Source organism: Diadema setosum, chromosome 3, assembly GCF_964275005.1.
Source record: "Diadema setosum chromosome 3, eeDiaSeto1, whole genome shotgun sequence".
Taxonomy (NCBI): domain Eukaryota; kingdom Metazoa; phylum Echinodermata; class Echinoidea; order Diadematoida; family Diadematidae; genus Diadema; species Diadema setosum.
In genome coordinates this window covers 45062253-45134341 of record NC_092687.1, presented here as the reverse complement: position 1 = coordinate 45134341, position 72089 = coordinate 45062253, and the positions used below count along the sequence as shown (strand labels likewise).

The 72089-nt window shown below is 37.4% G+C and overlaps 1 protein-coding gene across 1 annotated transcript; it reads left to right on the top strand.

Moving 5' to 3' along the window:
• Positions 1-21148: 21148 nt before the first annotated feature.
• LOC140246922 (extracellular serine proteinase-like) lies at positions 21149-51191 on the top strand. Its single transcript, XM_072326243.1, has 10 exons — positions 21149-21344; positions 38396-38453; positions 41931-42057; positions 42850-42990; positions 44322-44454; positions 45516-45634; positions 46651-46795; positions 48161-48345; positions 49969-50140; positions 51002-51191. Exons 1-10 carry the CDS (start codon positions 21149-21151, stop codon positions 51145-51147), a joined length of 1422 nt encoding a protein of 473 aa, XP_072182344.1. The 3' UTR covers positions 51148-51191.
• The last annotated feature ends 20898 nt before the right edge of the window (positions 51192-72089 follow it).

The window sequence follows — 72089 nt, the reverse complement described above, 5'->3', positions numbered from 1 at the left end:
TTACCTCGCACCTACTGCTTCCCCGGTGCAAGCCATTCCAGCCTGCTCGACACAGGTGTGCTGCTCGCACAAACAAAATACCAATCTCGTGGAGTCAAAACATGAGTGACACACTTATAGAGCTTTTATGAACAAAGAAACTGCCAGAAGTTCCAGGCAAAGACTTTCTGAGTATCAAAAACTGCGTACTTGAGAAAAGTAAAATTCATTTACTTTGATGGGTGTTCTATACCTTACACGTCTTAAAAAGAAAACCGGGAAGTGCTTAAACTGAAAATGACTTGTTATTACACGGATTGCATGCTTTTGTAAAATATACTTCATCAAAGTAATACAGTACACTTTTCTCAATGCAGAAATATGAAATGAAACAGGGTATATTATGCATGTATAATGTTATTCAACAACGTGAATTCGTGCAAATTAATATTGATAAAAACGACTTAAATATCATTTTTTTTTTTTTTGGAATACCAATGATTTTGATGACCAATGTATCAACATGAAATTATCTAAATTTCTTAGAAAATACATTCTTTGTGCACAGTTACTGACCACTCTTGTGCTGTTCCTCCTAGATAAGCTTGTTGTCAATTGTCATTTCAAGATCATTACAACTATCAACAACCTAAACATACATTCCATGTATATTAACTGGAGAAGTGTTCTGTTTTTTTTTTTTTTTTTTTTTTTTTTTTTACCCTGAGATCAAAGACCACTTTTTTTCTTAATTTCATTTAGTCTAAGACTGTTTGGCGTCGCACCATTTCACAAACGTTTCCAATGAGTTCCTATACCCCTCCTCATTATCCCACTAAAAGTGGCCAACAATAGCTATGTCATCAGTATAGTAACTATACTGATTATTGCAAACTTGAAACGGTGCTGCAACTAGACTGACAATCATTAGCGTAAACATAAGAAAAAAGCTGGAAATATAATACTCCCTTGAGGAGTTCCTATACATGACTTATCATAGCATCATACAAGACATCTGATACAAGAAGTGACTATATTCTAAAGTTGTATTACTTTAAAAAAAAAAGCATAGCCGTAATTCAAAGTACCGGTGTACGATTTATACAGAAAATCTTCAATTTATGAATTAACTTATAAAGATCCATTGTATTGAAATGCAGAAGAAAAGTCAGCAAAAGTTACACAAGCATAATGTTGTCAGTTGTCAAAATGTTGTTGGATGATGTGAATCAGTGTCAGTACTGCACCATCTACAGATTTTCTTGATAGATGTGGAATCTGACGAGACACTTAGGAGTTATGTATGACGTGTAATAAGTAAACTCTTAAAAAACATAATATATATACATATATTATCTTATATATATTGCTATGGTTTTTATGGAAAAATAGGCTGAAATTGATAAATCTTGGAGAGCACAACTGATGCGTATTCGTAGTCAGCCATGAATAAATTTACGTCATAAGCAAGTTGAATGAAATTTTCTGCCAACAAGACCAATTGACAATAGAGGGCGTCACAATTTCGTTGCCCCAAGAACATTATGCTTACGTTACCATCATCGAGGGTGTTTTTAACTGGAATTTTCACAATCCCAAATACCATGCAGCTGACGGTTCGTGCTGCGTAGTGGCGCCACGCAGGAAGGGGTCATAAAATAGAGCAGAACAGCAATATAAAAACATACATTTAAATGCTTACGTTGTTCCCATTTTTATCTGTCGATTTTTGCACAAGAGAATAGTACTGTGTTGACGGTTTTCTTTTGCTCACATTTCTATTATCTATATGCTGTGAGAGAGATTGTATTTTTTTTTTGTACTCTTACGGACAAATCTCCTCTTGACAATGATTATAAAGACAGAGAAAGAAAATATATAGAAAACAATGTAAGAGATTGACAACACGACATCTGTGCCTATATATTCTCCATTGCTCTCCATGCTCTCTGTGTGGTTTAATGATGTCAGACTGGTTGCAGGCTGTTGGGAAGTTGTTCTTTCACTTTTCTGAGTGGCGTTCTCCTCACAAGACCTCGACTGAGCTACTTTAGAGCAAGTAAAATCAAAACAAAACTCGGAAGGTTTCTTACACTGTGGTGCAAAGGAACAGCAGTTGGCAGAATACTCAACGTCCATCCAGTAGACAGCTTGAATGTGATCGACTGAGTGTTCAGGCTGGCTTAAAAATGGCACCCTTTTACCATTCTGAAAGCAGGCGATTGAACCTGTTGGACTTGAATCCATTCCTAGAGCAGCAGAGCAGTGTAACTCGATCCAGTCTGGTGAATACGATGATGATACGGTCTCACATTCAGCTGGTCCAGGTGGAGTGATTACATCGACGTAAACATCAACGACTTCATGATATATTTCACCGTCATAGCACCTTTCACTGTCTCTGTGTCCCGCAACAAGTAACATGTATTTACCTTGGTCTTCCTCGCGCACATCTCTGACAGTGAGAGTAACAGTCAACCCATTGTAAGTGTTATTCGTTTTTACTGTAAACCGTTCAGCTTGTCCAGTTTTTAAACACTGCTCCCCTACGACTGATCCATTTTGATAGAATAAACAGTCCAAATGCCCGGAGTATACTTCATACTCATATCTTGAATTGTGTCGAAGTGATGAGCGGAATATGATATCATTGTCTGTTCCCGGGCAGAAGTTGTACACTTGGATCGAAACTGTTAGACTGCATATCAAATCCACCATCACCAACAAGGATAGACCCTCTTTTTTGAAAGAAGACATTGTCACTCATTTCCTGCAAAGGTGAAATTGAACAAAGGCTGCGTAATATGTCACTGCAGGGGGAATCCGTATGTATACAATGCAAGGTGGCATATGGATGAACACAACGATTTTTCTTTTGTACAGGTAAGCATTCTTTTAACTCATGGTTTTGTCACGTGCATACCAGCATCTTTTAATTCTTGTCGACGTAAACCGGGAAGGGGGGGGGGGGGGGGTGTTGGTTGAGAGATTGAATTATGGATCACATTTGAATTTCTTTGCCACTATATAGGACAAAAAAAAATGAACAATTAAAGATAAAGGATTTGTAGATTGCATTGCAAAACACATAATTCTGAGCTCGCACACAAAGGGAAACAAGGACACTTACTATATATTTTGTGAATTGCCTCAGTCGAGCTAAATACATTAGACATAGTGCTAGTGGGGGAAAATTCACACCCATGAAGCAAGAGCGATTTGTCGATAACAGCGTTTGTCTTGGATGTGTGTGTGTGTGTGGGGGGGGGGGGGGTCTTTCCTTTTTCAATGATACAATGTGTTATAATAATCATATTGTATTTTTGTGTTATCTTTAATTGGACTCAATTTTCCTGGCTGAACAGATGAGTCACAATTACATTTAGTTTCCAAATAAAATCGGGCAGAGCTGTCATCCTGAAGAAATATTTTCTTGACTTTCCTTTTTGCTCTCCTCTACTCTCCTCCGGTGAACCTTCTCATTTCCCTGAATTTTCCTCTCTCCCTCTCTCTCCTTGTCTCTGTGTTCTTCTGTCTATCTGTATCCACCTATAAAAAGTTTTATCATTGCCGTTTTAATTACCCGTTGTTATAATGATACTACTTGCAGCTAGACCGGCGGAATTATTATGTCAGTGACATAAGAAACACATTTTCACGGTCACGTTTGTAAAATGTGTGAATGTGACATAGACTAGTTAGTGTATGTAATGTTATTTACAAATCAGAGAGTCAGATCTGGTAAATACAATCGTCCAGAATGAAGTTATCCAATGTTTTATCACACGGTTTGAAGAGAGTGAATCGCTAAAAGCTCAAGACAATGCATATACGTTAACAGTACCTAGCCAAACAGCAATAGAGATAAAACGCGAAATAGTTCACGGCATATTGTGGACACGTACGACAATATAATCTGAGCATTATTTCTCGTTGAATCTCTGTATTGATTCATTTACTGCGGTACTAACTGGTAGAATATCTTCTTAAAGGGTGAATCCACATTGAGTATATCACAAGATGACTGTGAATAATGAGAGTGCAAACAAAGAAACAGAACAGTATTGCTTCATTATAAATTCAAGTCAGAAATCGAATTAAAAACGAGTAAGATATTCTTAAGTCTTATGTTTTCTGGAAACAGTAGTGGGCTTTAGATGTTGGACGCAAACGGTAAGACGACGCAGCTTCGCGTGTTTGGCAATGGCATCTGCTGTCTTGAGCTCGTGTAGAGCACCATTTTTTTTTTTTTTTTTGCCTTATTAACGTTATTGTTGCGTTCTCGTCGCAGACCTAAAGCTATAAACAGTGGCGCCTTTATGCCATTTTGGAAGCAAGCGATTGATCCTGCTGGATTCGAATCCATTCCTAGAGTAGCGGAGCAGTGTACCTCGATCCAGTTCGGGGAATACAATGATGACAGCTTTTTACACTCAGCAGGTCCAGGTGGAGTGATTACGTCGACGTAACATCTACGACGTCATGATAACTATCATCATTCCTGTGTCCTGCAACAAGTAATATCTAGACACATTTTTCTTCCTTCCGCACATTCTCTGACAGTGAGGGTAACCGCAAACTCATCGTTCGTGTTGTTCGCTTTTCGGGCTACTGTAAACCTTTCCGCCTGTCCAGTTTTCAAGCAGTTGTTCTCAATAAACACTCCATTTCGAAAGAACAGCAGTCAAGATGGCCAGAATACATTTCGTACTCATATTCTGAATTGATTCGAAGTGAGGAACGGAAAGTTATATCATTGTCCATTCCTTCGCAGATGCACAGTTGTAAACCTGGACTGAAGCTGCGAGACGGCAGGTCAGAACCATGGTCGCCAAAAGGTGCACACCCAATCTCTTGACAAAATACATCGTTATAGTTTTCCTCAATGGTTAAAACTGGATACCTAGACGTGCGTGTTTGTTTCTTTTTCAAAATTCAATATGTTCAATATACTTATAGAAAAAGAAATGATGCAATCACTGATCGAAACGAAAATAAAGATTCAACATGGACCACTGACTGGAAAGCGTGAGGAAAGTGAAGGTAATGGTCACGTGACCGCAGGGTGGGGTCAGTTCACTGATCTTTATTCTTTGCAAAGGGTTTTCAGGCAAGAGAACATGAATGAGAATGGAGGCGGACGCGGAAGGGAGCTGTCATTGCTGGCATTATACCAGACGCTTGTATTGCCCGACACTATACTGTTCTTGAACAATAGATGGCAGCACACAATAAGCTCTCCATAGGTGCGTGTCAAACGAATGTACCTCGTAACCATTCGTTATTGTGTTGCCTGTTAGGATCTCACTTGTTTGAGTCTGTTTGGATCTCGCTTCATATATCCACCCCCCCCCCCCCACACACACACACACACACACATACACGCACTTACAGTTTTCTACAACGAGACAGATTGAAAAAAAAAAAATGCAAGGAAAACGTATTTGTACGTTGTATTTGCAAAAACCTGATTATGAATTGCAGACACACATTGAGACTCCAATTCTATTACCTCGGCAGACCAAAATACTTATTAAGTATTACCATGCATAGTTCTCTCATACATCCTTGGTATTGCCATTGTCAGTCAGAAATTTAAGGGCAGTCGTCCGTCAAGCTGTCTGTCAGCATCGTTGAATTTGGTCAACAGAAATAAGACGATCTACAAACTGGGTGTAGGAGAACAAAAAAAGATATCGGGTATTTTTCGAGGAGGAGCGTGGAGGTAGTGGTGGATGACTGTGAGAGAGTGATATCGTTTTTGTTTTGTCAACGCTAATCTTAAGGTAGGGTAATCCCTTCAACTTATATTGTCCATGTGTTACTAGAATAGGTAGAGTTTGCAGGCCTGTTATACGTGTATCATAACAAAAGAATGTTAAACGTTCTTGAACACAAGAACGTTTAAATATTAAATTATTCATAATCAGGGACAACTATCACGTGATCATCATATTTTGCACCCAATATTTAATTCATATGCAGCTGCAGGCGCATGGTACAACTGCTAGTGGATTCTGGTACGCAATATGTAACAAATGTTGTGTAATACTGCAAAATAACAGAATAATTCAAAGAACAAAAATAACATTTTAGCTTTACTCTTTCATAAAACTGCTTTATTAGACGATGAATACATGCAGAAGCGACCAACAGACGTACGAAGCCGCCGACAGGTTCCAAGCCCGATAAACACCGCGCGGGCGGATCGAAGCAATCCGCAGAAACAGAAAGGCTGCTACAATACACGCGGGACATGGACATTCCGTGCTGCCACGGAGAAATCATATTCTTAAATACAAATTTATATAAAAATCAAACATTCCATTACATCCTCATGCTCATTTGCTGACTACTGCAGTGCAGTGTCATTCCCAGTTAAGCTTGTTGTCAGGTTCCATACCAAGACACATGTAACTATCAACAACCTGAATATCTATTCCATTTATCGTAACTGGAGAAGTGGTCTGTTTGTTTTTCCTTAAATTTATGACAAATACGTTTTTCTTGCTTTCATTTAGTCTAAGACTGTTTCCAATTAGTTCTTATGCTCTTCTTTATTATTCCGCTAAATGAGTCCAACAATGGCTGTGTTAACAATATATTGCAAAATTGAAGTAGTGCTGCGACTGGACTGACAATCATTGGTAAACATTGTGCAGAAAACTGGAGACAAAACACACCCTTGAGGAGACCCTATACATGAGTAATCATAGAATCAAACAGGACATCTGATACAAGAACTGACTGAACTCTATAGATTAAAAAATCACTAATTCAAAGTAGCAATAGAGGATTCACACCAAATCTGCAATTTTTCAATTACCTTTATGAGAGCTATTGTACTGAAATCCAGAGGAAACATCAGCAAAAGTCAAACGAGCATAAAGTCCTCAATAATGTTCAGATGTCGTTAAATGAGTGGCATAGTGCTAGTACTGAATCATCGACAGATTTCCTTAATTGATATGCAGAGTACCATCTGTGGAGACATTTAGAAGTTATGTAAAATGTGCAATAAGTATAGTCTTAAAAATACCTCTTTTTCGATGGCTTTTGGAGGAAAACAGGCTGAAATTGATACATCTTGGACAACAGACATGATGCCTATCCTTATCAGCAATGGATACATTTACGTCACAGGCAAGATGAATGACATTTTATGTCAACAACAATAATGGACAACAGAGGGCGTCTCAATTTCGTTGCCCTTATAGAACATTCTGCTTACGTTACCATCATCGAGAGTACCTGGAATTTTCACAATCCCACTACTAGGCAGTAAACGGTTCATGTGAGCGAAGTGGCGCCACGTAGGAAGGTCATTAATATAGCAGAAACAGAATATGAAGACATTACATTTAAATGGTTACGTTGTTACCATTTCTTTCTGTCAATTTTTCACCAGAGAACAGCACTCTGTTGACGGTTTTCTTTTGCTCAAATTTCTGTTCTCTATATGCTGTGAGACAGATTGTTGTTTTTTAATTATTCTTACGGACGTATCTCCTCTTGACAATGAAGATAAAGACAGAGAAAGATATCATATAGAGAACAATGCAAGTGATTGACAACACGGCATCTGCGCCTATGTATTTTCCATTGCCCACTAGACAGCTTGAATGTGATCGACCGAGTGCTCTGGTTGACTCCGAAATGGCACCTTTTTATCATTTTGGAAGCAGACGATTGAACCTGCTGGATTTGAATCTATTCCTAGAGTAGCAGAGCAATTTACCTCCATCCAGTGTGGTGAATACAATGATGATACAGTCTCACATTCAGCCGGTCCAGGTGGAGTGATTACATCGACGTATACATCTATGACGTCATGATACCTTTCACCATCTCTGTATCCTGCAAGAAGAAATATGTAGACACCTTCGTCTTCCTTACGCACATCTCTGACAGTGAGAGTAACAGGCAATCTATCGTAAGTGTTTTTCTCTTTTACTGTAAACCGTTCTGCCTGTCCAGTCTTCAAACACTGCTCCTGTGCGAACGCTCCTTTTCCATAGAATAAACATTCCAAATACCCAGAATATATGTGACCCGCTACAACAAAAAGGTCCTAAAGTCGCGCACGGTCGAAGCCGTGAAAATCGAGTTTGAAGTCAGAGCAATATAATTGGTCAAAACTTACGATTTTCTGATTTTGATATATCATTGGAGTCTAACATGTCTTCTATCATCTGTCGAAATTTTGATGCAAAATGATCAAAGGAAAGATTAAAAAATAGCGTTTTTCTGAGCCATGTTTTTTGGCGTTTCAACGAAGCAGAAACTGGTTCGAAAATTTGAATTGAGCGCCACAGATAGGTTCCGCCCCTAACAACAACCAGAGTGATCTGATTGGTCAGTTTGCTGCTTGCTGCTAACCGAAGCGTGAAGCTCGCCCACTGCCCAGTCGACTGGTGCGTGCGGGCGGGGTGCGCTATGCTCAGCCGCTTCTCACATCCTGGTCACTGATTGGTTGGTGAGGAGACCGCCGACGCTCATGTGCTTGAATGAACTCTTCGGTGGTTGCCAGGGCTTACCTTCTATTGTCCAGAGGTGAAAACTGACTTGCGTGTCCCTTGATCGCGATTGCGTCGAAAAGAAGACTTTTAGGGCGCTTTTCTCGAAACAGTGATTTTCCAGACGTCTCGACATGCTCTCTTTTAAACATCGATATCTCCGCAGCCGATTATTTTCATAAAATGTGTTATATATCAACTTAAAGCAGAAAGATTAGGGGATTATATCATGCAATTTTCAAATAATCGACCTTGCCCGATTTTAGGATCATTTTATTGTAGCGGGTCACATATTTCATACTCATATTCTGAATTGTTTCCAAGTGATGAACGGAATATGATATCATTGTCCATTCCTGGGGAGAAGTTGTAAATCTGGATCGAAACTGTTAGATTGCAGGTCCAAACCAACGTAACCAACAGGTGTAGGCCAAATTTTTTGAAAGAAGACATTGCCTAAGATATTAACACATGTTTCCTTCGAAGTTTCCTCCTTCAACAGCTAAACGTGGGTGATTCATCCAATGGTGCATGTTGTTCACATAAGCCTACAGCTATAGCCCATTTGTGATGGCATACGGATCTAACAACGCAACGATGTATTTTGTGTGCATTTGCTGGTAAGCATTTTTTTTATTTATTTATGATGTTTGCCACGTCCATATGCCAGCATCTATTTTATTCTTCTCGACGTATTAATAACACTAGTATTCTATTTTCACAATATGGTCGTTGAGATAAGAAGGTCCTTTTTTTCACATTACCTTTTATACATTTGTTTTCTTCTTTCTTTCTTTTATACATTTGTTTCCTTCTTTCTTTCTTTTTTAGTTTAACTGTCAAAGGGCAATCAATCTGGGTTTTTTTTTATAATCAGAATTTATGATTCTGTTACATATTTCTTTTTTTTTTTATCTTCGAGATGAAAAAAAAAATCAGTGAAATCTGCAACCATAATTTCAAGTATCATTCACAAAACATAAATAACTCAAATATAATTACTTTTTTATTCACAGTCATCTTGTGATATACACGAAGTGGATTTGCCTTTAAAAAGAAGACATATTGCCAGTTAGTACCGCTTCAAATGAAACAATACAGAGATGTAATGCGAAATAATCCAGCTGCGTGCAATAGTTTATCATTTTAACTTTTTCTGTATCAGGTACTTTGGACAGTGTGAACAATAATACAGTGTTCCATATGCTAATTAACACTCCCAAATTTCACACACGTATTCAAAATCGACTATAAGTGATGGGCGGAATATCATGTCATTGTCCGTTTCCATGCACAGGTTGTGAACTTGGGTTGAAGCTGTATGATGGCAGTTAAAACCCATCGTCACCAACATGTATAGGCTAACTTTCTTGAGAGAAGGCATTGTTATACATCAAAAGGTTAGATGGAAAAGTGAGACCAGCAGCCTTGTCCTGATACAGACCACGTCTAATGAAATAGTATGTGATGAAATAACAGTCAACCTATCGTAAGTGTTGTTCTCTTTTACTGTAAACCGTTCTGCCTGTCCAGTCTTCAAACACTGCTCCTGTGCAAACGCTCCTTTTCCATAGAATAAACATTCCAAATACCAAGAATATATTTCATACTCATATTCTGAATTGTTTCCAAGAGATGAACGGAATACGATATCATTGTCCATTCCTGTGCAGAAGTTGTAAATCTGGATCGAAACTGTTAGATTGCAGGTCCAAACCAACGTAACCAAACAGGTGTAGGCCAAATTTTTTGAAAGAAGAAAGTGCCTAAGATATTATATAGCCAGAAGCTGAATTACAAATGATTTTACAAAAATTAACAATATATACATACACAGTATTACATAAATATACGAATATAAAACTACAGAATCAAAATAACACACAGGCTCATACAAAACAAGGACCATTCAACAACAACAAAAAGAAATCCTCAGGCCATGCATGCATATGAAAATAATGAGAGTTTGAATTGACGTGGACATCTGACCGCAAAACTTTCCAAATCACTGCCAATCAGTACATGACTATTCACTTAATTCCATATCAGTATACCTTGAACCATTTCATAAATATATAAAAGAAATACATTTTCACTTGACCTTTCACCATAAACCTTTGACTTCATAACCCGAAATAATTTCTTTATAAGGCAATACAAATATACACCAAACTTCTGAAAATACCGGTATTGCACAAGCAAATAAAAAAATATTAAACATTTATCCTTAACCTTTGACAGTTAAATTCCAAAACAATAAGTACATACATATTTGTGACTCCGCACCTCAAAACAAACAAAAAGTCGCCAGACATGAATTTTCAGTTAAGACCATATTCTGAAAAAGGAGACTTTCAGCTTTTAAATGATGTATAAATCAAATCAAATGGACTCTCCTAACCTATTCAAATATTGGAAAGAAAGCACAAACTCAGGAAAAGCGTGAACAGAGAAAAGAGGCTTTGAAGTACAGTGTCTATTCAAGCGCTTAATCTTTACCAAACCGTGTTGGCTGTGCGATGAATGGGACAACTAGAAATGTCGCTACGGCGACTGGTGTATGCCTCCGCCATAATACATGGTTCTCCTAATAGGTCTATAGTACAATGTCTTGACAATGTGTGATGACAGTTTCACACAACTGGCAAAATATTAAAATGACAGGTTTGCCACAAATGTGCTGAATGTTCACTTTCCTAGAACTAGGTTCAATTGGATGAATGATTAAAACGTCAGAGTGCATGTATTTGGGGGAACTGATGATTTTCACTTGACTTTTGACCCTTTTACAAGTTTATGCATTGAGTAATTTTCAAGGTATTGAGAAAAAGTATAATTTCAGTATCAAATGGTAAAATAGTATTATCGAAACCTGGCCTTTGACCTTTGACCCCACAGTTCCAAAGAGAATCACTGTTAGGTAGAACATGCATAAATATGTAAGTTTCATGACAATACCTTCAGTTATTTTTGAGATATGGAGGAAAAAGTGCAATTTAGCACTTTCACTTGACCTTTGACCTTTTGACCTTTGACCTTTTGGCAAGAAACTTCCCACAGAATATATATTGGGTTATACATGCATACATCAAGTTTTTAAAAAATCCTTCAGGCATTGCATAAATATAAGGAAAGTAGTTATATTTTGAGGAGTTGACCTTGACCTTTGACCCCTGACCTTTGACCCATGACCCCCAACTTCCCTAGATAATCACTGCCCATTGGTACAAGCATATATACTAAGTTCCATGAAGATACCTTGAACCATTTGCGAGATATGGAGAAAAACATGAAATTTCAATTTTTTCTTTCACAAAATAACCTGTGACCTTTGACCTTTGACCCTGTGACCCTAAAATCTACAAAAAGTATCATCCCCCAAGGATATACCCTCATACCAAGTTTGATGCAAAACCACCACACGGTTCTTGAGATATCGACAAAAACAAAACGGGACGGACGGACGTACGGACGTACGGACATACGGACGTACGGACGGACGGACGACCCGAAAACATAATGCCTCCGGCCACTTCGTTGGCGGAGGCATAAAAAACAAGAAGTAAACCACCAGAGTAACAACAATAAAGGAATTATCAGATTAAACCGAAATTAAGCATGCCTCATTAACACATTCTGTCCATAATTAATGCCAACTTTCCAAGCAGGTAGCACTATCCTTTCAAAAGTTATTAGGGTTGAAAGTGAAGAGTGTGGACAATGTTTTTCAGAAATGAAAAAGGGATTCTAAAGACACACCTAATCACACTATTCTACCAAAAATGTTCGAGATAAACAACTAAAAAAACACACTTTCCTGCCCGTTTTATGATACCAAATTTTAGCATAATGTAAAAGAAGACCCGCTCTTTCAGAAAATATGAAAAAGTCAAGTTCGGCTAGGTTGACCCATTTCACTTATTTTCAGTCCTCACGCAAAATCAGTGTGTGCGACTTTATGTTCGTTTTGAGGTGCACGGTCACATTTACTAAATTCCATGAATATACCTTGAACCATTTTTGAGATATAAAAAGAAAAAAAAATGTAGTTTAACCTTTGACCTTTGACCTCTGGCCCGAAATATTCTCTCAAAAAAAAAAATACGTAAAAAAAAAAATTGTAAACACTAAACTTGACCTTTGCCTTAGACACAAACGCCCATTTTTTTTTAACATAACTCCCACTCATAATTTTATCTATTACTTATTATTCATTTATTACAATTAGCAATACTTCACTATTGTAGAAATAATAAAATAATTTAAACAATTGCAGTTGCCATGACAACACCTCCTTGGTTGTAAACACAAGTAACAGTATGCGTAATTACACCTCGGATCATTATACATAGCAGACCTGAAATCAATTTCCCCAAAAAAAGTGTTTACCATGGCAACACTTTTCATAACAGACACAATAAACATATATTTCACATTCATATTCGATACCGCAATATCCACCAAACTTAATTTCAATTACTTCACAATTGCTTTAAAAAGTTCAAAAAAAAAATGTCATTACCATGGCAGTGCTTTGTCGGGTATGGACGCAAAGTGTGTCTTATACATCTATACCTTTAAAACATTGAACCTTTCCAAACTTATTGTGTAGTATTTTATAACTCGATAAAATACGGAATTGGGCTTCTTTTGTACCTTTCTGTTCTACACCTCACAGTGGGATATCGTATTGACCTTTTTAAGGATGAAGAGTACCTGGTGCTGGTAACCAGTGCCTGAATTGTGACTTTAGCAGTGACTTTGCAAACACCCGTTTCCTTCGAAGTTTCCTCCTTCAACAGCTAAACGTGGGTGATTCATCCAATGGTGCATGTTGTTCGCATGAGCCTACAGCTATAGCCCATTTGTGATTGCATACGGATCTAACAACGCAACGATGTATTTTGTGTGCATTTGCTGGTAAGCATTTTTTTTTTAAATCTATGACGCTTGCCACGTCCATATACCAGCATCTATTTTATTCTTCTCGACGTATTAATAACACTAGTATTCTATTTTCACAATATGGTCATTGTGATAGGAAGGGCCTTTTTTCACATTACCTTTCATACAATTTGTTTTCTTCTTCCTTTTTTCAGTTTAACTGTCAAAGGGCAATCAATCTGGGTTTTTTTTTTTTATAATCAGAATTTTATGATTCTGTTACATATTTTTTTCATCTTTGAGACGAAAAAAAAAATCAGTGAAATCTGCAACAATAATTTCAAGTATCATTCACAAAACATGAATAACTCAAATACATGAATAATCGTTTTATTCACAGTCATCATGTGATATAAACGAAGTGGATTTGCCTTTTAAGAAGACATTTTGCCAGTTAGTACCGCTTCAAATGAAACAATACAGAGATATAATGAGAAATAATCCAGCTGCGTGCATTAAGTTATCATTTTAACTTTTTCTGTATCAGGTACTTTGGACAGTGTGAACAATAATACGGTGTTCCTTATGCTAATCAACACTCCCAGATTTCATACACGTATCCAAATCGACTCGAAGTGATGGGCAGAATAAATATGTCATTGTCCGTTCCCATGCACAGGTTGTGAACCTGGGTTAAAGCTGCTTTATGGCAGTTAAAAACCATGGTCACCAGCATGTATAGACCAACTTTCTTGAGAGAAGGCATTGTTATGCATCAACAGGTTAGATTGGGGCTTGAAGCCCGCAGGTATACTCATACGTCTTTGATTCCAGGATTATATCTGTATCATATTTCTCAGTTGTTTGTTGCAAATATTTTTCTGTATCAACGCCTTAGAGCTTCTTGATATAAACACTGCAAATATTTTTCTCTATATGCAAATATTTTTCTGTATCAACGCCTTAGAGCTCCTTGATATAAACACTGTATATATATTTTTTTCTTCTCTCTTTCGAAACAATGATACAGTTATAGTAATTTTATCTATTTCGTAAAAAACATATCATTGTGTGTGTGCTCTATTTAAATACTGTACATTATTTTGGGTTGAACCATGATATGGGTGTGTCTGTGCGTGGTTGGAGGTGTGTGTATGTGGTTGAGTGTGTGCACGTGGATGAGTTAGTGTGCGGTACACGTGTATTGTGTAGCTATTTGAGTTTGTCTGAAGAATATGAGGTATTCATCAATATCATAATGAGCTCCCTCGTGGAGACGTAATGAGCTCCTTTATGGAGACAATATGAGCTCCCTCGTGGAGACTTTATGAGCTCATTTGTGGAGACAACATGAGCTCCCTCGTGGAGACGATATGAGCTCCCTCGAGGAGACTTGGTATGCATTTAGTATTCTTGTTTATATCTCTTTAAGATCTATAACGTTTGTTTTATGTTATAAGTGCTGTCTGGGGCAAATTATTTGTATAGGGCCCCATTTCTCTCTCTCTCTTCTTTTGATCTTTAGAATAACAACAACAAAAGGTTAGATGGAAAAGTGAGACCAGCAGCCTTGTCCTGATACAGACCACGTCTAATGAAATAATGCGTGGGATATGAAGGCAGTGACTATTGACCGATTCTGTGACGCACTATGTGTATTTTTGGCATGGGCAGCGCCATTACTCGGTGTCTCAGCCGACCCCCCCCCCTTCCCACTCCCCACCGCTCTCCCTACATTAGCACGCGCGCAGAATGAAAAACTGCTTTAGCCAATGGGCGTCTCGTACTGAGTGCGCGAATGCTTGCTTAGTGCGCGAACCTTTGTTACAAGTGCGTGATAAACATGTTGCCTGGGGTGGGGGAGAGCAGGGGGGGGGGGGTCGGCTGAGACACCCACTATGACCCCGTTTCAAAGAGATTATACCTATAGAGTAAGTAGTCGCCATACGCGTGCGTACAAATAGTGCGTCCAAAATTGAAGAGGGAGCGCACACTCAGCTCCTGGCACTGGATCTAAGTCTACGTTCAAGTCATATCTTCTCATATCATATCTGGAGTGATATGTTATTCTTCATTACACATTTTCATTTTCAGAATCGCAATGTGGTTAAATGTTTAAATATTAGTTTCTGCGATGATACCATATCATTTGAACCATTTAGTAGAGCCCAGACCTTTTTGTTGTTCGCAAAATTAACAGTGGGAACTTGGGTGTAGACTAGACAGTAGTTGAGCACTATGACGTTTGTTTCGCGTACATTCCCACTCACGCCATAAAATCAAACAACATCAGCACCATTATGACGCTTAAACATGACCATTGTGACGTCACAAGAAAACAACGCAAGGTCACTGCGCCGAATATTCAAGTCGAGCGCATTTAACAGTGCGCTGCCATCTACTGTACAGGATCAGTGCAATGGCGGCTCCCACAACGCAAAATGGCAGCTCCCTCGCGCGGCTGCCTCTCTACTGGACTACGCCCTCTTGTGGTATAATCTCTTTGCCCCGTTTACAGTGCGGGGCCAGGCTCGGCCGCGGCTTGGCCGCGGCCGAGCCCGGCCTCAATTGCGCGGCCGACCCTCGCAATTTTGTCCGTTTACACTGCTGGGCTCGGCCGCGGTTTTGATTCAAACAAACCTTTCAATATTTTGTCGTAGTGGCGCTCTGCTTGTAAACGAACGCAATCTGGTATTGTTTGGTTTTCAGACCCTTTGCCAACTGAATTCCGTGGCGACGAAGTAGCCGTTCGGGCAAAGGCCTTTGCCGAAGCAAAAAAATCCTTTGCAGGACAAAACCACCTTACACTATACTAGTTTTCGACGTTGAGGGGGTTAATATCCTGAATAGCGAAAGATGCAGGCAGAGGGTTTGGAAGCCAGACTAAAATTGGCCCCGCAATTGGCCGCGCATTTGGCCCAGTTTGCGTTTACACCAAGAAAAGGCTGGGCTCGGCCGCGGCTCGGCCGCGGCCGAGACCACCTCCAGAGCGAGGCCAAATGCGAGGCCAATTTTGGCCTCGCATTTGGCCTTTTGCGCGTTTACACTGACATGAAGGTGGACTCGGCCGCGGCCGAGCCGCGGCCGAGCCTTGCACTGTAAACGGGGTCTAAGGCTGCGCCCAGTGCCATGAAATGTCTGCTGCCCTCAACGAACCCGAATCGGTCAATACATGTTATACCTAATATAATCTGCTGAAGTTTGATATACAACGCTTGACTTGCATTCACTAACTATCATGTGAACCCTAGCATCTGGCTGTTTCATATTGATAACAATGATGTAGATATGATTGAGTGTGTCGACCTGCATCACCAAACCAACAGAGAGTAGTTAGACAAGGACTTTTTTGTTTAGGGCAGATTCTAACAGAGCACAACCTTAGCCTTAAGATGATGTATGACTCAAATCAAGTGGACTCTCCTTACGTGCCTAAATATTGGAAAGAAAGCACCTACTCTGGAACCAGTGGCGTACCGTGGGTCAAGACATTGGGGGGGGGGGGGGGCACCTCATGGCAGCAACATCAGAATTGCATAACGTAACAATTAAATGCGAGCGAGCGGAGGGAGCGAGCTTGAAAATTTTGACATTTTACAGTCCCAAAACTGTCGTTTGTAGCTATATTTTTTCGCTTTGGAAATTAAGGAGAGGGCCTGGGCGCACCGGGCACAACTGCTGGCAATTACTGACAGCAACATCAGGAGAATTGCATAACGATTAAATGCGAGCGAGCGAAGCGAGCGAGCTTGAAAATTTTGACATTTTACAGTCCCAAAACTGCCGTTTGTAGCTATATTTTTTTCGCTTTGGAAATTAAGGGGAGGGGGCGCACCGGGCGCAACTGCTGGCAATTACTTACAGCAACATCAGGAGAATTGCATAACGATTAAATAATTTTGACATTTTACAGTCCCAAAACTGCCGTTTGTAGCTATATTTTTTTCGCTTTGGAAATTAAGGGGAGGGGGCGCACTGGGCGCAACTGCTGGCAATTACTTACAGCAACATCAGGAGAATTGCATAACGATTAAATGCGAGCGAGCGAGCTTGAAAATTTTGACATTTTACAGTCCCCAAACTGCCGTTTGTAGCTATATATAATAATATATGTATGTATATATATACATATATATATATATATATATATATATATATATATTTGCTTCGGAAATTAAGGGGGTTGCACCGGGCGCAACTGCTGGCAGTTGCTGGCAGTAACATCACGAGAATGGCATAACGATCAAATGCGAGCGAGCGAAGCGAGCGAGCTTGAAAATTTTGACATTTTATAGTCCCTAACTGCCGTTTTTAGCTATATTTTTTCGCTTTGGAAATTAAGGGGAGGGGGCGCACCGGGCGAAACTGCTGGCAATTACTGACAGCAACATAAGGAGAATTGCATAGCGATTAGATGCGAGCGAGCTTGAAAATTTTGACATTTTACAGTCCCAAAACTGCCGTTTTTAGCTATATTTTTTCGCTTTGGAAATTAAGGAGAGGGCCTGGGCGCACCGGGCACAACTGCTGGCAATTACTGACAGCAACATCAGGAGAATTGCATAACGATTAAATGCGAGCGAGCGAAGCGAGCGAGTTTGAAAATTTTGACATTTTACAGTCCCAAAACTGCCGTTTGTAGCTATATTTTTTTCGCTTTGGAAATTAAGGGGAGGGGACGCACCGGGCGCAACTGCTGGCAATTACTTACAGCAACATCAGGAGAATTGCATAGCGATTAAATGCGAGCGAGCGAACTTGAAAATTTTGACATTTTACAGTCCCTAAACTGCCGTTTGTAGCTATATTTTTTTCGCTTTGGAAATTAAGGGGAGGGGACGCACCGGACGCAACTGCTGGCAATTACTTACAGCAACATCAGGAGAATTGCATAGCAATTAAATGCGAACGAGCGAGCTTGAAAATTTTGACATTTTACAGTCCCTAAACTGCCGTTTGTAGCTATATTCTTTTCGCTTTGGAAATTAAGGGGAGGGGACGCACCGGGCGCAACTGCTGGCAATTACTGACAGCAGCATCAGGAGAATTGCATAACGATTAAATGCGAGCGAGCGAAGCGAGCGATCTTGAAAATTTTGACATTTTACAGTCCAAATACTTTCGTTTGTAGCTACATATATATTTTTTCGCTTTGGAGGGAGGGGGCGCCGGTGCGCCCCCTGGATCCGCCACTGGTAGTCAAGGGTGTCGGTTTATGTTCATGATTGGGGGAGGTATGACCAGCGAGGGGGCGTCGAAGTGACCAAGCGGGAGAAGGATGTCCAAAATCTGCACTTTATATAGAGCATCCCCTAATTTGTTTGTGTTTGTGAGTGTGTGTGTTTCATATAGATGGAAAAGTTAGGAAATAGCCAAGGTCAAGTCTTATTACTGGCAATGCAAGGCATTTTAATATAGTATCTAGATTAGTATGTAAAGCAACACTGCAAAATCAATGATCAAGCTTTGATAGCAAATGTGTACAACCTATCAAACATCACATTGCGCAACATTGCAGCGACTTTTTTTGCCATTCCGATGTTCTGAGTACACTGCGCACATCCTGCTTGTGTTCAAAATGCCAACCAGAAATCACACTGAATCACAATCTTTTGTCGTCTCCGGGCTTTTTGAACAATGTTTCACTATAATACCTCTTTAATTATATGGTTAAAAGAATTCTTAGAAAAATATCTTTTTTTCTTGATCATTCTTTCATGTCGATTTCAAAAGCAGTTTTCTAACTCTTGAATTACTATTTTGGTAGGGTTTTTTTTTTTTCTTCTTTTTTTTTTCTTCTTTTTTTTTTTTTTACCAGCGGATTGGGGGGGCACGTGCCCCCCCATGCCCCCCCCCCCCCCCGTAGTTACGCCACTGTCTGGAACACTGTGAGCTGAGAAAAAAAAGACTCTGAAGTACAGCGTCTATTCAAACGCTTACTCTTTACCAAGCTGTGCAAGCTAGGTCTGTTATTCTTCTCTAAACAATATAAGAAAAGACAACGAAATTAATGAGAGGGAAAATAGTGTGACAAAATTGATACCAGGCCTGCTCTTCCCACAGCAGCTGCTGTTCCAACATATCTTTCTATTGCTCTCAACGCCATACAGGGTCTCTGTGAGGTTTGATGTTGTCAGACTTTTTGCAGGCTGCTACGATGTTGTTTCTTCTTTCTTCTCAGTGACATAAACATGATCTGACCTCGATGGCACCACTTTGGAATATGTGAAGTCGAGGCAAAACTCAGGAGCTTTCTCACATTGTAGTGCATAAGAACAGCAGTTGATAGAGGACGTAGCACCCATCCAGAAGGCAGCTTGGACTTCATCAACAAAATATTTGGCCTGGCTCAAATACGGCGCCTTTTAACCATGTTGGAAGCAGACGATTGATCCTTGCGGATTCGACTCCATTCCTAGATGAGCAGTGCACTGGACCTCGACCCAGTCCGGAGAATGCGATGATGACAGATTTTTACACACAGCAGGTTCAGGTGGAGTGATGACATCGATGTACACATCTATGACGTCATATAACCTTTCACCATCCCTGTGTCCTGTGACAAGTAATATGTAAATACCTTTATCTTCCGTCCGCACATCTCTGACAGTGAGAGTAACCGTCAACTCATTATTAGTGTTGTTCTCTTTTACTGTAAACCGTTCCGCCTGCCCATTTTTCAAACATTGTTCCTCGACAAACGCTCCATTTCCATAGAATAAGCAGTCAAAATGCACAGAATAAATTTCATACACATATTCAAAATCGACTCGAAGAGATGGGCGAAATATTATGTCATTATCCGTTCTCATGCACAGGTTGTGAACCTGGATTGAAGCTGTTAGATGGTAGCTCAAAACCACCGTCGCCAACAGGTGTAGGCTAACTTTCTTGAGAGAATGCATTGTTATGCATTGAAACAGGTTAGATGGAAGAGTCAGACCCGCAGATTTGTTCTGATACAGAGACCACGTCTAATGAAATAATGTCTGAGATAGGACGGCAGTGAGTATACATGCTATACCTAATCCATATCTTAATCTGCTGAAGTTAATGTACAACGTTCGACCTGCATTTAATAATTATCATATGAACCCAGCACCTGGCTGTTTCACATTGATAGCAATGATGTAGATATGATTGAATGTGTCACCCTGCATCACAAAACAACAAAAGGTCACCAGACAAGGATTTTTTTTGTTAAGTTCAGATTCTGACAGACCAGACTCTTAGCCTTGAAATGATGTATAACTCAATTCAAATAGACTCTCCTAACCTACCTAAATATTGGAAAGAAAGCACCTACTCTGGAATAGTGTGAAGTGAGAAAAGAAGCTCTGAAGTACAGCGTCCATTCAAACACTTTAAACCAAACTGTGCTAGCAAGGTCTTTAGATCTTAACAATACAGAAAAAGTCAAAGAAATAAATAAGAGAGAAAATAGTGTGACAAAATTGATGTCAGGCCTGCTGCAGCTGGTCCCATAACTGTTCTTACATATTTTCTTTTGCTTCCAAGGCTCTGTGTGTGGTTTGATGTTGTAAGTCTGGTTGAAGGCTGCTGCGAAGTTGGTTTTTTTTTTCTGTCTTTTTCAGTGGTATTCTCATAAACAGACCTCGCTGAATCCTCAATAGAATATTCAAAGTCCAAGCAAAGCTCAAGAGGTTTCTCACATTGCGGTGAAAAAGAACAGCAGTTAATAGGAGACTCGACATCCATCCTGAATGCAGCTTGAATTTGATCTACCAGATATTTTGGTTGGCTAAAATATGGCGCCATTTTACCATTTTGGAAGCAGGCGTTTGATCCCGGTGGATTCCAATCAATTCCAAGAGGAGCAGAGCAGTGTACCTCCATCCAGAGTGAAGAATAAGACGATGTCACGGTCCAGGTGGAGTGATTACATCGATGTACACATCTACAGCGTCGTGATACCTTTCACCGTCAATGTGTCCTGCAGCAAGTGTAGACACCTTTATCTTCCCTCCGCACATCTCTGACATTGAGAGTAACAGTCAACTCATTATCACTTTTATTTTCTTTTACTGTAAACCTTTCCACCTGTCGATTTTTCAAACACTGGTCCTCGACAAACGCTCCGTTTCCAAAGAATAAGCAGTCAAAATGCTCAGAATAAAATTCATACACATATTCAAAATCGACTCGAAGAGATGGGCGAAGTATCATGTCATTGTCCGTTCCCATACACAAGTTGTAAACCTGGATTGAAATTGTTAGATGGTAGTTCAAAATCATCGTCGCCATCAGGTGTAGGCTAACTTTCGTAAGAGAATGCATTGTTAAAATCAAAAAGTTAGGTAGAAAGCAAAACCCGAGTGATTCCAACAACCTTGCTCGGATACAGACCTCATCTGATGAAATAATGTGTGAGATTTGAAGTCAATGGCTGTACCTATAATAGGATGGAGTTCAACGTAATCCACTCGGCCTGTATATCGATTATTGCAATGTGAACCATAGCATCTGTCTGTTTTATATTGATGACATTGATGTAGATATGATTGAATATGCATTACTAGAACTGCTGTTTGCATTATTAGAGAAGGATATCCTACATCCTCGAAGGTAGACTTTTGTGATTTTTTTTTTTTTTTTTTTTGTTAGCCATCATAATAGTGCACTCCCATTTGTTAATTCATTCATGTGCAGTAACATGTACACGGTATAAAAGCTAATGGCTTCTGTCATTTCGTACATGATATTAAGAGTCTGTGACCATTCTATAATTAATCTGATAATTGAACTGGACAGTTAGCAACTATATTCTGCTCTAGCCTGCACACTGCACTTTCCCCGAGAGATGCCAAGCAATACACACTTTTCATGATGCATTGATGACTATAATATCAGTTGATCACACGCTTACTCAGCACATCTAACTATTTTTCATGTGGTGTTGTTGTTGTTTGTGTGTGTGTGTGTGTGTGTCATGGGCATAAACCCCAAAGGATGTGGATGGGGTGCATTCTCCGCTCTCGGAGGAGGGAGATGGCATAATACAAACATCCACCTGGAAATTTAAGAAAAAAAAAAGGATTTAAGAAGAATTTGATTGTATTAATTTCAGCATACTGCATGACGGTCGATCGCTTAGCGAGAGCTAAACAGAGCTTATCAGTATTCTATCTTTTTAGGATTGTAATAATTTTTGAAAAATTCTTAAAAGCATAGTTCAGATGTTGAAAACGTAAGATACCATAATAGTATACCTGGTATGATGTTCGCCACTCTGGACCATGTGTTATTACCTACGAAGAAAAACATAAAGCAAAACCGCCAGAATTTTAAATCTAATTTGGATTCGCTCCTGCAGGCAGCCCAAATTGGTGCTTCCGCCATCTCCAGATATATTTAGTACTTCACATGCATGTCACACATTCATGTGAAGTTTCTGTTTGTGAAGGCATTAAAACCATGGAAGTATTTATAGTCAATGAAAGAGGTACATCTCTCTGAACTTGTTTTTTCCGAAACACTTAACACTTTTAATATTGAAAAATCCGTTTTTCCTTTAAAACAATTTCAATATGAAACATGGGCCTTTTTCTGGAAAGATCATTGGTTCAAATCAATGTTGTTGTTGTTGTTGTTGTTGTTGTTGTTGTTGTTATATTGATGTTTAAGGCACGTGCCATTCAATTGTGAATATTTACGCCTATACATATTCTTTTTTTTTTCATTAAAAGAAAACGAATTCAAATCGATAAGGGAGAAAAAACGTCCACGCTGCATTATTGACGTAATTTTGGAGATTATGAACAGACTGTCATCATAGCCATGGACTGTCATATAATTGTTGTTGTTCTTGCTGTTGTTGTTGTTGTTGTTGTTGTTGTTGTTTTGATTTTGATGGCGTGTATCACTTAGAATTGAGTATTTACGCCAATTGTCAATTGCCTAACTACAAATTGTCTGGCTTCCAGACGGTCTGTTCGTACTATTTTTCCATACAGTATATTGGCGCCCTCAACGTTGAAAACTGGAGCAGATCTAGGTGGATTTGCCTTCGGGAAAGGCGACGACGAAGCGGAGGGCGCATATTGTAAAAGGAGTGCAGTTGGCAAAGGGTCTGGAACCATACTGAACCACAAACAGCCACAATTGACCTAAAACTATTGCTTGCAACTTGTTCCATAAATTACAATACCTAAAGCATTATAATGGCCCATGTAAAGATACCATGATAACAAAGCAAGGTGGCATAGTCAATCAAACGAAACTACTCTTTAAGTCTTTCAAATGTCTTTTTAGTAGGTTCATCATATTACACGTCACTCATATGTCTTTACGCATATTCCTACGTGCAATTTTGTTTAGAAATGACCTTTGTATTTAAAACATTTTCTACAATCAAATGGAATATGTTGTTGTTGTTGTTTTAAAGGAAGAAGAGAAAGAGAGAAAAAAGGGGGCCCTATACATTTAATAATTTGCCCCAGACAATACTGATGTAATGAAAAAATATAAAACTCGTATGAAATGTGGAGTATCGAACATGATTAAAACAGATAAAAGCATGTGGGCATAGTTATATTTCAATATGATATGTCAGATACCGTGTACCTTTGACATTTCTGAAAGAAGCAACGAATGATTAGAACAGGGAGTTGTCCCTACAATAAAGGAAAAGAGTCTCGTATGAGTCGTATTATTCCTTTATATAACGCAGGCAAAAAGTGTGACATGAACAATCATAGACCAATATCTAATGTGTACATCTAAAATATTATTTGTTGTGCATAAGCCTGGGAAAAGGGCCTTAGCATAATGTTAATGTTACCATGCTATATCTAATAACTATTCCCATCTCTCTCTATCTATCTCTCTCACTGTATAAATTTTGTTTAGCTCTTTATCTAACACTTGTCTTCATCATACATCACAATAGGACCAGGTGGAGTGAGTACATCGATATAAGTATCTACGACATCTTGATACCATTCACCATCGCTGCTTCCTGCAACAATTACAATATACACACCTTGGTCTTCCTTCCGCACATCTCTGACAATGAGTGTTACCGTCAGCTCATTGCTCGTGTCGTTCGTTTTTTCGGGCTACTGTAAACCTTTCCGCCTGTCCAGTTTTCAAGCAGTTGTTCTCAATAAACGCTCCATTTCGAAAGAATAAGCATTCAAGATGCCGAGAATACAATTGGTACTCATTTTCTGATTTGTTTCGAAGCGAAGAACGGAAAGTTATATCATTGTTCGTTCCTTCACAGATGCTGTAAACCTGAATTGAAGCTGCTAGACGGCAGGTCACAACCATGGTTGCTAAAAGATGTACACCCATTCCCTTGACGAAATACATTGTCACAGTTTTCCTAAATGGTTAAAACTGGATAGCTACACATACGTTGTTCATCCAATAGTGTTGTTGAGTATACTTACAAACCGGAAATGACGTAATCATTGATCAAAGCGAAAATAAATGTTCAATAACATCGATCACTGACTGGAGGACGTGAAGAATGTGTAGGTCATTGTCACGTGACCACAGGGTGGGGTCAGGTCACTATTCTCTACATGGATTGGTCGCCAAGACTACCTGAATGAAGCTCAAATATTTACAGGCGAAGGGGCGTGAATGAGAATGGAGGCGGACGCGGTAGGGGGCTGCCATTGCTATCAGAGACACGTGTATTGCCAGACACTATACTGTCATTGAACAATAGATGGCAGCACACAATTATAAGCTCTCAGTTTACTCCAATAATCGTTCGTCAACCTATCCAGCTCAAAGTAGAGATTTATGGTGTATTTCGACGATTGTGACTGTTGTCCTGTAATAACCTACCCTTCTCTTTGTGTATGTTGCCATTCGAGTATCTGATTGGTCATTGCAACAGAGTGGCACGTGGCAAACGAATGTTATCCTCTAACCTCTCGTTACTGTGTTGCCTGGTGCCATTTTTAGTCTGGATCTCACTTCACATACTACCCCCCCCCCCCCCTCTTTACGACGAGGCAGACTGAAAAATTAAAAATCAAAACAAAACAATGCAAGGAAAACATGTAATACTTCACTTGTACTTTTTTTTTTTAAGCAAACACCTGATTATGAGCTCGCAGTCACTCAACACGACTCCATCTGCCTTAGGAGACCAAAATACTTATTTTGTATTATCATTGTCGGTTTGAAATTTCAGGGCAATTTTCCGTCAAGCTGTCTGTCGGCATTTGGTCAACGGGAATGAGACAATCTTCAAACTGGGTGGAAGAACAAAAAGACTTCCGGTAGTTTTCGAGTACGAGCGTGGAGGTTGAGGTGGGAGACAGTAAGAGAGTAACATCATTCACTGTTTTTGTCCTAAGTTAATCTGAGGTAAAGTAATCCCCTCTACCTACATTGTCCCTGTATTACTAGAATAGGTAGAGTTTGTAGGCCTATGTGTATCATCACAGCAGAATGTTACATTTTCTTAAAGACAATAATATTGTTGATGAACATTTATTCATATATTCAGGGACAGCTATCATAATTATGATATATATTTGCACCTTATATTATTCAATCATATGCAGGTGCAGGCGCATGGTACAACTGGTAATGGATTCTGGTACACAATAACTAACGACTGTAGTGTAATGCCGCAAAATAATACAATGATTCAAAGAAAAAATAGTTTAGCTTTACTCGTACATATGACCGCTTTATTACACGATGACAAAATGCAGAAGCGACCAACAGACGTACGAAGCCGCCGACATGTTCCCAGCCCGATAAACTCCACGGGGGCGTATCGAAGTGATCCGCAGAAACAGTTACTGTACAAAACACATGGGACATGGACATTCCGTGCTGCCACAGAGTAATTATGTCATTAAATAATACTTTACATAAAATCACACACCACATTAGGGATTGTCATTCATTTAAATATATATTACAATTCCTATAAAAATGTTCTAAAAGAAGACTGTATAGTTTTCTCTTAGACCTCATGTCCATACAGAAAGTGATTTTTCACATGAGACAATGTACTCAACCTTCTTCATACCGATTCTCTGTCTTCAGATATTATCTCCTCATTGATATACATTATATCAGTGATTTTCACTTTTTTGTTTCAATATCAATGTTGTCATTTCACAAACTTTCTCTTTCCTAAAACTGCTAAACCAAGTTAAACAAGAAAATACGAATAAACTTTCCTCCACTGAAAAGTAGAACAAAATAATTTTTTAAAAGTGGTACAACTTTCATTAAATCTAAAACTGTTTTCACATTACATCACTCTGCAATGTTTTAATGATCTTATAAAAACGTTCTTCTTATACCACTCGAATTAGAAATTACGCTGTTGTTTTATTGTTCCCAACTTCTAAACACTGTATCTCATCGCTTTTCTTCTCTTCTCTCTTTCCTCTACTCTTCCTATTCGGGTACTTTATTCTCGAGCTTTGTTTTTAGTTTTGCCCTTCTTTCGTCGTTATACATATTCCACTTTGTGTTGTCCTTTTTGGTCAAATGACATTTAAAATACTTTAAAGATTTACATCTTAAAGATCGGAAATGATATTTATGTATTATTTTACATGATTATATATTTGAAGAGTTTGTTTGCAAAAACCGATAAGTCCAAATTTGCCAAATGGAGATATTTGCGATTAAAGGTCAAGAAAAATAAAGAGAATAATAAGAAAGTTTTTGCTTCTTTTGACCATAACTTCAAAAATGTACCTTTATATGTAGTGACCAATATATCATTTAAAAGGTATTATTTTGTACTTTATGGCAGAGACCGTACTTCAAAATCTTCAAAAATGAACTTATCGGTTTTTGCGAACAAACTCTTCATTTGTAATGCGACATTTTTTTTATATTTTCATGACTAGTGAATAATATGTTCGATATTGATACACTTATCTTACGTTATGTACAAGAGGAGAAATGAAACTTCCTGAAACTGAAACTAAAACATTATGCTTCAAACATTTCCAATAACTTCCTCTCCCCTCTTCCTTCCTCACTATCCTATTCGTATAAGACCAACAATGGCTGCATGTGTCAGCGACATACCTCTGAATTAAACAATACTACAGGTAAATTGACAGTCTTTGGACAGGTGTACACCATAAACAAACTGGTGAAAATAGACACAGTTGGGAAGACCCTACATAGGTAGACCTGACATCACACATGACGTCATAAAGGAGGTGATTTTTACATGAAGCAATTCTTTCAACCATCCCTTATACTTCTGTCTTCAGATGTCGTCCCATTGGTATAATTGCACTCTAATAATAGTGATTTCGTTTGCTTATTTCAATATCCTTGGGATTTTAGAAGTGGTTACAGCTCGTTATTCCGAAGGTTCGTTATTCGAAGGTTCGTTACTCCGAAGGCTCTTTATTCCTAAGATTCGTTATTCCGAAGGTTCATTGTTCCGAATTTCATTTTCGGATTAACCAATCTTCGGAACCTTCGGAATAACGCCACAAATTTTCGGATTAACGAACCCTTTTTCATTTTCGGATGAACGAACCTGTAGGTATAGGGAATTTGCGTGTTTCGGATTAACGATCCCTTGGAATAACGAACCTTCGGAATAGCGGACCTTCGGAATAACGAACAGCACCCTTTAGAAGTACCCCCTTTTCTGAGACTGCTCTAGCAAACTACATAATTTTCCAAACACCGCATACTTCCCACTATACTGAGGAGTAGAACAGATGTAAAAATAGTGATAACAATATGAAATGATCTCAATGTCCTTAAGAAACACATTCTCATGCTCACTTACTGACTACTGCAGTGCAGTGTCCTTCCCAGTTAAGTTTGTTGTCAGGTACTATACCAAGACAAATGTAACTACCAACAACCTGAATATCTGAAGAATTTGTTCACAAAAACCGTTGAGGCCATATTTGCCAAGTGGAGATATTTGTGATTAAAAGTCAAGAAAAATAAAGAGAAAAATACGAAAATGTTTGCTTATTTTGACCATAACTTCACATATGTACCTTTATATGTAGTGAACAATATACCATTTAAACGGTATTATTCTGTACTTTATGACAGAGACCGTACTACAAAATCTTCAAAAATGGACTTATCGGTCTTTGCGAACAAACTCTTCATCTATTCCATTTATCGTAACTGGAGAAGTGGTCTGTTTGTTTTTCCTAAAAGTTGCTTTCATTTAGTCTTAGACTGTTTCCATTTAGTTTTTATGTTCTTCTTTATCACTCCGTTAAATGAGTCCTTCAATGGCTGTGTTAACAGTATATTGCAACATTGAAATAGTGCTGCAACTGGACTGACAATCATTGGTAAACATTGTGCACAAAACTGGAGACAAAACACAGCCTTGAGGAGACCCTATACATGAGTAATCATAGCATCAGACAGGACATCTGGTACAAGAACTGACTAAACTCTATAAATTAAAAAATCACTAATTCAAAGTAGCAATAGAGGATTCACATCAAAATCTGCAATTTTTCAATACCTTTATGAGAGCTATTGTATTGAAATGCAGAGGAAATATCAGCAAAAGTCAAACGAGCATAAAGTCCTCAACTGTCCAGATGTCGTTGAATGAGTGGCACAGTGCCAGTACTGAATCATCTACAGATTTCCATAACTGATATGCAGAGTACCATCTGTGGAGACATTTAGAAATTATGTAAAATGTGCAATAAGTATAGTCTTAAAAATACCTATTTTTCGATGGCTTTTGGTGGAAAAGAAGTTGAAACAGACATGATGCCTATCCCTATCAGCAATGGATACATTTACGTCACAGGCAAGATGAATTAAATTTTATGTCAACAACAATAATGGACAACAGAGGGCGTCAAAATTTCGTTGCCCTTATAGAACATTCTGCTTACGTTACCATTATCGAGAGTACCTGGAATTTTCACAATCCCACTACTAGGCAGTAAACGGTTCATGTGAGCGTAGTGGCGCCACGTAGGAAGGTCATGAATAGAGCAGAACAAAAATATGAAGACATTACATTTAAATGCTTACGTTGTTACCATTTCTATCTGTCGGTTTTTCACTAGAAAACAGCACTCTGTTGACGGTTTTCTTTTGCTCAAATTTCTGTTCTCTATATGCTGTGAGACAGATTGTTGTTTTTATTTTACTCTTACGGACGCATCTCCTCTTGACAATGAAGATAAAGACAGAGAAAGAAATTATATAGAAAATAATGTAAGTGATTGACAACACGGCATCTGTGCCTATATAGTTCCCATTGCCCACTAGGCTCTCTGTGTGGTTTAATGTAGTCAGACTGGTTGAAGACTGCTTAGAAGTTGTTTCTTCCCTCTTCTGGGTGGCATTCTCTAGACCTCTCGATTCTGTCGATAGAACTCTTGCAGGATATATGGCATCCAAACAAAGTTCAGGAGGTTTTACACACTGCGATGTAAACGAACAACAGTTGATAGAATACTCAACGTCCATCCAGTAGACAGCTTGAATGTGATCGACCGAGTGCTCAGGTTGACTCCGAAATGGCGCCTTTTTATCATTTTGGAAGCAGACGATTGAACCTGCTGGATTCGAATCTATTCCTAGAGTAGCAGAGCATTTTACCTCCATCCAGTCTGGTGAATACAATGATGATACAGTCTCACATTCAGCCGGTCTAGGTGGAGTGATTACATCGACGTATGCATCTATGACGTCATGATACCTTTCACCATCTCTGTATCCTGCAAGAAGTAATATGTAGACACCTTCGTCTTCCTTACGCACATCTCTGACAGTGAGAGTAACAGTCAACCTATCGTAAGTGGTGTTCTCATTTACTGTAAACCGTTCTGCCTGTCCAGTCTTCAAACACTGCTCCTGTGCAAACGCTCCATTTCCATAGAATAAACATTCCAAATACCCAGAATATATTTCACACTCATATTCTGAAATATTTCGAAGTGATGAACGAAATATCACATTATTGTCCGTTCCCGGGCAGAAGTTGTAAACCTGGATCGAAGCTGTAAGAGTGCAGGTCCAAACCAACGGAGCCAAGAGGTGTAGGCTAACGTTTTTGAAAGAAGACATTGCCCGAGATATTGACGCACGTTTCCTCCAAATTTGAAATTCAAGAGGGGAATTCATCCAGTGGTGTTTTTCGATATGCCTACAGCTATACCATATTTGTGATGCAAGAATTTATTTGTGCAAAATAAAGCCTGCATAATATGTCACTGCATGGAGAATCCGTATGGATATAATGCAATTGTATACAAATATGGTGGCATATGGAGCAAATAACACAGTGGTATATCTTTGGTTCGTGTGCAAGTGCTGGTAGGCATTTTTTGTAATCCATGGCATTTGTCACGTCAATACCAGCATTTTTTTTTTTTTTTATTACTAACCTCGACTTACACCTTGAGTGGTGGTGGTGGGGGAGTTGGTTCAGGGAAAGAATGAGGGACCACATTTGAATTTCTTCCTTTGTACCATTTTCTATGTTTGTTAACATTGCCACTAGGCCAAAAAAACAACAACATATATATATAAATAATTGAAAGTATGATTTGTAGATTGTATTGCCAAACACATTATTCTGAGCTTCCAGACAAACGGAACAAGGGCATTTATTTGTGACTTTCCTCAGTTGAGGTATTAGTATAGTGCCAGTAAGGAAAAATTTACACTCACGAATCAAGATCAATTTTTCGACAACACGCCAGCGTTTTTATTGCACACAATGTGCAATAATCTTTCATTTTTTTTTTCTTAAATTGAACTCAATTTCCCTGGGTGTACAGATGAATCACTTACATTCATAGTTAGTTGCCAAATAAATTCGGGCAGATGCAGTCATGCAGGGCATATATTTTTGTTGACTTTCCTTTTTGCTCTCCTCCACTCTCCTCCTGTGAACCTTTTCATTTCCTTGACTTTTCCTCCTCTGTCTCTCTGTTCTTCTATGTACCTGTATCCACCCCATTGCCGTTTTAATTACCCGTTGTTATAATGATACTAATACTTCCAGCTAGACCAGCGGAATTATTATGTCAGTAACGTAAGAAATACATTTTCATGGTCTCATGGTCATGTTTGTAAAGTGGATGAATGCGATGTAAACAAGTAAGTGTACATAATGCTATTTACAAATCTGAGATTCAGATCGACCTGAAAAATGAAGTCATCCAGAATGAAGTACATTTTTATCACGCGCTCTTTCCTTTCTTACGTTACTTCCCTCTTTGAATTCTCTCTTCTTCTTTTACCTTTCCTCTCTCCATTTCTCTTTGATACATTCTATTCAGCTATTTCATCCATTCCTCTCAATACATTATTCATCTATAAATCAATAACGTTTCAAGTTTATATTTCAACACTCACAAAGAAATGAAATAAATGTAAAACTTTGTCTTTGCATTATGTACTGAATAAAACAATCATTAACACAGTAACGTAGAAATGAATTATATTTATCATTGTTCCACACGAACAATAAACATTATGATGCTTCTGCATATTCTATATCCATAACATAAAACATAGGGCCTATACGAACTTCGAGTTTCATATAGGCGTATACACTTGAAGAGGTTTGAGGCAAAGACTTTCTCTGTATTTAAAGATAAAACTGTGAACATGAGAAAAGTAGAGATCATCTACTATAAGGATGTTCTACCTCTTACAAAGAAAACCAGTAAGTGCTAAAAAGGGAATAGTTATTACACGGATTGCATATTTTTTCTGTAAAATAATATACTCAATCAAAACAATACAATGCACTTTTCTCCAATGCAGAAATACAAAATGAAACATGGTATATAATGCATGTTCATAGTGTAATAAAATGATATGAATTAACTAAAATGAGCAATGATAAAAGCGTCTTAAATCTATTTTCAAATACCAATAATTTAAGATATGTCATAAGACATATTGTGTATCATTATTGCAGTGAAAACACTATTATTTCATTTTCACATATATTACAGCCAATGAACTAGGACCTATTTTTTACCGTGCTTGGCCCAAATACCTTTTTATACATTTCTTTTAAAAATCTATTGTGAGTTTACCTGTCACAAAACAATAATTCTCTTTTCGTATTCAGAATTTAACAATTCTGAATTCTGTCATACCATGTTTTTTTTTTTATTTGCGAGATAAAAAAAAGTGAGTGTAATCTGCAGACATAATTTGAAATATCATCCACAAAACATATATCACTGAATCATAAACGCGAGCAATTAAAATCAGGATCCTACCTCAGATATGCAATAATTTATACATGATTAGGAATCATGTTTCAGTGAACAAATTACAAATTGGTCAACCTCGCCTTCATCGAATCTAAAGGGACTTTGAAATTTAGACTTGTTCGATATACAGTCCTTTAGAGAGCGAAAGGACATGTTTGAGAAATTATTACACGAACAATAGGAATACTGAAAGCGGACCTATGAAGGACAATGTGTAGAGAACGTAATAAATTCACTGAATATAATTATGCTCCCGGCAATCCCTGACACGCATGCATATTTATTAATCATGCATGTTACTGACTGCCTTTCTGTCTTCCCACGACAGTGTTCCTTCGCCACAGTGATGATAGCCTAAATCTCGATGGGAGTGACTCCAATCGAGATTTAGGCTATCATCATTACGTTCAGTAATAAACATCGTATCGTAGCTTTATATGTCATCCATTCTCTTCCTCTCAAACGCGGTTTTATTTTTAATTCCCGACACAAATATGATTCAAATCAAATTAGAAAGGAAATTTTTTTATAATGAAAATACGTGCATGATGTGAAAAGGCTACTCGCTGGTTTGCAAACAGATCTGTGCTAGCTCCTCATGCACAAACAAATGGGGAAGTAGTGAGTAGATTACATCGTCTTGTCAAATTCAGTCCCTCTGTGAATAGCGAGTTTCATATTTTCGACGCAAACGCTTAAGAACGACGCTAACAGGTGAGCAACGGTGTTCTGCGAATGTCCAAGGCACCTGTTTCCAGTATCTAACCGGGGAGGCTGCGTCGTTTTAGCGTTCGCATTGCAGGTGTAAAAATCTTTACTGTTTCCGTAAAACACGAAAAACAAAGAAGTATTCTTCTTTTTTAAGTTGTAATTTTGAGGTGAATTCTAATGAAACCTGTTCTGTTTCTTTGTCTGCACCCTTATTAATCGCAGTCATCCTGCTACACAGAGTACAATCACTGTTTACGTAAGGTCAAGGCGATAAGACGTTTTCCCGTTGGTGCCGTAAATAATGAATTAACATATGAGCATCTGAATATAAGAACGACCCAAGTCCATGGGAGACCATTTTCAAGTAAACTTGAAACAAAAAAAAAAAAAATTCGTATCTTTTTTGTTTGTCCAATGATATCCTATTTAACTGTGATGGGAAGGCAACATTGTATATACAAATTAGAACATATGACAATGTGATATTCTGCGATATGAGATGAGAGAAGAATGAGAGAGGGCGCTATAATATGAGTGTAAGAATGACCCAAGTCCTTCATTCTTACATTCATATCAAAGTTTTAACTCATCCATTTCAGGCACTTCCGGGAGGAATTAGGATTTATCATTTATACACAAGATGAGTCCATGCATAAGCTACAATTTCCCATGTCAAACTGAATTTGGCCAAAAATTATTGGATTTGGGTCGTTCTTGTATTCAGGTCTTCATATACATGCCATGCATGAGAAATGAACCAGCTGTTTTCATTAACTTCTCTGGTACCGAAACCGTTTCCTTATCACGGACTTTGGACAATGTGTACAGTGCTAAGGTGTTTTCACTCAGACTGGGAATCCGTGCACAAAAATTGTTAACAGCCTTCATGAATACTGAGTACTTTGCATATCACTGGTGTCGTTAAAGTGCAAACCGAGTCTACCTTATCCTGCCACACTGCGTGCCCATGCGGTGCCCACGGCGGTATACATGATGTCCTTCACTTCACTGCACATTGAAATACATATTTCTTCCGTACAAATGTTATGCAGTTACAATCTTTCCATCAGATTGGGTCGGGGATTGAATAGTTTGTTTTAACAGTTGACAGCGATGAATGGTTTAAAGATAGGAGTGCCACATGCATAAATATTAAAGACGATAGATAGGGTACGATAATGTCATTCCCATGTCCTTTTTAGTTTCTTTTGTGATAAAATTTTATTGATAAAACTGAGTCGTATTTTCCCCTTTAATCTTATTTCGAGTTTTGCCTTGCTAGGCAGTGGAATGACTTTTCTTTTTGTGTCTACTGTATCAAGACAGCAATCATGCAAGCCTATTGGATGAGACTTCAACAACTGTGCATGGCGTTTTATCAGCTTACGTGACATACGGGACTTGAAGTTGATAGTATTCATCAATAGCTGGTTTGAATTGAAAATTCACTGTAAGGAATTCTGCTAACCTTCTTCTTCAAGTCCACGTTCTGCAATCTTCAAACACAATTTGTCAATCATGTGACTTAAGGTACCAAAATAGTTTTCGATATCTAGATTAACAATAATTACATGTTGAGGTTGATAATGGATAGTTAATGTTGTGCACATTGTTGATAGTCAACAGTCGATAGCTCGTGGTGGATAGTTAGAATGTCAACGTTGTTTGTAGATATGCTTTAATTAGCTACTTTCCCCTCGTTACATCGCTCTTCAAGTTAAATCATTAGTATTATTTAAAAGTGGTTTTGATATTGGACACTGGACATAAACTTGCCCTACTTCAATATTGCAATTACACTCAAAATACGGATTTGAAATCATGTTACTCAAACAGAAATTTGTACAATGTGTAGTATCGATTAAAGTTGGTGAAATGGACTTTGTATTTATCAGCTATCAGGCTTCTTTAACTTTCACAATCACACAAGAACTTCAGAAAATATCATTGGAAAAGAAGTCAGGAAAACGCCTCTGAATTTTTCTCCTTGTTCCTAGTTTATCCACCAACAATCCAGTTGAAACTGGCATGGCGGTAATTGTCAAAACTATAAATTCCTAAACCTACTGTAGAAATCGGAACATATCCCTCTCAAACTGCATTAATTTGCAAAACAATAATCCTTCCAAACAGTAACATCTATCATGTGCGATTTCGCATGGACATCTGTAGACATGGTTGCACGTAACGAGACCGTCACCCATGAGTCATACAGCCTACAAGTCATACAGCTCATGAGTCATACAGACCATTAGTTTGACACTAAGCCAACAAGGCCCACGAGACCGACACATTACGCCAAGTGTTGTATCTGTCGAACTCGTTGGCTGTTTTTACCTAGTGTCGAACTCATGGACTGTATGACTCGTAAGCTGTATGAGTCATGGACCTGTTTTCAATATCTAACTCGTGGACCGTACCACTCGTGGGAGTCGGTCTAGTTGGATGACCATGTATACATGGATAGCTCGGTCGATACATGCAATCTGCACTGTTTCCTAGATATGACGTCTGCATTATTTCTATTATCATGAATAAGATCGGAAAAGATTGTGGCGAAGAACCGCTGTCTGAAACTGTTATATTTGCAATTGCATTTTATCATAACTACGTATATATATTATATATATATATGAAGACCTGAATATAAGAACGACTCAAGTTCAATTTTTGGCCAAATTCAGTTTGACATGGGAAAATGTAGCTTATGCATGGACTCATCTTGAGTATAAATGATAAATCCTAAATTCCCCCGGAAGTGCCTGAAATAAATGAGTTAAATCTTATATGAATGTAAGAATGAAGGACTTGGGTCATGCTTACAATCCCTCTTTAACATATGCAGTTTGATGTCGTGCATTTTGATATAGTTTGAAACTGTAAATGAACTTTCGATTGCTCAACCAAACAATAATTACAACGTTATGATAATCATTCTTTTACTTAAAGATGTGACCAGATTCTGTTTTTGGATTTATTGAAAAAAAAATTGAAATTGTATGATACAAAAAAGGAGAAGATGAAGAGAAAACATAAACAGATGAAGCTTAGTTAAAAGGTCTCATATCATACTTTTATTTTTCTGTAGAAGACATAGTGATAACGAACGTTACAAAAGCGAAATTATGGAGGCAAAATGGAGGATACATGTTTCTGAAGAGATTGAACGTTTAGGAAATTCCCTTTCAATGCACCCAAGTAAACCTATTGCATGTTAATGAAAGACCATTCAATTCTTAAGAGATGTTCAAAGAAAACTAAAATATGAAAAGAATACAAGTTTAAAAGTAAACAACTGCGTTACGAGAAAAAAAAAACTACTGGTAACAATGAATATAACTTTTAAGTGACAAAGAGATGTCTACGGAAAATTAGAATATTGGCAACAAAATCAAAACCGTATAGTTACTATTAGGCAGTTCAAGGAATGAGCATTTGCATGGGAAATGAGAACAGGGACAAAAGTCAGAAAAAAAAAGTCAATTAGATACCACATACCATGTATATTATCATATTACAGTTTGACAAAATCTGAATAAAACAAAGTCAAAGTATTTAAAAATAAATGTTGCAAATGGTTAACATTAATCACTTTGACAACAGTGTCATCTTAATGCCAAGTTCATAGACATTTTCATATTTCAAAATTTCATATCAAAGTTTGTATTGTGAATGTGTGATTACTATTATGATTTTAGGTTTCTTCAGTATCATAAGTCTTTAAGGGGTTGGCTTTTGATAAACATTTGCATTCATTCCATTCGATTTGAACTCTAGGGACTAGGAATTTTCATAATATTGTCGACAGAACAAAAATGTGTCCAAGTCTGTGTTAAATTCGCTTTGTCTCCGTGGTTGTGAGCATTCCAGCATTTGCATACATTTAGAGGAAAACATATTGTATGTATTTTCCTCTTTTTAATAATAATGAGAAACCATATCTTTCAGTACTTCAGAATACATCAAACAAGGGCAGCCAGTAGTTCAACCACTCCCAGACATGCCTTTCCATTTGACCTTGTCATTCCCTGAAGACAAATAGTGAAAAATGAAAGAGAGATATTGCACCTCGAAATAAAATAGACTTCCCGCTATACCATATGAATGGTATGTCGAAGATCGTCTTTTTCAAAAAAAAAAAAAAAAATGGAAGCACCGTTGGATATGAATCAAAGTAAAAGAGATGTTCATTCTCTGGGTTTTCTTTTCTTTTCTTTTTTTTGTATACGCTCATGCATAAACGTATCTTCTCATGTTTAACACAGGAAAAGACAAAGAAATACATAAAAGAGAAAATAGTGCCACAAAATTGATATCAGGCCTGCTCTTCCCACAGCTGTTCCCACATATTATCTTTCTATTGCTCTCGAGGCCATGAACGCTGTCTGTGTGGTTTGATGTTGTCAGACTTTTTGCAGGCTGCTGTGATGTTGTTTCTTCTTTCTTCTCAGTGACATAAACATGAACAGGCCTCGATGGCACCACTTTGGAATACGTGAAGTCGAGGCAAAACTCAGGAGCTTTCTCACATTGTGGTGCATAAGAGCAGCAGTTGATAGAAGACCCAACATCCATCCAGAAAGCAGCTTGAATTTGGTCTACCAGTTGTTCGGGCTGGCTAAGGTATGGCGCCTTTTTACCATTTTGGAAGCAGGCGATTGATCCCGGTGAATTCCAATCGCGTCCAAGCGAAGCAGAGCAGTGTATCTCTATCCAGAGTGAAGAATATGATGATGTCGCTTTCTTACATTCAGCGGGTCCAGGTGGAGTGATGACATCGATGTACACATCTACAACGTCATGATACCTTTCCCTGTCCCTCCGTCCTGCAATAAGTAATATGTAGACACCTTTATCTGTCGTCCGGACGTCTCTGACAGTGAGAGTAACAGTCAAGTCATTATTGGTGTTGTTCTCTTTTACTGTAAACCTTTCCGCCTGTCCATTTTTCAAACACTTCTCCTCTACAAACGCTCCGTTTCCATAGAATAAGCAGTCAAAGTGCCCAGAATATATTTCATATCCATATTCAAAATCGACTTTAAGAGATGGGCGAAATATTATGTCATTCTCTGTTCCCATGCACAGGTTGTGAACCTGGATTGAAGCTGTTTGATGGCATGTCAACACCACTGTTACAAAAAGGGTAAAGGTCAAATCTCTCGATGAAGAATTTTTCCGAATATTTCGAAGCATTGTTGATTTAGTCGCATAATCATCAAGGATTCCCCCAAATGCGTTGTTCTTGTCGATTGAACAATGCAGTTACCGTAATGTGATGGTAGCGCTCAAAGAGTTTACTCATGTTCGTATCATGGTGAGCTGCAGCTGCTCACATCGCACTTTCTTGTCGATCCAAGGAGATACTCGAGGGAGACACTCTTTGATTGGTCGTTCGAGTAAAGTAGGGCGTGGCAAACGACGTTATGTCACTGTGCATATTGCTATTGCTATATCGAGTTTTCAAGACTAGTCTAGGGTGGAGACGTGACCAGAGAACAGTAACATGACTCCAGCATTTTGCTTACAACAATTCCTGCTTATTGATGTCATTTTTGTTCTGTCCACGAGCATTGAGACTGAGCCCAAAAGAAAGGGAATGAGAGAAAAAAAAATGAGAAAGAAAGTGAGAAAAGGAAAATGAATGAATGAATTTATTATCCCAGACAATAATACTCATTTTACATAAATGTGTAACATATTCAGTTATATGAGAAACGAGAAAATAGCATCAATGCCGGTCAAGTCTAGCCCCTTGCAATTCTGATAGTTGCATAATAGTGCTCCTTAACTTTTGAATTCTCAGTAATGTGTCACTGTACTTTTTAGCAAAGTATAGTGGTTAAAATTAGGATGAAATGCATGATTTATTCAATAACGAATCTACTGATAATTACAATGATAGACAAGTCATCAACGATGCCTGCATAAACGCATACATAAAAGTAACAGTATTTACATGCATAAGATAAAATGTGTTTACAGAATCTCATGAGAATGAATATAACATGCGTGTAATATATGAGTGTGCATGCGTGTGTACTTGCGCACTCTCTCCCACACACAAACACACTAAAATGACTCTTATGCTCTATATATTTCAGAAATTGGCAGTCGGATACTTTCTGCCATCAAAGCGTCATTACACTTATCTGCAAAATGACAAAATCAAGTTGTTCTATAGGCTCATGGCTAATTAGCAGTGATGATCATCATAATGATGACAGTCTAATGGAGGACGGATAAACTTCCTGCAATGAAATTTCATTCATAAACAGGTGGGAAGGTAGATGAATTAGAACCTCATCGGATAGTGCAATCTGTATCATTCAATCATGGGTAATGGAAACATTACAAAAGTCAAAGTTTGTTGCTGATTTCAATATAAAATTCATTTTCCTGTCTGTTTGCCTGAAGTCTATTTTTTTAATGCCATATTCAACAATGATTGAATAAGGACTTAACCAACAGGTGAAGTGTTCATTTTAATAAGTTTGTGAATCGTCAGCACTCTATCAAAAAAAAAAAAAAAAAAAAAAAAAAAAAAGCGGTGAGACTTAGACCATCTGCGATGTGCATATCAACCTATCTGTATTATCAACCTAAACACTCAACAAATATGGGCTCTCCGACAGTTTCATAACTGCTTTCTCTTCCTTTGTCTAAAATAAAAAAAAACAACGTTCTTTTCTATTAAACTCTTTGCCAAAGTTCCACCAACAGATATTTTCCCTTCAGTGACTAAAAAGCAAAATTATACTGTCCCATTCTTAAACATGAATTGCTTTTTACTAGTAGTATAATTTTGACGTCACAGTTGAATCACTTTTTTACAGCTTCATGATCCATGTTCATAACATGATAACCAATTACAACATAACCAACAACAGGCAGAATGTTCAATTCGTGTTTGTCCAACAAAGCATGTCATAAACTTAGGCAAATCCGCAACATACCATTCGCTTTCGATACTAGATACATGAAATTGATTAATGTCAGATGAATATAGCCATTTTAAGTGCGTATTGTCTTTTCCAGGTAGATGTTGCAATGATGAAATGTGTGGGGTATTACAACCTTGTGAATACAGGACAGTCGAATCTATTTAATTCTCAACGTAATAATCCAGAAGTAGGCCTACTTTAAATCCAAACGCAGAATAACGTTACATAATTCTGCGTTTCACTCGCGCTTCGGCAAGTTTACAGACACTTGATTTTTTAGGGACAGCGAATCGAACAGGAAAAATAATTGCTATTAAATTCCGCAATTACACAACAAATGCCTTGGTGATAAGAATGCAGAATTACCTCGATGTTTAAATACTTGTCAAGGCGACCCGATAACTGATAAACCATCAGCGTATTTTCATAGCTAAATTTGGGAAATCAATTTGCTTTTAAGTAGAATTAATGTGGGTAATGCCCACGTGTCTACGTTAGATAACGATTTAATAATCGGTTCTAGCCGATACGTGACACAAATAGTGTACAGTGTGTGCAGGTCTGAGTCGGTGTCAGCTTGTCATATTATCGTTATTATAGACGTTCTCGTCATTAGGAGAACACGCTTGCAGAAATTTGTCTCGAGACAGGGAAGCAAGTTTCTGTCATCAAAAAAGGTAAGTTCTCTCCTTTTGCTATATCTTCACATGTTGTCTGGTACTCTTTTAGCAAATCAAAAGCTTTTGAGCAATTGTAATTACAATCATAAGCTTCAAACGTCTGAAGTTTGCAGTCATTTTGTTATTGTTATTCACATCATCTACGATTCTTTCGCACTGAGTCCTGCACTGATTGAACAAGTACATTATCCTGTTATATGCCATGAAGGAGGAACTTGACGCTCATGGAAGGTGTTTTGAAGAATAATTATCAATAAAAGTTTCTTGACAGCCTATTTTGTGATACAGTCCTGTAGAGTGCAGAATATGATATAGACCTGTTTCTACACAGACATTACCCTTCAAGCGGAAAAGAAAATGCACTTTAGCTGCTTGGTTGTTGTTGTTGTTTCCTCTCCTTTTCAGATGTCTGAAACCTTCAGCTAAAAGCTGTTTTGACTGTCATGTCATCACATTAAATGTTTACCTCCTTTCCACAACATGCAAGTAACAAAGCTTTGGTTGTTGTTGTTGTTGTTTTTTCTTGCTCCATAAAATCGTATTAAATCCAAGATGCAAAATTAAGATTCATCTTTTGTGTAAAGGCAATGAAAGGGCAGTTTACCTCCATACTATACATGTACATTGGGTGGTTAAAGCTTCTGCTCCATCATTGCTGGATGAGAAGAGTACTACAGCTTGTGCTGTGAAATTCTCTTTATCATATTCCTTATATCGTTCTACGAATGAGATATCATACACTGTAGTAAGTCTTCTCATCCAGCAGTGACTACGCAGATACTTGAAAACTTCATAACTTTTGAACGGATTGTCCGATTTTCCCCAAACTTTCACCGATGTGTTCTATTGACACTGCTGCATTTTCTCAATTCACATGTATATGAATGTGGACTGGCCCCTTTATTTCGTCTTATTGATTTCACATCTAAAAACAATTTACCTGATTTTAATTAACTTCTGCTTCAGTTCTGTTGTCCTTTATCCATTCCTGCTATCCAGGCTCGCCATGAAGTTTTTCGCTGCTACTTTGCTGTCGGCTTTAGCCGCCGTCTCCGCACTGGCACCGGTCTATCGTGTGGATGAAGCGAACGATGGTGTGAGAGGCCGTTTCGCCATCAAAATCAAGGTAATTATCTGCACCATTTATTCGCTTATGTATATTCAAACAGATTATATTGTCAAATCACGACAGTCACGCAAACTCAATATGCTTTTCAAGTCAATGTACAGTATCTTTCTCTGTAAGTTCTTCGTAAGTTGTTCTCAAAGGGATTTTCTCATGCATTGTGCGTATTTGTGAACATTATGGATAATAAATCAGCGATAATTAACCCTCTTCGAGGCACACCAGTTTCCTAGCAACAGGTATGCCTGTAAAATATGTGCACATTGGACTAATTGGCATAGAAAGGGTTAAAATGTGTTCGGTCCTCGCTGGATGAGGCGGCTGCAACGATCCGTATCGTCAGGATTATAATAATGTAGGTAAGATATTAAGAGAATATCGGAATGCCATCTGTTTAAATAAATAGCGGACACTCCCTACTGATGTATGTTACGTGTAATATTGTTTTCTCAGCCTACAAGGAGGCAAATTGAGTGTCCCTCCATAGTGATCGCAAAAAGGAAAAAAAAAAAAACAATGTTCGGAATACCTTTTTAACTATGACTCGAACCTGATAAAATTTTATCACTGCGACATCGCAGAATTTTCAAAAGTATTCATGTGAGTAAATTTCTGTCATCGGTTTACGAATTCATGACATTTTGAAAAAAAAAAATGCCATTTCACCCATTGCCACTTAATGCCATAAATGTTGGGCTCGTGAGAAACTAAACTATAACTTCCAAGTTTGTAAGTTTGTACCAAAGTTGATAAGCTTTTACTTCATTTGATTTTTTTTTTTTAATCTCTAAGGACGATTTCGACGTTGATTCTGTAGTCGACAAGCTGGCCAGTCTGCCGTCGTTTGGACTTCTGAAGGGAAAGATCTTCCATCGCTACTACAAAGCTATTAAGGGCTTCAGCGCTAAACTGAGTGACGAGTTGGTGGAAATTGTAAGTATCCAAACAAAAGAGAATATGAATTCGTATTAGGGCCTTTGAGACAAAGAAGGAAAAAATATGACCTTATAAATCCATTGTAGCCTTTAACGTGTACGCCCTATTGTCCAACAGATATTTAGGATAGCATCTTCCTTTATCGTTTTATCGTATCACAGCGTTGTCAAGATAGCCATAAAGTGAACACAAAACAACAGGAAGGTATAGTTCCTTGGACCATTTTGGCAGAGAAAGTATTGCATAGACAAATTATTTGAACACAGGGATTCGAACCCAGGAATAAAATCTGATAGTCCATGGCTAAATCCATCATTTTTTAAGGATTTAGCGCTTTTTGGAAGCAAGCTCTTCGTGGCATGTAGATAATTTTGTGTGATACGCCGCACTTTTCAAGTCTGCAGTTAGTTACCTCATCAAGTCGACTAAGATTATTCATATTTCGGTTGGGGGCATAAGAATGCATGAATATTCATTAGCATTACGTTGAACACGTATCATCAGAGAACACGTCATCATCCGTGGCTTCCTTGCCCTCTGGGAAGAAGACCAAATGCTCGTGTGACACGCAAGGCTGTTTCTTTACCTTACGATAGTGATATCGCGATGTAAATACTCGTTAATGCGATAATGGGACTTGAAAAAATAAAAATCTTTGTGTGTTATCTCATTTCGCTTAACAATCAATTACTCCATTAAATTTTCCGCAGAAATCACTACCCTCAGCGAATTGGCAACCCTTTTTTTTTTCTACGTTTCCTGACAAAGATTGAGTTGAAATGAGACTTAAGCAGTTTCCAAAATTATTAATTGTGAAATAACGAGAAACATCTTAGGTAATACGAAGGAGCATTTTATCATAAGAGAAATTCAATGTCATTTCAATGAAGATTGGTTTTGAAATACTAAGATATTCGAAACAAAGCAATCCTAATAAAAAGTTGTGATCTATCTTTCATTGTAAGGCTTAAAACCACTCTTAATTTTGAACCAATTTTACTATTACCAATATGATGATAATAATGTTCATGAAAGTGAGAAAAAATGGCTTACAACTTTCTAAGTCATCATTATCATCATCATCATGCGTTATGATAATCGATATTGGTTCTGCCCTTTTTACTCTCCTGTGGACAATGAATAACCTGTTGATTTTACTGAAATAAAGAATGAGAGGGAGAGATAGGAAGAGAAAGCGGGGGGGAGGGGGGGGGGAGGGGGGGAGAGGGGGGGGGGAAGGGAGAGGGAAGACAAATAAAGACGGAGACGTATCAAAAGTCAAAGATATTATTTGCTTTTGGACCCAAATCAAACCTTATTCTTGACAGGTGCGTGGTTTGGAAGGCGTGGAGTACATCCATCAAGACACGGTATTCAGGACACAGTCGGTAGCATCGTGGGGCCTCGATCGAATTGATCAAGACAATCTCCCCCTCGATGATATCTACTCTCCGGAGGGAGGTAAAATCAGAAAACTATATATTACTACTCTTAATCATTGTCAAACCCCCCCCCCCAAACACACACACACACACCCTGCTGTTCCTCCTCCTCATCCTCGTTATTCTCCTCTTAATCTCTCTGTCGTCTCATCTCTTTTTCTTTCACATTCTTTTTTTTTTCTATTTCTTATTCCATTCTCATTCTTATGTCTTTTTCTGTCTTTTCTCCCTCTGACTATTTTTCATGGGATAATAAATTGCCACTATTAAAACTAAAATTTGAATAGCTGTGATTCAACAAGGCGTAGATAACAACATTTACTATTAAATTATGGCTTAATACACTTACATAATTATCTTTCTATCATCAACTGATTAACGTTTATTTTTATTTTTATTTCATTTTTTTTTTTGGGGGGGGGGTGTTTATTCGTTTATTATATCTATTTTCTTCATCAGTGTGTATGTCATATCAATAAATCGCTAAAATTTTCATTTGATCAGGAGTAATGGTTTTTATGTTTGTGTGATTGTGTGTGTGTGTGTGTGTGTGTGTGTGTGTGTGTGTGATTGTCAGCAATCAATCATAATCGAATTACTCAGAAGGGTTTCAGTTTCAGTTTCAACATGGCTTAATACTATTAAATTTAGTAACAACGAGTGTCCACCTGTATCTGAATGCTGCCGTATCTTATTGAGTACTCTTTGTTCACATAAGAACTTACAAGCCTCTTTTCTCAGTTCACACTTTTCCCGAGTATGTGTTTTCTTTCCAATATTAAGATAGGTTAGGAGAGTCCGTTTGATTTGAGTTATACATCATTTTAAAGCTTAAAGTCTGCTATTTTAGAATATACTCTTAACTAAAAGTTCATGTCAGGCGACTTTCTGTGCGTTTTGTGATGAAGGGTCACTTTCGAAGTTAATGAACACCAATGCACTTGTTGATTACTCTACATTCACTTTTCCCTATTACCAAGACTTGTGTTCGATCTACTGTCGTTAATTTATTTGTCTAAATTTATACTTTCAGTTTATACCTTTTTTTTTATTTTGACGTTGTTGTGACTATGAATGTAGATGGAGAAGGTGTCAATGTCTACGTGATAGACACAGGCGTTAATACGATGCACCAGGACCTTGAAGGCCGCGCTTTCGTCGGGTTCGACTCCCGAACAGATGACCCCAACGACCCTGAAGTAAGCTGAAGGAAATACATCGTCTTTACCTTCCCTGATATGATAAGCAGATATAAATTATTTGTATACATATACATATATATATATAATAATGTATATGAAGAGTTTGTTTGCAAAAACCGATAAGTCCATATTTGCCAAAAGGAGATATTTGCGATTAAAGGTCAAGAAAAATAAAGAGAATAGTAAGAAAATCGTTGCTTCTTTTGAAAATAACTTCAAAAATGTACCTTTATATGTAGTGACCAATATATCATTTAAAAGGTATTATTTTGTACTTTATGACAGAGACCGTACTTCAAAATCTTCAAAAATGGACTTATCGGTTTTTGCAAACAAACTCTTCATATATATATATATATACAAACACGCAGACACAGATGTAATTATATTATATGTTATATAAAAAGTTTGAATGCTAAAGCAAATAAACACCATTTTCAAATTTTGTTTTATGGTGATCATGCAGCAGAGAAGAATTAAACCTTTTAGTTATACTTCACTCGTTACATAATCTGTTTTTGCAAATATAACTTTATAATAACATGGATTTTAATGAATGTGTTATTCAGAATCTTCAATCTCAAATATCCAAACTTAAAGGCATATATCGTTTTTTTTTTCTTTTTGCATTTAAACTCTTCATATATAGGTTTGTGTTTGTATGTTTATGCAAAGATGCAAAGGCATTTGTATTTCATATTAAAATTTTACCCTCACCGCAGACAAACAAAAAAAGAATTAAAGTGCAGAACTGAAGTGATTTCAGCGTATACGCAGTAGATTGTATATTCTTGGAAGAGAAAAAAAAAACAAACAAACAAACACCAATGATTCCTGAGGTCATGAACTATCATGTATGCGTATTTTCTCGGATTTATCATTATAAGAATAATTACTATGCTACGTTTGTCTCAGTCTATCACTCTCTCATCCATTTATGTATTCAATATTTGTTAAGTTATCTACTTTGTTTTGTTAATTAATTTCGTTGTTTTCTCCTCTCCACTCCTCAGTACGGCATTGATTGTAATGGACACGGGTCGCACTGCTCAGGGACGGTCGCTGGAACGAAGTATGGTGTCGCTAAAAAGGCCACAATCTACGGAGTCCGAGCTTTGAGCTGCGTTGGGTTCGGTATTCTTACTGACATTACTGCTGGTAAGGCATCTTTTAACGTTAGACGACATACATTCCTTCATATATACATTCGGCAGCCAATCACACACTGCCATACAGACATGCGCATAATACATTTGATTTGATTTGATTTGATTTGATTTATTTCTGCATTTTTCACAAAGTATATACGACATAACATACAATTTTCCAAGACTGTACACATTATTTCCAACACAAAATGAATATAAACATTATAGTCAGAGTGTACCATAATGAAATGTTGTATTGGTGAATTATAATCATACAAAGACAATTGGAAAATCATTGATTATTCAATAGAATTAATACATACAAAATTCAGGAGACCGTCATCTTAAGCTGAATCTTGAGTTTGATGGCGGCCTCCGGAAAAACATACAGGATCTGTACAAATCATTTAATACATATCAAATTTTGTAACCGAATAGGGTAGCTGCAAAATGTATCAGTGCATCGGAGAGTTAGGGTGCAAGTGCATATGTGCAGTCCTTATTATTCTATTATTGTTGATGTTATTAAAAAAAATCTATGTTGATTAATTTTCAAATAGGAAAATAATATATCTGATGTTTGTAATGTTTATGTGTGCATGTTATGTATGGACACGAATCATGTAATATAACATTGCTGTGGAAAGAATAAAGTATATAATTATTAGCAAGTATAACTGTGTCCGCACACTTTGTTTTATTAGACATGAGACCCTTCAGAAGGTTGCAGATATCAATCCAGGACTAATTTATGAATAAATTTCAAATCAAAGTTGTTATATTATAAAAACATACACTACCCACGCATATCTTCTATACACAGTAATACTGTCTCACTATGTCATTCCTTTTGAATGGTGTAGACAGAGCATGATTCTGTAGGTATGATTCACAGAATGCTGAATATCGTATAATATCTTAATAAGACATATTCAGAAACGAAAGTTGAAGGAGCATGCAAGCGCTGGCTGGTTTTTGCCTCCTGATTTGTATTACTCCACAATCAGGCGTTGCAGGTATTCAGTAAAATGTATATTTTAAATTGTTTACAGACTTTGTCATGTGTTTATCCATCCATTTGGTTTGTTTCTTTATCCATTAGATATGTTGTCAACTTAGTAATGTAGCCATCATTTTTTTTCCTATACATTCTTTTTCATTTATTCTCCCATTCATTCATTCTTTCATTCATTCATTCATTCATTCATTCATTCATTCATTCATTTATCCATCGATCCATTCATTCATTCATTCATTCATCCATCCATTCATCCATCCATCCATCCATTCATTCATTCATTCATTCATTTATTCATTTATCCATCATTCATTCATTCCTTCATTCATTCATTCATTCATTCATTTACGCATACAGGATTCGACTACGTGGCGGAGAACGCCATATTCCCAGCTGTCGCATCTATGTCGCTAGGGGGCGCCAAGAACCCGTTTGTAGATCGTGCGACACAGGGTCTGATTGATGCTGGGGTGGTGGTGAGCGTAGCGGCCGGAAACAGCGATCGGGATGCCTGTACCTTCTCCCCCGCGAATGTTCCCGATGTGAGTAGAGAAGTTACGGTGGCGGATAAGCCAGGGCTAATTACTCGAGAAATGTGACGTAAACGCAATATTTAGACATGCACATTTTACCGCAACGGCGGACATCCCTTTACAACCTCGAAAACAAGAGAGAATAAGAGAGAGAGAGAGAAGAAATTATAAAATTTATGAGCAAGAAGATGATGGAAATGACCTCCAGATACAACTACAGATAACGGATGAGGGTAAATACAGGTGGGAGGGGAGGGAAGAAAAAGGAGCAGGAGAGGATCATGAAAAGGAAGAACTGTTCAGAAAGAGGGAAACGAGTAGCTGCAGTGTAAGGGAAGAAGGAGAGTAACAATGTTTCCTCTCTTTGCCAGGGCCTTTTGAACAGTCAAGTGTTGTGTTATAACGCTGTAGGGTTTTCTGTGCTAATCTTCACTTGAAGCCCGCAAAGAGTCAAGCTCATGAAAAAAAAAAACAAACAAACAAACAAATGGAGGAGATAATCATAGAAAGATTAAGCAACCTAAGAAGAGTAAGATAAGAGTTTGTATTAGATACAATGATTACAGTGAAAGAGGATCTATCATTAGTGCTGCGGAAAAGAAACAAACAACGCAAACATTGGCAAACGAAAGGTCAGCAAATTCATATGGACGTCGAATGGCCGAGACATTTATGATTATGATTGTGGTTATGACTAATTATAGGTTTGTATTAGCTCTGATTTTGTGAGTTTTGTGCTTATGATTTGTCATTTCTTTATATGTCATATCGCCTGAAATCAGATTGCTAACATCAATTATAATATCTTACGTCCATATGCTTGTTCAAACCTAATATTAGTGTTTTAAATTGCCGTTAACATCGTAGAATTAAAATTTCCCAAATATTATACAAAGTTACGAGACTCATTGGAGAGTGAGTCTGAATCATCTTCATGTTCCTTTTGTCTTGTTTTCAAATGACAAGTGATTAGTGACAGATACAATGGAAACTTTCTGATGAGTGAGCATATTGGCGTTTAAATAAATATACATCGAACTTTTTTTTTTTCAATCCAAGTGGCGAAATTTTAGTCTACCAAACGTTTGCAAACAGAGAGGTTCAAAATTATATGAATGGTCGCCAACTTTCTAATAACTTATGTCAGGAATCTTACAATGTATACAAACAAAAACAATAATAACAAACTCAACTCAAGTCATCTTTGACTCATATCCAAATCAGAATCAACTTATTTCTGCTTAGCTCAAATCAGCTCTAATCTAAAGTAGAGGTCATCTAAAGCAATGTTTATGTTGTAGTAAACTCACAACTCAATTTGTCTAAATCCAACTTAACGTCGAATCAAACTGGAAAAAAAATCAAGGTCAAATAAAACTATAAAACTCAACATCAAATAAAACTAAACTAAAAGTCAAATCGAGCCAAACTCAAAGTCATATCAGACTAAACTATTATAAGAGTCAAATCAGAATGAACTCACAATGAAATCAAACTAAACTTGAGACAAATTCAAACTAAACGCAAAGTCAAATCAAACTGAACTCAGAAGCAAATCAAACTAAACCCAAAGTCAAATCAGACTCAACTCACCTCACAGAGATACTGTTCATTTTCCCTCGCACTCGTCAGGCAATTACTGCCGGCGCCTCGGATAACACGGACACCAGGGCGTATTTCTCCAACTACGGCGACTGCGTCGACCTCTTCGCTCCCGGCGTCGACATCACCAGTATTTGGCACAGCACTGTTGACGGAACTTACGTAGCTAGCGGCACTTCTATGGCTTGCCCCCATGTCTCAGGTAAGTAGAGTAACAAGTAGAGTTACTACAGTTTATTTCTTTTTTAACATGAATTAAGGCAAACTGAATCCAGATAATGCCGATGACTGAACAAGGGGACACCAGGTGGTCATCATGCCAACAACGACTAAAGATTCAGAGGAAGGGGTTAGAAACATAATATTTTGTTTCTTATTGTTTCTTTTTAGACGTACATCTAACTGTTCATGAATTTCTTGATTCTTACTGAGCGAAAAAAGAACAAAACCTATAAGCATAATTCTTTTATATACAAACCTATTGGCAATCTTTACTCCGATATGCACCAAACTTTTTTTTTTTTTTTGTCCGTGCCAATGGCCAACGTTACAGTCTGCATCTTGTTTTGTTGTTACAGGGACAAAATTCAATTATCAACAACTGTATTTCATATAAGGTAGATACAGTACCGTTTAGAGTCACGCTTTCTCTCTATATATGTTTATAAATACAGAGTAAATAATTAGAATCACGCTTTCTTTATGATTATAAATACAGAGTAAATCAATGTGTACATTTCATATGCAATAAGCGTAAATCATGTATCCACACGTGTTTGTGTGTGTGTCTGTGTGTGTGTGTGTGTGTGTGACAGGTTGTACTTTTGTGTGAACAGATAAGTATATTCTTTGTCATTAAGTACCGTTTTAGTACAGTAATGCAGTTTGGGGATTTTTCCCCTTTCTTGGCACGTTTTCAGCATGTCATGTTGTCGTAGCTTTGTAAAGAAAAGTAACACCATGCTTAAACCGTGTATGTCAACTCCCTTCCTATTTTAAGTGAACTTGCCACTGCCAGTGATAATACTGAAGCAACGCCTTTCCCCATGTTCAATATTCGCAGGTGCTGCGGCCCTTATACTCGGGAATAACCCTGGCTTTACGTGGAGGGAGGTGACCGCTGCACTGACCAATGGTGCTACAAAAGGAAAGATCAGTGATGAGATGGGTTCTCCCAACAAGCTACTTAGAGTGCCCTCAAGCGGTTAGTTCTGACCAGGAAAGGGTGTCATCGGAGTCACCCATATGGATATGGTCCTTTTTTTTTTTTTTTTTTTTTTTTTTTTTGGAGGGGAGGACGAGTTAGTTAATAATCTTGTATCGACAGGGATGATACAATTTGAAACTTGCCTGGTCAATAACATCGTAACCATGGTAACCAGTGGGACTGATTTCTGAAAATCACGCAAACCTATGACATAACTTCAAAATCCGTGTGCAAAGATCGTGATGTGTTGGGAGTAAGAAACTTTGCACCATGCTGTAGCATGTCTTTCGCTCACCCCCAACCATAACATTGTGTACTATTGTATCTGCAAGGAAAATAAAGTGTAATGAGACATGCGTGCACGCCTATACACAATGTACATTTCATGGTTTTAGCAAGACCTGTAAGCAATTCATTTTCTCGACACAGTAATCCTGAGATTGTACCAAGATAACACCACAAACTTTATACCTGGATTGGCAGGCAGGAAACCATACAACCGCGTTTACTGCATTCCGCCAAATGACACATAAATCTGAACTTTAATATAACAGTTGACTTTCGACAACAGTGTTACCTACGCTCTAGCATTGAAAACCTACGCTAATTACCCCTTCAGGAATGAAACTTAATGTCTGTTATGCTATTTTGATTCCTGTAGTCCTTGTTCTGATTTTGCTAAGCTCGCAGGGCAATCTCCCGCAGAAGACAATAGTAGATAAGTGATTACTGGGAAATGTTTTCTGTAAATCCTATACTCCTGCCTTTACAGTTAGGACGAACATTTACAAGAACATAAGAAAGCAAGCAACTTCTTGGATCGCTCTTTCTCTATCTACGATGAAATCTCAAATAAACTAACTCACTCCATGAGTCAGAAAAGGAAAATTGAATGTTCGATGTTTATTTCCATAACAGTTTGCATGAGATGTGTTCAAATGAAAGAGGTTGAATGAGAGTGTGACGCATGAAAGTGATGCATTTGTATTATCTATCAGTACATTAAAATATATGTAGATATATATGAAGAGTTTGTTCGCAAAAAAAAAAACAAAACAAAAAAAAACCGATAAGTCCATAATTGCCAAATGGAGATATTTGCGATCAAAGGTCAAGAAAAATAAAGAGAATAATAAAAACATTTTTTTTTTGCTTCTTTTGACCATAACTGTACAAATGTATCTTTATATTTAGTGACCCATATATCATTAAAAGGTATCATTTTGTACTTTATGACATACAGTAGACCGTACTTCAAAATCTCAACAAACTCTTCATATATATATCAATATATATATATATATATATATATATATATATATATGAACGGTTTGATAGCAAAAAAAGACATATCTTCAATCTTATCAATTAGAGATATCTGCAATTAAATCTGTCATTTTCTTACCGTATCACTTCAAGAATATTCCTTGTTATGACACAAAAGAGATATCATTAAAAAGGTGTAATTTTGTTCTCTCTGATGATGGACACTGTTAAATGTTAATAATAATATTAAAGATAATCATCATCATCATCATCATATACTACATAAGAACACACACACACGCATATATATATATATGTATATATATATATATATATATATATACATATATATATATATATATATATATACGCTTGTACAACTAGGGATAGGTGGACATTTGTCGGTATATCCCCTTGTTAGGTGGACGCGAACCGGCTAGGTGGACATTTTTAGGTCCACCTTGCCGGTTGGCTCCGTAACTCCTCTATGCATTCATGTACCATCACAAAATCACGAACAATCCACGAACAGAGAGGCACGAACATAATTTCGCTGCCTCCCTCTTGTCAGGATCTCCCAAGTCTTCCAAATAAAAGATCGAAAATTGGGGATCATCCCCCAGAGAAAGAGGGATTTTAAAAGCCTTCAAGATGAACAGCGCCATCTACGTGTAGTGTCGAACATCAATACCAGTCCTGTACAGTACTGCATGCATGCAGCAGTGGTTGTGATGCGCTAGCAGCCGCTGAGGCCTGAGCAATCATGGAATCGTATGCACGATCACGATAAACCTAATGATGGATATGATGATGAAATTTCCACGTCAAATCTTACCGAAGGTATGTCAAAAATTGTGAGCAATCTATGTGAATATCTACGCTCACAATTATCTCGATATATATATTACGGAGCAGTAACAAGTTTTCATGACGGAATGCTATATAGTCATAGTCCCATATATGTATAACTATGTTGTGTCTGTGAATGTTCTCAGTCATCCAGGTAAAGTATCACATGAACAATATCGGTAAATCTAGTCAACTGGACTTACTTGTAGTTTGGAGTCGCTACTCCAAACTACAAGTAAGTCCAGTTGACTAGATTTACCGATATTGTTCATGTATAACTATGTTGTAAATGTAAACCGACGAACGGCAACCGAGCGAAACGGTCTCTAACGTTAGAATTCTTATTTCTTGGGTCTTGAGTCTTGATGGAGTATTACTTCCCTATAGCAGCTGCAAGCACAACTAGACTGGGATGGGTTGGTGCAGTCGTTAAATTACTAAACTTAAGGCCCATATGTACTGTGTAAATTAAAAATTGCATTTGGGTAATTCCTTGAAGTTGGGGCACAAAGTGTTACATTTTAGCATAACTCAATACTAATTATGCTATAGACCTGGGTCTAGATCTAAAGTTTACAAAGATCTATGTTTATAGGCTTTACATTTGTATTGAGACCATACATTTTCCTGGAAATTTTGTGCCATTCAGACTCAATTTTGATGAAGTTATTCTAAAAAAATGTGACGGTGTCCTGTAGCATTGTGACGTGTCCATGTAGCATCGTGATACTATAAATCAAAAAATCTGGTCCTAAAAGACAAATTAATGCAATTAGCTTGACCAAAATTTGATATGATGTGCATAATTACTAATACTAGATTAGTCAGCTAGCTAAATATCTTAACTTTCCTTTCCACAGTTTTACTTTTACAAGAAAATTACACAATGTGTCACTATGCTACGCAGTGTCCCCCAAATGTAACAAAAAAGGAGACCGCGTAGCATCGTGATACATTTTGTAATTTTCTTTTAAAATTAATATGTGTACAGGAAATTTGAGATGTCTCTTAGGACCAAATTTTAAAATATCACGATGCTACATGGACACGTCCCGATGCTACAGGACACCGTTACATATTGTTTAATAACTTCATCAAAATTGAGTCTGAATGGCACAAAATTTCCAGGAAAATGTGTGGCCTCAATGCAAATGTAAAGCCTACAAACAATAAATGTATAGCATCAAAATACTGAGTTATGCTGAAATGTACATTTCAAATTATCACGATGCTACATGGACACTGCCCCAACTTCATGGAATTACCCATTTATGTTGTGGCTGTCAGAAATGTGAAGATGGACCTTATCTCACGATTTCATTTCATTTCAAAGGCAAAGCCAATCTGTCCAAGAAATAAGCCAGTTAAAAACTAACACAACTCGCGCAGTTCGGGGTTCCACTTTGTCGTTGAGCATGGATGGATGGGCAGTCAGAATTCCAGAAAAAAAGGTCATCTGTTGGCGTGTTGCTGTACCTACTAGGATTCTACCAGGAGAGCATGTTACTTGACTTTTAAATTCACTGTGATAAGTATCTGTGATGTCGTCATGATTATTCAAGTGATCTTTTAGGGCAATTCCACGGTATATAGGACACAGGTGCCAAAAATTCAAAATGATATCTGTTTCAAACACCATACATTTTCAGACAATACTTGAGTTGAAGTTCTAAGAATCATTATGTTTTTCAATAAAAGCGGCCATTTCGATTTTCAAAATGGCTACCAAAATATGCCTATAATAACTCAATGGTAAAAAGAGAGGATTGTCACATAACTTACTCTCTGTATTATATCCACTTTACTAGTACTCTAAACAGCAATCTTGTATGTATGCAGTTACCAGAGACGTCTTTTACCACACGATAGAAAAAAAAGCTGGTCGCTTTAAGAAATTTGATAAAACCTTTTAATTAGTTTGACAATGATGGATGTAACGTCAGTTACCAAAAACAAGGAATTTTTAACTTTATTCATCAAAGAAAGTCATGAGCTGTATGATGTAACTGGGGATTTCTAATGTATGCCTATATGCCTTTCTTTTAATACCGGAAATAAGGATACTTGGCATACTGGAGAGTCAAAATGAACACTTCAAAATGTGTAACGTCAGTTACCGAAACATCATACATGAGTATGTAGCAACGTCAGTTACCATGACCAGTAATTATAACTGAGGCAATTTTTTTGACTTTTAAAGGCCATTTCAATACATATGGGAAGTCAAAGGTTATCAACAAAGAGCAGCAATCCCTTTGATGGGGAATGATGTCATCACCATGGTATGTCCATGGATATATTCTTTTCATTTTATTAAACATTTATTTATTTATTGATCATAATTATCATTTCTTATGGGGGGCTTGAGGTTTTGATTTTCGATTCAGCACAAGTTTAAGGTTAAATCATCTGGAAGTTTAGGTTTACCACGTGCAATATATATATATGCACTCAAATTACTATACAGTACATTCACAGACCTACATGTATGGGATGATAAAGCTACCAAAGTTTGTAGGCCTAATCAATGACGTGGTTGCATGGTAACCACCTTTTTTATACAAAAGCTTGTGTACAGCTGTATACCAACAGTTTTATGATCTTAACTTGTGATTGCTTTTGCTAGCATTTGTCTTCTTTTCTGGAAGCTTACTGAAGTTTCTACCTCAAGGCGAATGCACAAACAGATATATTTCTTCGCTTGCACTTATGTGTGGTTTTACATTAGTTAATGTGACACATCTTGTATTATGGTACATACATAAGGCATGTACTGTCATTACTGTTTGAAACTTAACACTGATGTTGCTTAATGTTTAACATTGATGTTGCTCAAAGTGAGAAGTGATTCTAGGGTTAAAAAAAAAAATTGTTCATATTTGTTGATTACTTTATATATTTATTTCATTCATGCAAGGACATTTTGTAATGGTACATGATAATTTAAATTATGAACAGGAAGATTTGTTTATATAATTGATCTTTAATGGATTTTTTTCGTAGCAAAGTCCTATTTCTTGGTATCTGGGATGTATTTGCAAGCCTTGATACATCAGTGAAAAGGAAGAGAAAAACAGTTATAATACTTTATTACATTACATTATTTATGCCCAACTGTGCTATAACATGGGGGGGGGGGGGTTGCCCCCTAAGGGCCCCACCCCATTTGTGTCTTTGGATTTTGTTTTAATTTGTTGCTAAGTAATTGCCTGGGATTGTTACTGGTATACTGCAGCAATATGATAACCTGTTAAATAAATTTGTTCCCATAGCAAAAGTATGTGTAACGTGAGTTACTGACATGTTTACCTTTAAGTTTTCATAGAACACAAAGAAAATGGACTTATGTTTCATTTCATTTGTGTATTTATAATTGATGAACCAAGGTATGATGCCATATCAAACAAATCATTCTGAAAGGTCAGAATTATAAAATATCACAAAACTATTCCCAATCATGATTTTGCATGTGTAAACCCTATGGCAAATGTAAGCGTAACGTCAGTTACCGTCATGCCTTCACTGAAATTGGCATGGTGCTAAAAGGAATATATCTAAAGTGCACATTATTTTGCACACCTGTTCCTAAGAACCTATGTGTATTGCCATATTAAACACATAAAGGCTAGAAGTCAGGGACATGAGATATTTCCATTTAAATCTACACCATAATTTCCCATGTCCTTTTTCCGTAACGTCAGTTACTGACACATTTTCACTTGCTATGTGATAAGAAATGCAGTTTGAGAGAAAAACTTTCCACCTATTTCTTCATTCTAATGAACTCATTCATCAATGCCAATTGCAAGCCCCAGGTGCTTTCATTTACAAAACTACAACTTAAAAAATTTCATGAAAATCCTTACGCGTAACGTCAGTTACCGTGGAATTGCCCTTTAGTGGTGCTTCTCGGCATTATATTATCCACCTGACACAGCAAAAGCAGTATTTGACAATAATAAATAGAAAAGTATTTAATACATTAAATGCAAAATAATGAAATTTACTGATGTTTTTCAAAGTGCTAAGTCAGTACTGTATGATAGATCATTCTTCTGAATTCTGGTCACCGGGTCTATGCCAGTTCATTCCTTTTTACTTTGTTTTTTAACATGACTGATGAATTCCATAAATTGTTACATCAGGCAAGCTTTTGCCTTCTGTCGCTTGAAAGTTGTAGTGGTGGAGTGCCTAATCAATTGAGAAAAAAGAAAGGTCATTTGTACAAATGTGCCCGTGAGCTACCCCGAACTGGCTTGAACTTATCCATACACATCCGGTATCCGGAGGCTGTGTTGGCGTAGCATGGTATCACTCAGCAAGGAATGTCGTGAATCTTTTATCTGATGTCACCCGCATGTCTTCTGAGGAAAGAGAAACCATTCTATAGTTATAAGCTGCAAATCTATGGAAATAAGGAATTAAATTCAGGTCTAATGTCAAAATAACACCAGAAATGTCCAGGAAATGTGTTTTATTGACTTAAGAAGTACGGTATTCATGTGAGGTAGTTTGATAATCAGCTCTTTGACAATTGCCATGCCCTACAAAGCCATGGAAATATGGTTTGTTGAGTAAAGGCTTTCGTACAGCTTTGCAGATCAATTTGTCAAGTACATATATGCTGATCAATCTAAATAGCCAAGTCATCATAGGCAGGTATGCCCTTAGTCCACGTATTAAAAGCATGTGGAAACATTAAGTTGTGACACCAAGCTAACAAATTTCATGATGTTACTATAATCATTTTTTTTAGAGCATTATGACAAGGTACATGACAGCTTTCTCAAGGTTCTGCTCATGATCAGTAGATTTGCACCTTTGCTGACCTCTTTAAGGTGCCTCTCTTGTGTGAACAAGAGCTTGTGAAACCATCAGCACACACTTTATTTGTACCTCACATCTGATCAAAAGTTTGCATTGTTCAATGTCCCTATTACTTGTGGAAATGGAATACGTACTCCTTGACTGCTTTAAATTCAGCTGGATCACCAACTTGTGAATATCCTGGCAACGCTCTAAAAGAATCTTCTTTTGTAGCTTTGTAGGCTCTCCCAAACACTAGCGGGAGGAATGGGTAAGGAATATCATTTTCTCTTCAGGTGTGTCATTTGTTTTGTGAATGGTCAAGTCCCCCCAGGCAGGTGTATACTGCTGGCCCTCCTTACAAGGTGAAGGCTGGTAAATGTCAAGCATCTTTTGTCCATGTGGTCTGAGGAAAGAGAAACTGTCCTGTAATCATGAATACATGCAAATTTTAATGAAATAAGGAATTAAATTCAGTTGTAATATCAAAATAACTCTATGAATTTCCCTGGATGTGCTATTAACTTTAAAAAGTATTCATGTGAGGTAATTAAAGTATCAGCTCTTTGATGGTTGCAATATCCTACAAACCCATGAAAACATGGTTTGTGTGATAGGGCTAATTGACCAGTGTACCATATGTGATAGGACATTCTAGCTTGTCAATTTGTTTCATGACACCATGCTGATCAAATACATAAATAGCCAAGTCATCATAGACAGGTGTGATATGACTATAGTCCTCGTAAGCATGTGAAAACATTACTAAGAACTTTGTGACACCGAGTTAATGTATTTTCATAATTCTAATAAATTATTGTGGTTATTGTAGGGCATACAAACATGGTAGGTGACAGCTATCTCAGATCTGTTCAGTAACTTTTGTCATTCATGACTCCTTAGTTGCTTCTCTTGTGTGGAACAAACAGGTTTATGAGCCCATCTGGGGCCCGTTGCATGAAAGTTACAATTATGGTAACTTTGCCATCCAGTGGTAACTTCCATGGAATTCTTGATTCTGATTGGCCGTTGAGTATTGTTACAGTACCATGGTAGTTAGGTGATCCGAGTATCCTCTCGGATCACCTTCTGTATCTGTACGGATTCTTTCTTCTTCTTCTTTATTTATTTCTCCCCAAAAGTTGTGCAGAGGTTAGCTCAGAAAGTGCTATGCCTATCAAGTTCAAACTTATACCATGTATGTATCGTGTCCCAAGGACGGCAATCGAACTAAAATCAAAGTGAGCAGTCGACCTTGACGTCACTATGACGTCATTATATGAAAACACATTCTCAATCATATCTCATTAATGGAATGAAGTTTTTCAATGAAATTTACGTCACATATATTTCAAGTTATGCGCATTCTACTCATATTCTCAAAATTCACATTTTCTCTTGATACGTGCGCGTACGCGCGCGTTGAAATATTTGTATGCTCAAATCGAGCTCAATTTTTATTTGCACACGTTTCAGACCATTTAGAGCATTTTTTGAAAAATTGAAAAAATCGGACGGACGCGTACGCGCGCGCGCATATACGCACGCAAAGCTCATATGCAATAGAAATTTTCAATTTTTTCACATGGATCGGATGTCCAAAATGTCAAGGAATATTTCTATCAAGTTTCAAGTCGATCCGACTCAATATGACGTCATACGGGCCCGTCAAATTCAAAATTCCGCGCGTGCATCAATGGGGATACACAGTGCAACTATGCCAAAAACCCGCCAATTTTAAATCGGATTTTACTCGTCAGGATGGACGGTGACCCCCCATTTTCTTGATATATTCTAAAAGCTGATGAGTTGTACATGTCATTTCATGGGTTGGCGATACTGAAAAAAATGATTAAAAGATATCAAATTTCTTAATAAAGTAAACAAAGTAAATTTTCAAAGTGACGTGATCAAATTTCAAGTTCACTCGAGCGTATCTCACTTAAATTTCGCCAATTTTCACCCAGATTTCAGTATGTTGTAGCTTATGAAATGTTCTTTCATTAATGTAAAAGCAACATTTTAATTGGATAACGTCATCACCTCGTAAAAATGGATGGAAAGTATCCTTGTAAAATTTGACCAGTTTACGTGTTATCTCTATGGGAGAGCAGTTTTTCTGGCAGTGAAAATTGACCTATCTTTTTCGAGCACTAGCTCACTTATGCTTTGGTGAATTTTCCCCAGATTTTGGTATGTTGTAGCTGAGACTTTGGGCTATCGTGAGTGTGCCCTCCATTTTTTCATACAACGTCGGCATCACGTCGAAAAACTTGGTTGAAAAATTGCATGTGGCTTCGATGCAGCGTCATTGTGCTTAATACACAGGGCCTATGGAGCATGAAATAGGTCATTGCATACATAGCGCATCCAACTCGTAATCCTAAGGTCCCTGGTTCGATGCTCATCCCTGCCAGTTTTTTTTTTAATTTTTTTAAACACTTTTTTTTCTTCTTTTTCTTTAGTTAGTCTTAATTTCCTTTCCTAACTTTATTTTTTTCTGATTTTTTCATGCTTCTTCAAATTTCTATAAAAATAACATAATTTTTTCTTTATTTTTCTTTCTTTCTACTACTTTCTGTGCAATAGATGAACAACAACAATGGCTATTAATCCCATATTTTGCACATGTTTTGTTCATATCACGTACATTATTTCATAAAACAACAATTACTTGATCGGACACCATCTTGGGTATGTAAATTAGGGTGAAAGATCATAAATGTTTCATCCTGTTTCTTGGTGAATACATGTCCTATCTCTCCCATATTTTGCACACGCAAAGACCATGTTACAAGAATCCTTTCACAAAATAACTACTTTTTGCTCAGATGCCATCATGTCTGTGCGAAGTGGGGTCAAAGGTCATATATTCTTCTTTCTGTATCTTCATTATGACGTGTTATCTCTAAATCTCTAAACGAGTGCAGTTTTTCTGCAAATGAAATTTGACATGACTATCTTTTTCGAGCAATACCTCACTTATGCTTCGGTGAATTTCTCCCAGATCTTAATATGTTGTAGCTGAGACTTTGGGCTATCGTATTTTACCCTTCGTTTTTCATACAATGTCGGGATCACGTTAAAAAACGTGGTTGAATTTAAAGCTTATCTTCAATGTATTGAGATGTTTCTTTTCTTTCTGCAACTTTCTTTGCAATAACTCAAGAAATTTTAACAGCGTCTATCACCCTCAAATTTTGCACATGTTTAGTTCATGTCATGTACATTATTTCATAAAATTACAACTTCTTGATCAGACTCCATCTTGGGTATGTAAATTAGGGTCAAATGTCATAAATATTTCATTCTGTATCTTAGTGAATACATGTCCTATCTCTTCCATATTTTGCACACGCAAAGACCATGTTACAAGAATCATTTTACGAAATAACCACTTTTTGCTTAGATGCCATCCTGGCTGTGCAAAGTGGGGTCAATGGTCAAATATACTTCATTCTGTATCTTCGTTACAGTGTATACGGAATTTGGTACCAAAGATGGCAGGTCTGACTTGCTTTTCTAAATGAGAATCCAAACATCACATGGCCAATGTCTCTATACACAGATGAAACCTGTATGGTCATGGCTATTGCGATCAGACCCCGAATCAGTGATAAAAAAAAAATCGGATCACCTTAATTTGTCAGTAATGACAAATTACAATCTCTAGTTACCATTGGATGGCAAAGTTACCATAATTGTAACTTTTATGCAATGGGCCCCAGGACACACTTTAATACCTTGTACCTGATTAAAGTTTACATTGTTTGATTGCCCATAAAAGTTAACAGTAGAAAGGGGATGCATACAGTGCTTGACAGCTTTTGCACCCGGAAGGTGGATCAGCCACCTGTGAGTTCTCTGTCCATGTGCTAAAAGAATCATCTTATTCTAGTAATGTAGGCTCTACAAACCTAGTGGGAGGAATGTGTTAATGGGTGTATTTGGATGCTCAAGTGCATGGTCATAGTCAGGTGTGATACTGCTAGCCCTCCTAACTAGGTGAAGTCAGGTAAATGTCAAGAATCCCTTGTCCATGTGGTCTGAGGAAATAGAAACCATCCTGTAGTCATAACCTGCAAATCTATGGAAATAAGAAATTAAATTCAGCTTTAATGTCAAAGTAACTCTAGAAATTTCGCTATCTACTATTAACTTTAATAAGTATTAATGTGAGGTAGTTTGATTATCAGCTCTGTGACAATTGCCATGCCGTACAAAGCCTTGGATGGTTTGTTTATTTAAATAGTAAATTATGCTTTACCATCTGTGATAGTACAGGTTTATATGCTGAATCAGTTAATTATAGCCAAGTCATCATAGGCAAACATACATTTATGCCCTATAGTCCACGTAAACATGTGAAAACATTACTAAGTTGTGACACCAAGCTAACAAATTTCATATATTACTATAATCATTGTTTGTTTGTTTGTTTGTTTGTTTGTTTTTTTTGGGGGGGGGTTTGTAGGGCATAATGGTAAGGAACACGACAGCTTTTTGATAATTCTCTACTCAGTAGATTTGCACCTTTGCTGACCTCATTATGGTGCCTTTCTCGCGTAGAACTAGAGTTTGTGAAACCGTCAACACACACTCTATTGATACCTCACATCTGATCACAAGTTTGCGTTGTTCAATGTCACTATTACTTGTGAAGCTTATAATTTCCTGTAAACAAGCAAAAAGTATCTTCTTTTGTAGTGTTGTAGGCTCTCCCAAACACTAGAAGGAGGAATGGGTAAAGAATCATTTTCTCTTCAGGTGTGTCAATAATTTTTTGAATAGTCAAGTCCTCATAGGCAGGTGTATATACTGCTAGCCCTCCTTACAAGGTGAAGGCAGGTAAATGTCAAACATCTTTTGTCCACGTGGTCTGAGGAAATAGAAACCATCCTGTAGTCATAACCTGCAAATTTAGGGAAATAAGGAATTACATTCAGATTTAATGTCAAACTAACTCTAGAAATATCCCTATGTGCTATTAACTTTCCTAACTTAGTATTCATGTGAGATAGTTTAATGAAATCAACTCTTTGATGATTGCAATGTCCCACAAAACCGTGAAAACATGGTTGGTGTGATAGGACATTTTAGTTTGTCAATTTTTTTTTTTTCAAGACACCATGCTGATCAAGTTCATGTATGCTGTCTTTACACTGAATCAAAAACAGGGAAGTGGTCTGAGAACCAGGCTACTAACAGCTAAACGGCTTTTTACACTTGTAAATTTTTGCTTAGTCCCGTACCAACGGTGGGGCTAAGGGGGGGGGGGGGGGGCCTTAGCCCCACCGTTGGTACGGGACTATCCTTAGCCCACTTTCTGTTTACACTCGTTTTTGCCAAAGTGGGCTAGCCCCACCGATAGTCCGGTACTATCTGGCCCTGCAAAATAGCAGGGTTAGCACCGCAATTGCGGTGCCAAGCAAGTTAGTGTAAACAGAACGAAAAAATAATCCTGGGCTAAGCGACGGAGACAAAGTCCGACCCTCACTGACCAATCAGAAACGAGGTAATCAAGTGCTGCCGGTGCGTGCGTGTACGTGTACAGTACACAGCGTGATCATGAATATTCATGTGGTTTGGAGAGTCTGGGGCTATAAGAAATACGAGTGTAAAAAGGTCAGTTTTCTCCTTAGCCCCGGACAAGAGATAGTACAGGACTAATTGGCAAGTGTAAAAAGCTGAAAAAATTGGTACAGGACTAACGATAGTCCTGGGACAGAGAAAGTCCGGGGTTAAGAAACACAAGTGTAAAAAGGGCTTAAGCAAGGTAGAGTGGTAGGGAAGTGAGTGAATGGGAGATTGCTGTTTCAGGGGGTTAAAGGGATCTAAAGTTTTGGTTGAGACCTAATTTCAGGTTTCTAACACTGTTTTGGTGAGATAATGAGTAATCTCTTATGAAATATTAAAGGGATTGTAATTCCATGAGGAATTCAACATTTCTTTGCTGAAATTGGTTTCAAAATGGCTGAGATATCCAAAACAAAGCTATTCTAGTAAAGTGGATAGAACCCACCTTTTATACGATCGCTTTGTTTTACTTTTTTTTTTTATAGATATTTCAGTCATTCAAAACCTGATTTTCATCAAATAAACTTTGAATTCCTCTCAAAATGGTATGCTCTGTCATATTTCATCAATGTTGTGTTGCTATCTTGCAAAAAGTTAAAAGCCAAATTCTCATTTCCGTCAATACTGACTGAGTCATATATCCCTTTAACAGGGAGGTGGGTCTGGTATAAACCACTGAAATGTTGGATGGCCTTGACCAGGGATGTGAGTCTCACCTCCCTGCCCATAGTCTTGTTGTGCACACATACTCCAGTTCACTGGAGGACCAATATACATGTACCATATTACAAAGTCTCTTGAGCATGCTTGTTGATTAAAGTGGCATTTTTCATCAAACCCTTCCCCTGATCTTAGACCTCAGAATACATTTGTAAATAGTATTTGTATATACTGATTAATCTAATTTGCCCCTTGATCACCAGCTGCACCAAGTGGTATGTAGTACCTTTGATGTACACAGGCCTTCCCATAAAGTGAACCATTCAATGAACTATTTCTTGAAAAGAACATTAACATCTATCCTATATTCTAATATCTCAGATACATAGTTGTATACAAATGATGATTTTCTTTATTCACTTTTTTCCAAAAGAGGGAACTTTGTAATCCCATACTGCACAGACACATATTATGGGCCCACTCAATGTCAATAATCTGAATCATCGTGACATGTTTTTCAACATGGATAGTAGGATACATTCTCGGTATTTTATTACTATTTTTTAATGTTTCAGTTATTCAAAACCTGATTTTCATCAAATAAACTTTGAATTCCTCTCAAAATAGTATGCTCTGTCCTATTTCATCAGTGTTTTATTGCTATCTTGCTAAAAGTTAAAAGCCAAATTCTCATTTCCATCAATGCTCACTGAGTCATCCCTTTAACAGAGAGGTGGGCCTGGTATAAACCACATAGAATGTTGGATGGCCTTAAAGGACAAGTTCACCTTTGTAAACATAAGGATTGAGAGAATGTAGCAATATTAGTAGAACACATCATTGAAAGTTTGAGGAAAATCAGACAATCCGTTAAAAAGTTATGAATTTTTAAAATTTTTGTGCAGCAACCGCTGGATGAGAAGACTACTGCAGTGTATGAATAACTTGCGTACAACAATATAAGGAAAATATAAAGAGAATTTCACAAAATTCCATCTTTTGAAAAAAGTACACATTCCCCTGACTCGTTACCGACAAATGTTATGGGCAATATTATTCCCCCTGCCTTTAGAAAGAGGCAAGTCAAGAGTTCTTTTATTATGCGAAAAAAGTGAAAATATGTTGAATTTTCTTTTACATTTTCTTTATACTGTTGTACGCATATGACTCACAAGCTGTAGTAGTCTCCTCATCCAGTGGTTCCAACACAAAAATTTTAAAAATTCATAACTTTTGCATCGATTGTCCAATTTTCCTCAAACTTTCACTGATGTGTTTTACTAATATTGTTGCATTCTCTCAATCCTTATGTTTATGAAGGTGAACTTGTCCTTTAACCAGGGATGTGAGTCTCACCTCCCTGCCCATAGACTTGTTGTGCACACATATTCCAGTTCACTGGAGGACCAATATATTATATGCATGTATTATACAACTGTACTTTAAGGATCATCTTGAGCATGCTTGTTAACTCTTTACATGCCACGTTCGCACGTCCGACTCAGTCGACGGCGTGCCAACTTCGCATATTCTGCTCAACATACAATTAAGCCGCCAAAACCGATCGATAAATCGGCGAATCGATCACTGCTAATCCCGTGGCACAATGAAAGCATATCTCGTGCTTTTGTTTCTCTCATATACGGCTTGCATTCTATGTGGTGATTGACTATCAAGCCGTGTTCCCAACTAGATTTGCTCGTACATTCTAAGTTACTGTCACGGTTTTACGTGCAAAAGTCATGCCTTTACAGTAATGTAGCAAGTGGTCATTTAAAAGAAAATTGAAAATAGATTCGTCATATAATTTATATCCAAACAAAGCTTGGCATTCCTCTTTAACCCATTGAGGACGAGTCCCGAGTATACTCGGGCAGGGGCCTATGGGAAATGCGTGTTGTAGCAAAATCAGTCCGTCCTCAATGGGTTAACTTTGGCTGAGCACTATTATGCCCATCTTAACAGAAATCTGTAGAATTTATACACATTGGAAAAACAGAATTCCTTCTCAAAGCATGACTACCTTCCTGTCTCAGAATAACATGGCACACAGGGGGTTTCCACCGTGGCACATAAAGAGTTAATCAAAGCACCCATTTCTCACCAAACCCTTCCCCTGATCTTAGACCTCAGAATACTATATAAGATGCTGATTAATTTACTAATTTCCCCCTTGATCACATACAGTTTTCTGTATACCAGCCACCCTGAGTGGTAAACAATGTAGTACTGTATGTTACACAGGCCTACCCATAAAGTGAACCATTCAATGAACAATTTCTTGAAAAGAACATTAACGTCTATCCCATATTTTAATATCTCAGATACATAGTTGTATTTATATACAAATGATGATTTTCTTTATTCACTTTCTTCCAAAAGAGGGAACTTTGTAATCCCATACTGCACAGACACATGGGCCTACTGAATGTCAAAAATCTGAATCATCGTGACATGTTTTTCAACATGGATACATTCGGGGTATTTTAATACTTCCGTATTACATATTTGCTTAATGATCCATGTCCACAATCTCTACTTTTTAGTAGGAAACTGTTTTTCCATTGCTGATTGAACTCTTTATGCATGTAGGCCTACGTGTCACAGAGTAAATCACCTTTTTTTTGTGCCACATACTCACTGAGCTAGCATGTGCAGTCATGCTTTGGGAAATTATTCTATCAGAATCATATAGGTTTGTTTGTAAATGTTATTGAAACATAAGGACATAATAAGCAAAGATCTGGGGCATATGACAAGCTTTGCTTTGATCATGAATTATCATGGAAATTTATGATTATTTTTCATTAGAAGGACCAGTTATAGCAGCATTGTTATAGAGCCATTATATGACTTTAATTTGCAAACAGTATAGTGACTGAAATTTATAATTTACTTGCAAATCTAGTAGGGAACATTGCTTGATAGTCAGTTAGGGTGGATAGGGTGGGGGGCATACTGGGTGCACACGGCCTCTCTTTATATTTTGTCAAAACAACAGAAAATAAAAAAATGGGACTTTTGATTCGGTAAAAGCACCTCCCCTTTACGAAACTCCAAGAATCCCCCCGTAAGTCACCACATACATGTAACATGCAAACTACTCGTGCACAGGAATGGCTTCGCAAAAATTGCTTTTAAGTTATATTGTAGCATGTGAAGATCAATTGGTCAGTTTGGGCAAGTTTGTGATTTGTGCAGAACTTGTCACGCCATCGACTGAATTTGCGTGCAGAAGTGGCACATTAAGAGTTATTTTTGTAATGCATAATTATACTGCTACAGGCTTGTATATTGGCACATTTATATTGTACTTTAGCCCATAGCTTTACTCTTTGCGCGCATATGTTGTATCATACATTGATTTTTTTTTTTTTAAAGAAGGTAGCTGGATTGAATGCATAATCATAAAGTAGCATGAAGGCATTATGTGCACCTATATTGTACAGATTAAATTATTTAATGTAATAGCTAATGTATGACCACATGTATTTTTTTTATTGTTTTTCTGTAATTTTTATTTGATTTGTATAATTTCACATGATAATACATTCATCTTGAATGTATAAACACAATAAACAATAAACAATATTGGTTTTGAAAAAAATGTACACACACACACACACACACAACCATATAGACTATTCATGAGCTCACAAGATTACTGAGCAAGTGGTAAAAGAGATTGCCCAGTTTCAATCACAGAAGCTCAAAATTTTCAAGGCTACATCAATTTATCTTTGGAATGCTTTCCTTTTTTAATTCAGCAAATCTGACCACATCAGTATAAACACAAAATAAGAAATGACACCTGGTGCATTGTTAGGGATTCATGTTGTTTTTGTTGTTGTTGTTGTTGTGTTTTTTTTTTGGGGGGGGGGTATAATTGTGTCAGAAAATATGACCGTAATTCATTCATTAACAAGAATTTTCAAATTTCATGTTGACACTACAAGATAACTTACATAACCTTAAAGGGACAGTATAGTTTTGGGTGATATTGGGCTTCAGATTTCGAAGTTCTTTTGTGAGATGATGAGTAGCATCTTATGAAATATGGAAGAGCATGTGATTTAAGAGGAATGCAAAGATTATCTGATGAAAAATGCATTTTGAAATGGGTCTAGGGCATTTACTCAATGGGCACGATTAAAACAGACCCTTCCCCTGACCCAAACCTAATCCTAATCCTGAACATAATCCCAACCCTAACCAAAACTCTAAATCCCAAAACTACCCCTAACCCTAGTCTTTATTCTAACTTTACCACCAACCAGTGTGTGTGTGTATGGGGGGGGGGGGGGGGGTAACAGGTAATTGCCCTGATACATTTGAAATGGCTGTGATATTCAAACCAAAGGGATCCTAATCAATGGTTGAACCCACCTTCCTTATAGGATTGCTTTATTTTACTTTGTTTTTGGATATATCAGCCATTTCAAAACCAATTTGAATCAAAGAACCTTAGATTTCCTCGTAGAATTGTATGCTCTGTAACATTTCATAAGTGGTTTTGCAGTACTATCATACAAAAAGTTGAAAACTCAATCCTCAATGCTATAGGGTCCACCATCCCTTAAATTACATTTTGGATGCAATTTGGCTTCATGGTGCCTGACCCTACGAAAAATCCAGTCATTTGCATTGAGTTGTCTGAGTATTCATAAATTATGACTTAGCAGCATAGTGATTGCATCTACTCTGAAACATGGCAAGGTTAATGGTTATGGTTAGGATTAGAAATAGAAATTAAGGGTTCGCTAATGAACATAATTATGAGGTACAATCAAATCTGTAGGCTTTTCCTTCGCATGTTACATTTTTTGTTCTGAGAGGAAATAGGTCCAAAAATCCTTAGATATGATCATAAAATGTCCATGCGAGTATACAGTACTTGGGCAGGTGTCTATGATGGGAAGTGCGTGTTGTAGCAAAATCAGTCCATCCTCCTTGTCAGTGGTCAGCAAGTCTGCTCTTGTGTGTATAACAAAAAAAAAAATTATACAATATTCATCATGAGGGAAATATACAGCTCTAAGAACCAATATATTAGGCCTATATTGTCCTGTACCTATATTTGTTGATAGAAAACATGCACACGTTTTAATACACAACTATACAACCACCAACAAATGGGAGTGTCAAGCTGTTCTTCTTATCTGGAAAATGAAAGGTGACATAATCTTAATTTCTTCACTATATTTTGAACAAGATGAAAAATATAGGGCCTAAACTCCAGAAAAAATCATTGTATGCAATGACTTTTAAAGGGGCTGTACAGTAGGCCTACTGGTTGAGGTGGCTGGGATTCATGTTTTTACATTCCTAAGTGAGATAATGAGAAACCTCGTATGAAATATGAAAGCGAGAGCATAAAATTTTGAGAAGAATTCAACTTATAGGCCTACACTGTATTTGATGACAATTGGTTTTTCAAACGGCTGAGATATCCCAAAAGCGATGAAAATGAAAGACTACAGGCCTGGCTTTTATCAGGATCTCTTTGTTTCACCTCGTTTTTGGATATCTCAGCCATTTCAAAAGTGATTTTCATCAATAAACTTTGGATACCCCTTTGAATGGCATGCTCTTTGATAACTCATAGATTGGTTTCTGAATATCTCGCAAAATGTTAAAAGCGAGAATGTATGCAAAATGTTAAAATGTGCCTCGACTAGAACTGTACAAACCCTTTTCAGTAATTATCAATCTGTACTTTTACTGATGTGTATCAGATGACCAGACATCTTTCTCTTCTCAATGGTGATGGAAGTAATCTCCTCATCAACACTTTCTCTTTGAAAAGGAATGATGATCACTCTTTTTCAATATAGGCCTACCATACGAGAATATTTTTAGCAGGTAAACTGGTATAATGAAGCTACGTGGAGCGTACAGACCTACATTCTCTTGATCCTTTTGCATATCTCTGATGGGGTTTATGTTTGATGTATATCCAATGAACAACAAATATTTGCATATGTAATGGCAAAACTGTACCATTCTTTTATATGGGATCTTTGAAACCATCCTGCTCTTGTACCTCGGTACTATATTGGGACCATTGTGAGGGGTATGAAGGTAATCTTCCTCACTGGTTTGGATCACCTAGTTTTTATAGCACTAGGAGGAACCATGTAAAGTATTCCCTTCCACTATGGTGTAAGATTAGACTGACTGGCACACCCCGTCTGTGCATGAGGCTTATGCAAATATTAACAGGGATCGTTAAAATGTGACTGTTGCACTTGGGTTGTTGTTTTTTTTTTTCAAATGTGAAGCTACTTGTGCCTATGAAACAACAACCCTACAGTTTTGGTGATTTATCAACACAACTGTTGCAAGGGCAAAACGAGAAAAAAAAAAAACAGTTGGTCTGAGAACCAGACTACTAACAGCTAAAACGAGCGTGTACCAGAGAGTGGTAGGGAAGTGCAGTGAAAGAATAAGAGATTGCTGTTTCACCATGAAGAATGTTGGCTGGCCTTGACCAGGGATGTGAGTCTCACCTCCCTGCCGTATGCTTGTTGTGCACACATACTCCCAGTTCACTGGAGGGCCAATATACTGGAGGGCTTTTGAAGAAATGCACGTCACAATCACAGTAATACTAGGGAGGTGGTGGACACTAGAATAATGGGTTTATCTCAAGCATGCATGTGCTTGTATTTCTCATCTATACCTTTCCCTACTGTAAGACATCAAAATAATATTCCCAAATAGTAATTTCAAGCAGTATTTGTATGTATATGATGCTGCTTCTAATTTGCTCCTTGAACATAATAAACTGTAATAAGTCAGCTCAGCTCCAGACTAGTATCCTGTACCCCAAAATTGTTTTAAAAAAAAAAAAAAACTTTTATAAGGCAAAGTGCTGAGTTGATGGAACAGATAATCCATGTTATCAAAATAATGGGAGCCCGTATACTATAGAAACAAAGGGCTTTCTTTTGTAAATGTAATTTGTACTCAATAAAGAGCTATTCCCCAAACTATATATTACAATGGGAAATACACAGTAGGCCTATGTGGAAGTACAAGTGAATTACAAAGAATAATATGTTAATATATTTAATATTTTTTTCTATAAAGATTCCTATCCAAATTAACGCCAAGAAATTTGATGGAATCCGTTAGCTCAAGTAATATAGATTCAATTGAAAACTACCATAGTGTGAGCATGAGTGTGGAGCATCCCAAATACCAATCCATACGAAAGGGGGTACACCATTCTCCTGATCCTGGTCTAATTACTACAGACAAGTGTCAGTCTGACCCGATGTGTATGGTGAATCCATTATTCATGATTATATCATGAAGCACCTTGACATTAATGATCTAGAGTATACAGTATGTACATGTATATGGTTTTCATTCCAATTATGTGCATGTTCTCTTCAACAATTGCATGAAGCTCTTGTCAAGAGTCCTTGACAGTGGTGACAGTTCTTCTGAAGACAAAGGCTTTTGATTGTGTCTCCTATAACAGGATTCCTGGCATTAATGAGAGTATGTTGAGCTGGATTGAGGGTTTTCTCTCTCATAGGATGCACATTAAGTGTCGCTGTCCACGGTGGGGCGACAACACCCCGTATCTACAAAATGTCAAATGTTCAGGAGAGCCAAAAAACATGGCGGCCAAAACACTGTGGCGAATGGGAGAGCCTTTCCTTTGACATACCCTGGTGGCTTCATTTTTGGAGTAAGACAGTTAGGATTATTAGACCATCAATCTAAAAAAGTCATTTTCACCAAAATTGCAGATACAAGGTCTTGCCACCCCAAT

Coding starts and splice junctions, on each gene's coding strand:
- LOC140246922 (XM_072326243.1), top strand. CDS start 21,149: ATGGCGCCATTTTACCATTTTGGAAGCAGGCGTTTGATCCCGGTGGAT. Junction 42,991..44,321: donor GTGACGAGTTGGTGGAAATT/GTAAGTATCCAA, acceptor TATTCTTGACAG/GTGCGTGGTTTGGAAGGCGT. Junction 48,346..49,968: donor CCCCCGCGAATGTTCCCGAT/GTGAGTAGAGAA, acceptor CGCACTCGTCAG/GCAATTACTGCCGGCGCCTC.